Raw genomic sequence first — 72,089 nt, 5'->3', positions numbered from 1 at the left:
CTGCCACCTACAATCCAGTTTTGAGGTCCCTTCCTTGGTGCATTATCACCCACTCACATCTTGCGTCAGTTGATATAAATAGGTCACATGATAGGGTAAGGCAAGGTCTCACAATGTTTTCACCCAAAACCACTGCTTATAAGAACCCCACCCTTTTCCTCATCTTAGCTAATGTGATGTGGAAGATGATGAATAGTGACAACACCCACTAGGGCTTAAATACCTGGGACACTCTTTGGTCATAGAACTAAAGAAACTACTCAGATGAGAGGTGAAACATCTTCAAGAAACTTAGAGGTCCAGTTGCTTTTCTTTACAAGCTCGTTAGATTGCCGTGACCTGGATGGCTGAGAACCTGCACAGACAACGCTAAGCCAAGAACCAGCCCAGCAGCCAGACCCTGAACTTCAACAGGTAACAAACTGATGTGCAGTCAGGCTGCTGACTCCATTTTTACCTGTTCATGTTTCCCAAATAGAATCACTGCGGCAATCGCTTTTGTGGAATGTGTGAGAAATGAAGAACATTCAAAAACTGTGGAGCTGATTCTTGTTATCTAATCCAATCAAGAAAAGCCCAAAACTACCATGACATTGATGTCCATGGTGAACAAATGGTTAACCAAAACTTCCAACAGTCTGATTAAGTGCTAAGGTGCTAAGCTTATTAATATTTTCATATTTTTAAGATGTCAACAGTTTCTTTTAATTAAAACAGAAAACATGTTTCAACATGTTGAGGGGACAACAGTGAATTAAATACATTTGCACTGACAGAGAATCAGTGGAAGATAACAGTTACAAGAAATGAAGATGGCTGGCTTTGAAATTTTGGAAATATTAAAAAAAAAACACTGAATACTTGCTTTAGTTATTACCAGTTACTGTGTTTTATCAGTGCTAATGCCATTTTCCAGTGATGGTCATGGCATAAAATTCATTAAAGAACATATAGTAAAATATAGTTTTATCAACACAATCATGCTAAATTGGTCATGTTGCACTTTTATCTGTGAAGTAGGGTGAAGATAATGTGGTGAGATGAATGTGCTGCAGCAGCAGAATTGTATTTTCTCCAGGTCACTGCAGTGTTGTGATATGTGTACTCTTGCTACTGATAAAGAATATGTATTCTCTCCTCAGTGGAGATAGAGGATACACCATCATGTAGCCATTCACATTATTGGTTTTTGAGTGTATACACTATATGATTGGCACTTTAGCTATTCATCCAGACCACAAAACATATCTTACCTTACATGAAATATGATTTCTTGAGAAGTGTAATCATAGGTTGGGAGATTGCTTTCTATTATCTGGGAGTGAAAATGATAAATTGGTGCTGGGAGGAAAAATGTTTCAAATGTCAGTTTCATCACTGAGCTATTTTCTACACGTGTTCTGTTTCATTGTGTCGCTTGTCTCATCGAAGCATTGTTGAAGATTGCGATGATTCTCCTCTCTTTTTGGCAAGGTTTTTTGAGGGTCAACACAGCATCTGCACTGCCCTGGTCACAGGATGAGTTTGACTGCAGTCAGCACAAGGAGGGGATCTGTGCTGTTCACTGAACACTTATTCACAAATGTTAGCTGTAGCCAAACTGTTAACAAACATACTGGAAGCAAACCAAACTTGGAGGCTAAAAGTATCACAGGATTAAGATAGGGTGTCTGGCTCCTGATAACAGGAAGTAATACATTACTTATTAACCAACATTCACACACTGGAAGTTCAACACTATAATTTTGTACAGAAGCTACAAAAGAATGCTTGTTGATAGAAACTACACCTCTGTTCTCATTTTTACTTAATTAAAAAAAATACATTATTACAGAAAACCTATTTTGTTTTAGTTGTAATTATCAAAGACATGATGTAACAAAGAAAGATGTGCCTTTCCAGGTGGTATTGCTGTAACTGAAACACAGTAGTGATGCAAAACAAATCCTGTGATGTTCAGTGTTTTTCTTATTGTCGATAGGTCATTGTCTGTTGCATAAAAAGTTCAAAAACAAGAACAAATTGATCCTATTAAGAAATGTTATCCTTGCCAACAAAGAGACAGCTTATAAAAACCACAGTAAACATTGGCTTCTGCCATTTGCATGTTTCTACTGCTGCAAAATTCAGTGTATGAGAATAGGTTTCGATGAATACACTAAATAATCATGTTTGAGCAGTTTGTACTAAAAACTAGGGTGACCAGATGTCTGATATCAAAACAAAAATATATACCCATGATCCATTTTTCAAGAATTAACATTACCTGTATAGACCAGGTTACTTTGGTCTAGAGATCATTGAGGGTGCAGGGAAACCATATTAGAAGGCATTAGAAGTTATGTGTGGGTTGTTTTGTTTTTTTATGCAAGCACAGCAGAAGCAGAACTGGGTAGTTAGCTTACGTAGTGATATTTATCATGGCTGAATAATGAAAAAAGCATTACGTTAGACTAGCAGATTCCACACAGTAATATTTCACAGTATTTGAAACATTGTTTTAGTTACTGATGATTTGTAGGGAATGCAGTCCAATGTATTTATTATTTTATTACTGTTTAAGTCGGAAAGAAAAAGGCAGTCAGACACTATCATAAATATACAATCATAATTGTTAGTTTATGTTGGCTTAAATGCAAACACCTGCACTGTCAGATGTGTAGAAGGGTGTGTAGATGGAAAGTATGACAGAATTCCCACATTGTTTTTTTATGGTGCACGTAGTATTGCAGGTGTTTATGGTACAAATCCACAGCCGTCTAAAGAGTCTCAGGTCCAACAAAGTGGTCTGTAGAATTTGTTATTAGATCATTAGCATTGAAAACCCCCTTCGTCTTGGAGCTAATGCACTGCTGTCTATTCATACAGACTCATCTCCTCCTGAGCTCTAGCTGCGCTAAGCTAATACTCTCTGAGGCGTTAACATTAAGCTGGGCTACAATGTCCGCTGGAGCTGTGGAAAAAGGGGGCTCCCTGTGCAGCTCCCCATCCAGCACACTGTTTAGAGTCAGCACACCATTAGTCAAATCTCCCCAGCCATGAAAAAAAGATTGGGGGGTGCTGGGGGTGGGCAAAACAGAATATGCATGCATAAAATTCAACACATTTGTTCCCATGGCAACCATTCAGCATGTCATTCACTTGTCAAGCTGCATCAGGGCCGATGGGGTCCATTGTCTGGGTCCTGGTGAGCATGGTTGCCTGGAACAGACCAGGCCCCCTTTTCCTCCCTCTGAACGACATCCAGGTCATTCACCACGCTGTTATTTCTCTTTAATTCCAATTCAGTTCGTTTTTCATCGCTAATCACACGACAAATGACCACCATGGTTAAAAAAAAAAAGAAAGAAAAGAACGGGATAAAGCAGTGCAGTACTGAGGCATGGCTTTTATGATTCTTATGAATAGGAGGGAGGGGTACGGGATTAGGGAGAAATTCAGGACCACTACTCTCAGAACAACACCTCAAAGATTTCTCCACTATAGTTTATAGATTTGGTGGGCGGTGAAGGCAGTGCAGAGCCTCAACGTCTATGACTGGCTGTCAAGATTAGTTTAACAGTCACAATAGGAGAAAAGGCCATTTGACTTCTGTAATGTTTTTTCAACATGCTCCACAGTCACCGTTGATTGGCACTGCTCAAGCATTTCCCCTGTGAACAGCACTGTGCTGCTTGGATGTTAAGCTTGTGCAAAGGTTGTTGTATGTCGTACACGCTTTAAAACGCTTGTTCAGCTTCATTGTTCTTGTCTTTTTCACACAAGTATTGTTTAAGACACTGAATGAAAGAGAGCAGAGATACGGAACAGTTTCCAGAATTTTGTTTTCCTCTAACACGTTTCGTGTTTGAGCTCAACACAAAACAAATGCACACTTCCTCCTTTAGTTAATAATTAACCTTTAGCTCTTAAACATGACCTGCACATTTGGAAAAAGCCAACTGTGAGGTTAAACTACTCTGAATGAAACTGAGAACGTGTCCTGCGTCTGGTGCTAAAGCTCAGTCTTAATTTGGACTCACTGGAAGAAGAGCACTTCTTTCTAAAGCTTTTATAACATATTGTCTACTGTTCAGGTGCTCACAAGTAACACAACATTGACCTATTATTAAAACCTGTGTGGTAAAGGCTGTTCTCCCTGCTCTACACATGAGGACGGCTGTAAGCTGAAGCGTTCAGTCAAACAGCTGTTTTTCAACACAACAGCATGACTGCTCCAATCACCTGCCATGGCCTAATCAATATAGATCAGTGGAGATAATATATGATATTGAACAGTGAGTAAATCTGTGTTGCTGTCAATTCGTTGAAGCAATTATAGATAAAGCTATATATTAAAACAAGAATTCAGTGTTAGAGTTGTGTTTAACATAATAATACATATTAAAACTTTTTGATTTGTACTATTTTTGGCAATGTATTCGCCCGCACTCATAACTCACATGGCTCTGCACCTTCAACAGACACCACTTTAACCTTCATACTTAGCTTTTCCAGAGATCAGGCAGAAGCACAGCTGTAGCAACTTGTAATACTATTAAATGAGACTTCTCATAGATCATCTGAGAAGTAAAAAAGGGGGATTTCTTTTTTCTTTTTTTTTTTAGTAGAACCGTATCTCAGAGCTACAGCAACCAAATGATTAAGTCTCCACAGAAGCATTACTCTAGTATATTAAAAAATGAAACTGACATACACAGACAAACTGCATAATAATACAAAAGACAGTGTCCTTGAAAATGAAAGGAATGATAAATTACCAAATTGCAAAGTGAACAGGAAAGGGCAGTTAATCAAAAATGTGCTTTTACAATTAAAAGGAGACAGTATTCTAGAAAGAATACTGTTCATTGCTGTGCCCTTGTGTGTGTGAGGCCAAAAGCTTATAAAACATTTCAGTGTTACAGGTGATGATCAAAATGTACTCAGTGCTGTATATCATTATGACTGGAGCAGCTCATTGATGCAGTTGATTAGCTGAGAAAGAGTTTGTTATTCACAGACAACAGTATAACATTTTATGATTTTCTAAGTTGGAAGCACAATGACAAACACATTCGTTTGTAAAAGAGGACTCAGCTGAAGCAAGTTCATTCAGTGTTAAACCTTGAATATTTTCATTGTTTTTGATTGGCCATCTTTAAATTACATCATCTCATACCCTCCTTGTGTATTTCCTATAAATGTAGCTATTGTTTTAATACTGTAACTTTGCACTCGCTACAGTACCTTCAAATCAGTGTATAGCTATATACTGTGAGACTGCCACGCAATGTGAAAAAAAGATCGAGGCCATTTGGTCCAAATGGAATACTAACAAAAGAGAAATAAAAAGGATTTTTAAAATATTATATATTAAAAGACACTATCTCTGATAATTTTATGCGCATATCTTTTCTCATTTAAAGGTAGAATTGCAAGTGAATGACAATGTCACAGTGGTACTGAATAAATAGCTGCTGTTTGTGACTTTATTGTAGATGCAAAGAGCCCACCACCACCCCCCAAATCCCTGCAATGGAAATGCTGACTGCAAAGCTGCAGTTATTAAATTTACTACTACAGGTAATAAAATGTCAGAACAGATTTACAGTTTTGTGAAAATTTGGTTAACATCCAAGAAAAGAAACAAAGCTATAATAAGCATTAATAAGTAATTTGTTACCTAATCTGTTACCTTTATGATATCACTTTTTTTTAAAACTGTGCGTGTATAATTTGAACTCATACACACTGAAAGGTCTGGCATATCGTCATGCCTTATATGTATGAGAAACTAAACTGAACTAAACTGGGTGAGTGACAGCAGGTCAGTCTGCCGTTTAAAAAATGTTGTGTTTATATTTAGGGTGGTACACATAGCCTGTATAGGAATTATAAGTAGGCTAATACCACAGGCTGAATAATGAAATAATGAGACAAATGTACACACATGTTTTGATCAACAACTTAAATGAACCAACTTCACTAGACAACTGAAGCAGGGCTGTTTTAATCAAACAATTAGGTGGGACTTTTAAACTTTTTTAAATATGAAAAATCTCATTATCTTTTACTTTAACAAATAAATCCCAGAAGCTTTTGTGTTTGGTATATTGTGGACACAGTGTGAAGTTTTTCTTTTCAATGCTTCATGCATGGTTCTAGCAATAGAACAATGGTAAAAAGTTAAAGTTAAAACTCACATTAAATGGTCACATAAGAGTCAAATTTGTTTTTTCATAGGGGCTGATGTGATTGAAAGCAGCATAGAATACTTTGACAATCACATGAACAGATCAAGGATAAGCCGCGAGGAATAAAAAGACCCGTAGGTGCACTCTGGCCCTGCTATAAAGTGAAGGGTGTGAGAAAATGGCAGTTAAACAGTACCCAGGTTTGGGGCTTCTTAATAATTTCTCCTCCATGCTGAAAGTTTGGGTGTGGGATTTGTGCCTAAATAGACATGAGATGTGCTCACCACCCCTGCTCACAGCCAGTACCGGGCCTAATGAGGCATTAATCTGAGGTGTGGGATGTTGCTCTATAGAAAAGCACAGGGTCAGCAAAGCACAATGAAGATGACAACAAAGACTGCAGAGGCAGTGGCCCAAAGGAGCATTTCTCTGAACTGTATGCTCAGCAATCACTTCAAAAGCACGGTGACAGAATATTCACCAAATTTCAATGGAAAACATATGAAAGGACCTTTGAACACTTTTGTTTGTAGGTTTTCCTTTTTTCACATGGGTGATTAACCTCACTTTTACTACCCCACCCCCAAACATATGCGTGCACACACACACACACACACATATTAAATGCTAGGAGTCCTTCAAAATAGCATGCTATCGTGTCTGCTGTTGATTAAAATGCTTGCTCATTAAATTTAGTTGTGTTTCTTTTAACAAACTGCAATAGGTCATTTTTGCTTAGATGGTTCTAATCTGATAATAATGTTTCATGAGTGCAAGACTGTCTGACTTATTGTTGTAGCATACAGAAAGAAAATATTTGAGATAACGTAGACAGAGACCAACTGTTGCTGACCCTGTTTTAAACTTCAATCTTAAACATTGACTCTATAATGAAAACAGTGAGGAAGAAATATAATGATAAAATATTGTCTTACTCTATTTGTTTCTATATACAGTTGTTTTTCAGATTAAACACCATTTTTGGCATTGAGAAATGAAACAAAAAGGTTATTGAATACATTTTTTTCATTAGAGGTACCAGGTCAACTATAACATTTGCACAATGTCCCAGTGTGAGAAGACATATTAAAACAGTGGGTGACCTTTTATACCAACTGCTCAAAACCAATATTTCCTACAGGGTCAGTTATCACAAACTGCCTTTGTGTCTTTTATATCTGGATCATGGAGCCACAGATGGCTGTTAGACTTGGCCATCTGGATATGAATGTCCAGGCCAGAATGTTTGTATCCCAGAAGAAGCTGACTATTCCCAGATACAGAGAAAAGTCCAAGCTTGACTTTAATAAGTTTGACTACAAAATATGACTTCTTACACTTGAAACAATTACTTTGGGGAAACTTAATAGCTGGGTGGGTGCTAATTTTAATTATTTGCATGTCTCTCCCCTGCTTTCTCTTCCTCTTTTCCTGATATTCCTCCTAAAACAAATATTTAAAAACGTATTTTTATGCTCCTGATGTTCAATGTAAACTGTTCAAACATAAAGATTTAACAGGAACTAAAAACTGGAATTATGTTTGTTTAAGTGGAAAGATAAAATGCACATAAACATGTACACTGTAACTCACACAAGCATATATAAATGAGTTACTCACAAATATTCCATTAAAAAAGTGAGCAGATTAAAAAAAACAATTTTTATTTTGCTGGCCATCATCTGCTTAAAAATATGATCCCGCACAAAGAAAACAAGACAATTAATGGCACATATAACTGCATAATGATTTCACTTAATGGTGCCCTTTTACTATCATTTTCAAAAATCATTTAATTTTGTTTTGAATTGATATTCATTTTGGCCTTCCTAATGTTATTTCTCCATGCCCTCATTGTTTTCTTATCTTTGTCTCCCTCTGTCCCTTAATTTTTTAGTTATCACTTCCTTTTTAATTTTTTTTCACCACCTTTCCTTCCCTGTCTCCAGTACCTTGACATCCTGTCTTTGTATTCTCTCTGAGTCCCTGATTGTTTTTAGCTGTTGTATATTCTAACCTCTGCCTAATTTTACAGTCCTCTTTGCATATAATGTCTATAATAGTCTCTTTTGTCAGAATGCTTATTTATTCATGGTGTGTCTTCTCTGTGGACCCTCGGAAGATCTAGTAGGTGATATGAATGCAGCACTACAGACGATACCTACCGCCACCATTTCTCAAGACTAACAAGCTGATCTACACCACGGCAGCAGTGATCAGTGAGATGCTTGGCTACAAGTTGAACAGCCACAAGGAGCAGTAACCTCCATGTAGAAGGAGACTAGAGGCCAAGATCAAGGTAGCACGGAGGGAGGTTAGCCAACTATAGGAGTTGCAGAATGGTGCGACAAAGAAGGTGCCTATAAATTACAGCAAGCTGTCCATACCTGAGACCTTGGAAACTGCCAAGCAAAGACTCACAGCCTTGGCCAGCCCCTTGAAGAGGTACAACAGAGAGATAGAAGGCAGGAGAATAAACCAGCTGTTCTCCATGGCCCCAGCCAAAGTGTACTCTCAGTGGCAGGGGAACAATATGAGAATAGCACCACCAGGGCTGGAGACAGAACAATACTGGAAGAGCATATGGGAGAAGGACACAACCCATAAAGGCAATGCTCAGTGGCTAGTGGATCTGAGAACAGACCACAGCAACCTCCCTGAACAGGGACCAGTAACCATCGCAGTGGCAGATATCCAAGAAAGGGTCTCCAGTATGAAGAGTTGGACAGCACCCGGCCCGACATGGTTCACACCTACTGGCTGAAGAAGCTGACTGCATTCCATGAGCGGCTGGCAGCACAAATGAATGCTAGTTGACGAGAGACACCCAGAATGGCTAACCAAAGGCCGGACAGTCCTGATCCTCAAGGACACCCAGAAGGGACCGGTACTATCCAACTATTGGACAATAACCTGCCTCAGTACCACATGGAAGCTCCTGTCAGGCATAATAGCGGCTAAGATGAACAGGCACATGGGTCAATACATGAGTGGGGCACAGAAAGGGATTGGCAAGAATACCAGAGATGCAAAATACCAGCTACTGGTAGACCCAGCAGTCAGCTGAGACTCCAAGACTAGGCTGACCAACCTGTGCACTGCCTGGATTGATTACAAGAAGGCCTATGACTCAATGCCGCACACCTGGATCCTGGAATGCCTAGAACTATATAAGATCAACAGGACCCTAAGAGCCTTCATCAGGAACTCAATTGGGATGTGGCGGACAACACTAGAGGCCAACTTCAAGCCCATAGCACAAGTCACCATCAAGTGTGGAATCTACCAAGGAGATGCACTGTCCCCACAGCTGTTCTGCATAGGCTTGAACCCCCTCAGTGAGGTTATTAACAAGACTGGCTACGGATACCAACTACAGAATAGAGCAGTTGTCAGCCACCTCCTGTACATGGATGACATGAAGCTGTATGTCAAGAGTGAATGAGACATCGATTCACTGATCCACACCACCAGGATCTACATCAATGACATCGGAATGTCATTTGGACTGGAGAAATTTAGTCAGATGATAACAAAGAGAGGGGAGGTAGTCAGAACTGAGGGGATCAAACTACCAGAAGGCAACATTGCAGACATAGAGGACAGCTACAAGTACCTGGGGATCCCACAGGCAAATGGGAACCATGAAGAGGCCGCTAGGAAAGCTGCAACCACCAAGTACCTGCAGAGGGTCAGGAAGTACTGAGCAGTCAGCTGAACAGTAAGAACAAGATCCAGACTATTAACACCTACGCCCTGCCCATGATCAGGTACCCTGCTGGGATATTAAGAGACCAAAAGAGGAGATAGAAGCCACTGACATCAAGACCAGGCAGCTTTTCACTATGCATGGAGGGTTTCACCCCAAGTCCAGCACCCTGAGGCTGTATTCTAAGTGGAAGGAAGGAGGCCAGGGACTACTGAGTATCAGCACCACACCCCAGGATGAGACAACAAACATCCATGAATTAGTGCTGTCAGCGTTAATCTTGTCAAATGATGTTAACCCCATAACCGCATTAATGCGGCCAATTTCTGTTAGCGAGTTAACGCGGATCGCTCCATGCATGGGGCTGCACAGCGTCAACGCGTTAGCACAAGTAGCTCGTTAACACAGATGTTTCTGTATACTATGCCGGCCACTTGGTTATGGCGTTCCATGTATGCCCTGCCTGCTAGCATCTTGCAGTAATGCTTTGTCCAGCCACTAGTAAGATTTTCCAATATCAGTCACTTCTTAAATCTGTCGGTGGTACATGCCATGCAGGAGCCTGTCCTTTAATCATGGTTCCTCCTCTTGCCCTCTTTCTCAGGTTTCTCAGGTTTCTGCTGCCTGAAATATTCACTAAGCACATAATTAGTTGTGACCAGGTTCTTAATGTACTCATGCATCTTCGTTGTATCAACTTGGATAGAGGTTCTGACACTCACTGGTCCTCAACCTCCTTCCTTCTGCTTAGCATACAGTCTCAGGGTCCTGGACTTGGGGTGAAATCCTCCATGCATGGTAAGGAGCTTCCTTGTCTTGATGTCAGTGGCTTCTAGCTCCTCTTTTTGTCAGCTTATTAACCTGACAACTGGCAGGATATAGGTGTTGATTGCACAAATCTTGTTTTCCCCATTCAGCTGACTCTGGTTCCAACTCTCCCATTTGCCTTTGGGATCCCTCAGGTACTTGTAGTTGTCTTCAATGTCTGCAATGTTGCCTAGTACAATGCCTTCAGTTCTGACTACCCTCCCTCTCTTTATTACCATCCTACTCCACTCTTCCAGTCCGAATGACATTCCAGTGTCATTGCTGTAAATCCTAGTGGTGTGGATCAGTGAATTGTTGTCTTGTTCACTCCTGGCATACAGTTTCATGTCATTCATGCAGAGGAGGTGGTTTGCTGTTGTTTGCGACATCCCCATCGAATTCCTGATGAAGGTTCTTAGGGCCCTGTTGATCTTGTACATATGTAGGCATTCCAGGATCCAGGTGTGTGGCATTAAGCAGTGCACAGGTTGGTCAGTTTGGTCTTAGCTGATGTTTTGGCCCTCTGGTGTTTCTGCCAATTCCTTTTTGTGCTCCACTCATAGATTGAGCCATATGACTATCTATCTTAGCCACTAGGATGCCTGAGAGGAGCTTCCATGTGGTGCCAAGGCAGGTTATTGGCCAATAGTTGGACAGGTGGTCCCTTCTTTTGATCCTTGGGGATCAGAACTGGTCCAGTATTTTGTTAGCCATTCTGGGCATGTCTTGTCCATTGGCAGCTGGTTCATTTGTGCTGCCAGCCGCTGGAATGTAGTTAGCACTAGGTGTGGATTATGTCAGAGCATGATGCTGTCCAACTCTTCATGCTTAAGACTCTATCTTGGATGTCTGCCACTCTAATGGTCACTGGATCCTTTTCTGGGAGGTTGCTGTGGTCTCCTCTGTGCATTAATGTCTCCAGCCTCAGTGGTGCTATTCTCATATTGTTGCCCTGCCACTGAAAGTACACCTTGGATGGTTCAGTAGAGAACAGTTGGTTTATTCTCCTGGCTTCTATCTCTCTTGTGTACCTCTTCAAATTACTGGCCAAGGCTGTGAGTCTTTGCTTGGCAGTTTCCAAGGCCTGAGATACTGGCAGCTTGCTGTACTTCTTAGGCACCCCTTTTTTTCATCCACACCCTTCTTCAACTCTGATATTTGGCTAACCTCCCTCCGTGCTGCCTTGATCTCTAGACTCCTTCTCCATGGAGGGTACTCCCGCTTCTGGCCATGTCTGCTACGAGGCATCTTGTACCCAGGCATCATGTACAGTGATTACTGCTGCCATGGTGTAGATCAGCTGGTTGGCTGCTGCATTCACATCTTATACCTTACCTTCCTTCCGATGGTACTTCATGTAGTCTTGGTAATCGGCCACAGAGCATTCAGGTTTCCTGCTTAGCCACGATCCTATCTCTCAGGTCAGTTGTTCCCACACTCAACACCTTCAGTGCACCAGTTGTTGTTCTTGGGGCTCAGCAATCAATTTCAGACAGTGGGGATGATGATGTCTCCCCCCTGACCCAAAAATGCTAAACAGGCAATATGCATTGCACAGCTGCCTTATTGGAAGAAAAACAGTATTTTGGTAGTAGTTAAAGTAAATCAAGCATTTGCTATGAAATCAAAACAAGTTGAAAGATTCCAAAATTATTCAGAAGTACAAAGCATTTCAGATGATGGCTTTCTCATTACAGATATTCTATTTCTGCTGTGAAATTATTGAGCAGAGACACTTTATTGAATCTTGTTATATATCTGGTAATATGTTATTCCTACAACTCTAGTTAATAGTTATTCCTGATTGGTATTGCTTTTTGATGACTTTTTTTGAAATTTCCTTTGCTGCATTTCTCTGCTTAGCAATTGGCTTGAGTTTCACTTGCTTCTTTTTGAAGCTCTGGTGATAATACACTGTATGCACAAATCTGATCCAGACTTTTCAAGCTAATTACTAACAGGCTGTGAGCCCTGCTGTAATGTCAGCTACAGATGGGGCTCCCTGCTAGGGCAGATCCTGGTGTCATCAACCCAAGCTCCAACTGATGTGAAAACATATTAAAACAAAAATCAGACATCTAATGACAAACTTGAAAAATATAATCACATCACAACACTTTTTATTTCAGTAATGCTGTTGCATTGTTTATGTGGCTTACAGGATAACATTTACCATGTGTCATCATAAAAAGGCTCTTTTTTTTCTTTTTTAAGTGGTAAAAGGCGGGTAACCATCTAGATCCTTTCTGATATTGATGGCAGTTGTTAAGATTTAATTAGGAAAAGGCACAACTAAAACTTGGATTCACAAACACGAAGTACTACAATCAATAGTATTAATATTATACAGAGAGTACAGAATATTATACCTTAGTATTACACAGAAAAGATGGCACGACTGTCTAATATCTACTATAAAAGTTTATCAGTAAATATTGCTGACAGTTAAAGAGGACAATAAAAAAGAGCAATAAATATACAGCATTGGCCATTGTGGAGGCTACAATACTTTAAAATAGTATAACAGCTAGTATTGATTTAGGTTGCCTTCCAGAAACTGTTTCATTGTGCCACAAATGACATTAGACTTTGCATTAAAAATGCCTTTAAAGTTAACTGCTGGAACTTACTGTGCTTAACTTACTGTGTAGCTATGCAATTTATTCATCCTCTAATGTTCATTAATCAGAGAGATCAATAGGCAAATTAATCATTGATTATGTGAAATGAATGTACTGAGTTAGCTCATGTAACAAATAGACAGCTCTTCATATTACAATGGAAATATTGTCTGTAATAGTTCCATGAAGCAAATTAGATGAATTTCAAGAGGTATCTGCCACTTACTCTTGATCTCTTGTTAAATGTAAATGAGCGCGCTCAGCAGCGTCTCAGCAAGTGTGCCATGGATCCTTCAAAAGGGAAACAAATGGCTAAGAGGAAGGGGCATCATGGAAAAGCAGAAGATGGTACTATGAAGCTGATATTATTGTTGATACCCACAGATATGTAGAGCTTTTTTAAATCCCAGAAATTTTTGCTCGCTTTCATTGAATTTTAGCAGTTGACCTTCTGCGTGCTCTCCAATCAAAGCAAGCATTGCTTCAACACTGAGGGAGATATTGAACACTTGTTTTTGACAAAGAGCTGTCAGACATGGTTGCTGTGGGAACACAGACACAAGAGCAGAGATGTAACATTAAATGACACATATATTTAAGTGTAAGAATATGTGCTGTGTTCCTTAGCACTTTGTATTTCTGTTCAACTTATTAACCTCTCCTAGCTTTTTAATGTGTTGCTTGAGTAGAAATAATTCAGCTTTTTACTGTATTTATTAGCCATTTCTTTGCTAGACCCTTTTCACATGAATTTGAAAAGCACTCATATTTATTAATCATATTTCCATACATATAAGAAAAACAGGTATTCACTGGGCATTACCATTTAACTGTAGATTTAGCATGTTGATCATAATTCTGATCTGTGTATTTTTAGAGCAGTTTGATGTTTGTTGTTGATTTTCAAATTAATCTTTTATTGATGTCTTAATGCAATGCACATCAAGCAAATAGATCAGAGATGAACAAAATTGGAAGCTGCTATCAGAGTGGTGTGGACTGAAGAAAGGCTTTCAAAATTAGGCTTTAACAGAATGCAAAAACACATGACAACAACACAACATTGGAAGACAAACTGAGCTCCCACATAAAATTTTATGTTAGACATAAAATGTCCAACATAATCCACAGCTGCTAAACGTGTAGGGAGTGCTTGGCTCAGCTGCTTAAAACTACAACAGTGTGTATGCACAAAGGCATACATGTGCTCACATACTGTTATAGTCACGCTTATATAGTATACATGGACGTCTTTTTTAATATCAGTCATTCTTAAATTGAACATATATGAGCCTGATTTTTACTCTCATCTGTACCAAAGAATATAATTCAAAACTTTTATTTGTACTACTTAGTTGATCATTTTCAAATAAATGAAAAATACAGTTTCCCTGCAAGTTATTAGACATGTGATTGACAAGATCAAAGAAAAAAAATTATTTTGACACTCAACAAGAATTTACATTAAGTGGCTTTTTGCTCGCCTTATTATTACTAGTTTATTTAAAGAAAAGGCATATGTGTGTTTTTTGTTCACATCATTTCTCTATCCAGCTCCTTTGTCTTTTGCAATTTTTGCCATGCAGATAAGTCCAGTTTACAGATACAATTCATATACAGGCTTAAGTGTACAGAACCAAAATTACAGTGTGCATTTCTCACGTCAAAATAAAGCAATGTAAAAATATCTCTTAAAGAAAGATTTGTCTTGCAACAGTCATTATCTCCTCAAATGATAATATGGAGTGATGATGCAGTTTAAATATGAGCTATCATTTTTGACTTGCCTAATATACTGAATATGAATGAGCTGATGCACAGCACTCTATAATAGAATTATCCATATAGGTTGACACCAAAATTGGATGAAGATATTGGTCAGAGCCTATAATCATTCCTAAATATAATAACTGATCTTTTATTAGAAACAAAAGAGTCCTATCCTGATTAACTTTGTTTTGGTCACAACTTGGAACACTGGAACACGTGGACACGTGAACACATGGAACACTAGCAAGGTTAGGGAAGCTTGGTATAAATACTCCCGAACAAAAAAGCAATTTACTGCTACAGTGTAGGTGTTACACCATCTGTTAAGACTACAGAACTCCTACAATCTGGATTCTTTATATTCACATGAGTAATTTAGTATGCGATCCTAATTTGTTCCTGTACTTGTCTAACAAACCAAAACTTTGATCTTTGACTCCAAGAATACCTAAAATGAATTTTACGGGGAGAAACTACGCTCACTTTTATAAAGTGAGACAAAATTATAACTAAATGTTTTGTTGTTTTTGCACAGGTGAACTGAATATGTAATACAAAATCAGATCAAGAGCCTTTTTTTTTTTTTTGCAAGGTTGCACTCAAAATAAAACATCCTGTGATATCTGAAACCAGAGCTACTTCATCCTGCCAAGGACTCTAATCAGAATCTTCAATTATCAAGTGCATTACACATATAACTATATCACATATACAGAGACATATTAGGAACTTAATTGCAACAATATATATGGTACAAATTCAGTAAGACCTCAGATGCAGCTGAACTAGTTAATGATGTTGTTGATGTCAGCTAGGTGTTTGTAGGAATAGATATATACATACAAAAGAATACTGCATGTGCTCTATGGCTGTGTTCTCTATATACAACATTTAAAAGATTAATATACCAGCAAACAGCTATTAACCTTTTAAGAATTACAGAAGTAATGCCGCTTTGAGCAGAGAATAAAGTTTCACTCCCACTGTGTGTTGTAATATGAGCTCTGTCCTGTGTAGTAACAGCTTATTCTGTGGCTAATGCATGTTAGTTCATGTAGGAATACACTGCACACATTCATAAAGATAATAAGAAAGGAAACTTAAGGTGAAAGTGAGATAGAGTGGTTACTGCTGTTTTCTGCTGGCCTTTGTTTTCTGTTTCATTGTCTCCTTTGCTTCACTAAGAAGACGCAAAGAAGAAAAGAAGACAAACACACAGTGAAACAGAAACCAGCCTACCAAGCAAAAAACAGACATTTCTAACATGTGTTTAATTTGATAAAAGTGTAGATTTTAATCCAAACTGTGACAGTACTCTAACCTGGCAAGATCCTGCTGTGTATTCCCCTGTTTGTCCCTCTGTGTTGTCTTCCAGGTTACTGGTAGGCGGGATTAATTAGTGCAGCTGGGAGCATCTGGTCAGTCTCCCTGGAGCATTTATGAGCTGCCTGTCTCAGCTTTCAGTCCTTCTCCATTCACCCAGCACCATGTTATTTGTTCGGTTGGCTTCAGCCTGGTTATTTTTGGTTTTACACTACACAACACCACACGCATAATGTTCAATCACTCATCCAACTGCTGACACACCAACAACACTGACTAACAGATCTCATAAAGTTCTGGAAGAGGGCTTTTTTTTTTTTTTTTTTGGGGGGGGGGGGGGGGGGGGGAGGTTAATAAATAAGTAAACTTTGGTTAAGTTGTACCTCTCCCTCCCAATATTTTCCATGGTTTTTGAGTGAGACTATGACAAAACCTTTTCTTAACCCAGAGGAATGATGTTTCTTGACCTAAATCTAACAAAAATGGTATAGTCCTGGCAGGCCTCTGGTTTTTCCCTTCCCTCTTTTTTTCCCTCTTCTGTCTGTAGCCTCTCTTGCTCACTCTCTAGCTCTTAGTTGATGTCGCAGGTTGGTTTTTCCTTCCTGGCCCACCTGTGGGTGGGGTTTCCCTTTCCCAGGCGCTCTTCTCCACACCTGTTCTACATTAACTCATTGACTTATTGTATTTAAAGCCCTGCTTGTGCTGCTTCCCTCCACCCTTATTGTCATCATTACGGTGATAATTAGGCCTCCCATGTCTTTAATGAGTTCCTGTGTTTTTTTCCCTCTGTAACCTTACTTTCTTTTGTGTTCTCCATTTACCAGCCCAAAACTAAGGTGATTACCCTGTTTTTTGTTTTTTCAGATTCCTGTTGCCAGGAGGAGATTAACAGAGACTTCTAAATACACTTACATGAGCCTTCCAACCAGTCACTGCACCTGTAAAAGAAAAATACTTACCTGTTACTCACCAGAATCAAATCACAAATGCCACAGAATCTTGTCAAAACTATTTTTTCTAACTTTTTCCAGTAGAGAACACCACATCACTGTTTCTCGAATACTCATACGTTTCACAATAAAACCTGTAAATCTGCAGTTGGCTTCCTGAGTCTGCCTTTTAGTTTAATTTGTATTAAACAGCAACAAAAAAGCAATAAAAATGAAAGCAACATATTGAAATAGAAACATAAATATAGTCCCAACTTGACATGGTGCAACAGCCCCCCTTCAAACGTCAGGTGTGTACCTTTGACTTAATCATTTTAATTGGATGACATTTAGAGTGCAGCTGCATTCACAGAAGCAATAATTGTTAGGATGATTAAGATATGAGAACTGTATAATTATTGGTTCTTACACAGAAAGCTTCAGGCATTGACAAAATATAGCTCTAAAAATAAAATGGTTTCTTACAGAGAAAAATCCAAGGCAGATGAATAATATCTGAATCTTCTGTCTTAAAGCAGAATGCAAAATCTAGGAAGACTAAATGGAGGGAAAAAAGATCCTGCTGAGCAACTGTTTAAATACAGTCACCTACAGGTGCCTAATTAAAGGGATCTAGGCCATGTCCAGTGAGATCTAGGTCATCTCTAGCAAAGCAGGGCAAGAAGACTTCTTGTCACTTAACTAGTAAAAAAAACATTTTGGCCATTTCAAGCAACACATTAAACTGCAAAAACTGTTATTTTTTTAGCAAAGAAATTGATGAATGTGTCTACAAACTGTAATTTAAAGTTTTCTTGTGTACTTGTGCTTCCTGATAAATTTAACTTCAGAATTTTAGTACTTCAAAGAGTTTCATTGTATCCACTAACTAATTCTGGCAAGTCTGGGCCTTGCTGTGTTACAGAGCTTTTTCTTTGAGAAAATTTACCTCATTATCAATAGGAGTATAGAGAGTAAACCAAAACTTCAGTGTTATGAAGCCAATGTAATTAATTATAGAATTATAAATGTTACATAAAGCTCACTCAGGTTATAATTCTCAGTGGGATTCACTTGGTTCTTCAAGTGACAGTTTTGAGGTATGACCGGGATAAAAATGAGAACAAACCTTGAATTTATGTATTTATTCAACTTTGAGAATGTATATTACAATCTAACTTATTGTACTTTGTATATAATAAATTATATAGTAAGAGAATAACCTGCACATTGGCATCGCGGGTGTATGAGATGAAAAAAGTTCATATGAGCTATATTTGAATTATCTGTATCATTGTGGGGTGTTTACTTTATAACATAAAGCACCTTCAGGGTCTGTTGTTGTGATTTGGTGCTGTATAAATAAAATGTAACTGAATTTTAACAGTTAAAAACATGTTTGGGTAAGAGAACTGGTATTGCACTTTTGCTGAAGGCTCTGGAAATAAAAACTGCTAAATGTTAAGCATTAAACCACTGCTCATGTTCTGTTTGTATAAACATATGCTTCATAATGTTAAATGTGGACGTTGAAAAACAGATGCTAAATGTTAGAGATGGGAGGGAAATATGGGCTCAGTAATATATGTTTTTCTTTTTTTATTATACAGAATGGATGATATAAACAAATTACTTTTCATTCAGGTTATCTTCCATCCTAAAATTGATAAAGCTGGCCATTTTGTAGCATCTCTCCACAATTCCAGCTTGTCCTTTTTATGGCTCTTGGCTAATGAATTGTATATATAACCCTCTGTCCTCTGAATTGTCATGCTTTTAGAATGCAGTGTGGGGGCAAAGAAAGGCATCTACTTCATTAGCTTTCAAGTTAGGTAATTGAAATCCATTAGGACAATCTAAAATGGAACTGATGGTAAATATAAGTGATTTTTTTTCCTGTGGAAACAAGGATGGGCTCTTCAAGCAAATGTAAATCTTTATATGCCATACTGTTTGGATATGTGTGCGTGTGTGAATGTGTGTAATCCGTGCAGAGAGAATAAAAGAGGAGGTAAAAGGGGGGAGAGGGAGAGACATAGTGGGTAAAAAAAAAGAGAGAGAGAGAGAGAGGGAGAAGTGAGTGCAGTAATATCCATTAGATTTATTGTGGTGCAATTCCCAGTCCCTCCAGTTCTGCCTGAGGGGGACTATATTACATTTCATCACAGTTTCATTTTCTCCTGCAGATGAGAAATGGGAGTTCTGTTGCAGTAATGTAGCATGTATGTGCTAAATCTCATCTCTAATAAAATCAAACATATCACAACTCTTGGCACTTTTGCTACAGTCCATGACAAAATGAAACACCATCTGTTATCATATCAAGACCAGCTTATTAGAACTTAAAAATAAAAAACACCAAAGGAATAACAATGAAGATAATGAATACAGGAGGTAATGGGCTGTGGTAGGGGATACTGGTTCTAAAGGTGGAAGATTGCTCTTTTAAATTTTAGTGCCACTTCATCCCCTAAGTGCAATAAACATATGCTTTACAAAGACAAACTGTGCAGAGGCAGACCCTGACAGCCAAAATCATCGAACAACAATAACAACAATAAGAATAGGTCTGTTATCCTAATTATAATACTAACATTAGTTATTAAGTAATAGTAAGTAAGTAGCTAAAAACAAGCTAATTCAAAGTTTCACTGGCACTGGGAAAGCCAAAGGAATGAAGCCTTACAGCTTTGTTCCACAGTATGTTATGTCCCTTGCTCACTTTGTGTTTAGATAAGCATGCTAGCTCCTTAACAAACTATCTGTGGTATTGCTAACAAACAATAACCTCCGGACCTTTAAGGGTTAAATCTTATGACTTTAATAATAGCCCAATAAAAATAAATTTAAATCCAAATATTATTCAGAGTTGATAGACTGGAAAAATCATATAATGAAAATCAAATTACTTAGAGAAAGTTTTAGGATATTACTCCAATATTATAGAATCAACATTACAGTGTCTGTTGTTTTGTGTAATATGGTTATTATAGTTATTATAGTTGGTTTATGGTTGTGCTCTAGCTCTAAACTGTTTAAAGTGGGTAATGCAGAGTGTGACAATTTCAAAAACCAGTGCTGATGATAAATGAAGCTAATGGAAGACAGACTAATTTACAAACGTGAGCGTTAGTGTTGTTGTGTTTCTAGTAGCATTAACCATGGAATCCACTCTCTCTACCACTTATTATAATTTATTGTTTACATAATTTCTGCACTGGTTCCTCTTTTCATGGGACTGCAGGCTAAACAGTTTCAATAAACTAATGTTTAGTTGGTACTAAGGGGCTCAAAGTGTGGCATTACACCAGCAGCAGCAATCTAAACCGCTGATACAAGGCAGAGAACAGATCCATGCTTTCATGTTGTTTAATCCAAATTAAGACTTATCAGATCAGGGAAAGATTTCCAGTGCTATACTGTCCAGCTTTGGTGAGTTTCACATTCATAGCTGACAGGATGGGCATCCAAGTGTGGTTTTCTGCTGCCGTATCCCATCTGGTTCGGGGTTTTACATGTTGTGCATTCAGAGATGCTTTTTTGTTTACCTTGGTTGAAACAAGTGGTTATTTGAGTTACTGTTGCCTTTGTATCATCTCGAAGCAGCCTGACCATTCTCCTTTGACCTCTGACATCAAAAGGACATTTTTACACAAAGAACTGCCAGTCACTGGATATTTTCCCTTTTTAGGCCATTCTCTGTAAACACTATAGATGTTTGTGTGGGAAAATCCCACTAGATCAGCAGTTTCTAAAATACTCATACCAGCCCACCTGGTACCAATAACCATGCTATTCTGATGCTTGGGTTGAAATTTTGCAGTACTTGACCCTGTCTACATTCCTACATTCACCCAGTTACTGCCACATGATTGGCTGATCAATTACTTGCATTAACAAGAAGCTGAACATGCGCATTTAACGAAGTGAATTATCCGTCCTACAAAGCGCGTTTCACACATTTTTTTCAAACAATTGCACATCACCTGATGTATTTTCAGCATCACTGTGCTGAAAAGTCAAGGCTCAGTTGTTTTGACAGGTTTCACTATAAAAAATATAAGCCTACGGTATCTCTACATCACACAGCTAACCGCCAGCTAATTGTTGCCATAAGTAACCCTGCACCAGATATTGCTAAATTAATCCAATACCCATGGTGAGTGTAATGACCTGTTCTGTCCTAAGGTGGCCTGCTAAATGCAGACATGTGTTCCCAGTCTTTGAGAAATTATTAGTAGGCTGTGTGAACTGATCAGCACAGAGTTTAACAAACCAGAAGACAAACACAGAAACAGAATAAAGGGGAGAAATGGCAGGCCACAGAAGGTCAATATTTGCAAACTGCATAAAGATTAATAGTAGCTGGTTATTTATAACTAGTGGTGGTGCTAAAATATTGAGAGAGTAAGTATCTTGCTGGCAGCGGCCTCATAATGCAGCTCATTAGCAGAGCAACAGGGTCAGTTGCTTTAGATTGATATTGTGTGTCAGTATCAAATAACTGACAACAGGTGGTGGATTATAATCATGGCTGCACAACTAATAATACCAACATCTTTCTATATCAGTTACCACATTGACAATGGACAATCACTGCTTAAGGGGGATGTGAGAGCTCTGTGACAGCAGCACAATCAATGCAGACTTTAATGTCTTCGTTTTAACTGGAGCAAATCCAGTCGAAAGCATCTGATCTTCAGTGCAGGAGCAGCCATAAGAAAACAAAAGAGCAGCAGCAGAAACAAAGGAAAGGAAAAGGCAAGAGAGTCAGGGTGAAAATGATTTTCTCTGCTCTGCTTTGTCAATTTCAGAGTGCCCATCTCCCGATAGTCATTAAATAAGTTGTGTTGTTGTTTTAATTATCGATAGTAAAGCAATCTGTTCATAATTACAAACATTTGCTTGTGGCAATTACAAACAGTGGCTGGTAGCAGTTTAATTTGCCTGCTCTAATCTTGTCTGTAATTAGAGCACACACAAGCAGGGCACCGGAGTTGTTCAGCTCCAAGGCAAACAAGACAAGACTGAAATTCCCATTATAACAAACTGCTGACTGCCTGCGGCACACAGACTTCCCCGCATTCAGTGTGAAACATTTCGTACATTCTAATCCATTTGTTTAGCTTTACAGTGCAATTGCACTGATGTGGCAGGTTCTCATTTCAGCCTCTCTGTAAAAAGAAAGTCAAGTGAAATTGGAAAAATATTTCATAATATTGCACCACGGCACCAACAGGGGCTACATGTGTTTATTCATGCTGAAAAAAGGACTTGTCGTAGACGACACCTATGTCAATATAAGCTGCAAAGTGCACATCGAGCCGGCATAAACTGGGTTATCATTATCACAGTACTAAATCAAGTTCAGTTGCTGGATGTAATAGCAGCATAACTCTTTGAAACAGAGAGCGTACGTGTGATGTGACCATAAACAAAGTATCTTATGGCTTAACATTATTTAAATGGGTGTGTGTTTTTAAAGGATTTGGATGTAGGATTTATAAAAAAAAAATTAAAAAAAACTCTCCAAACACTCTGGGAAAAGACTTAGGGGTCAGAAGCTCTCTTCAAACACTCCTTTGCCACATTCTTACAATCCATCACTGGATCACAGTGAAGATGGGAGGCAGGGAGCAAATGGTTTGACAAGGTGGGGGATGCGTGTCTATCATGTATCTACTTGGGAGTCTCCTCTCCCTTGCCAAGTACATGTCAAGAAATCACTCTCCAAGGTCAGCTTGGAGATGTTGTGTCAAACTGCGCTGGGAACTTGAAGATGGCAAGGAGAAAAAAAGAAAAGGAGGGCCAAAAGGGGCAGCAGGGTTGTGTCTGGCACAGTCGTAAATGCACTTGTGCTGTGGCAGGAATTGGAGTTTTTTTAGGGGCGACAGATCAGCCCATTTGTGAATATCTATTGCTCAGTGTTTGCTATGTTTATGAGGAAGACACTGGACATCCAGCTAAGACCTAAATGCAGCCCCCATACGTGACACAAGCGTTTATCCTCAAGGTATGTATGGGCCACTTGTCACCCAGCTTTTTCTTCTACTTTAAGGATTATTTTTTTCAGGGTTACTTCAGATGCCAAACTTTCTTTTCATAGCTTTCTTTAGATATCGCTCTCTTCTTTTACTAATATCAGTAGCCGTACACTTTCAGCTTTAGCTATGTTTTCATTTTTTTGCTAACCTGCTGTGTAATAGTTCAAAGAGTGCCCCTCTTTGCTAATTTGTAAGCCAAACCAACTTTTTTTTTGGTCCATGCTGTCTCTGGATGTTTACCAAATAAATGTTATTCAGACAGTGTCAGGAAGCTGGCCTGGTTTGTTGTGTTGGGCTCTCAACTAGAGCGTGCAGTATAGATGTACTTTATTTAGAGGAGTATTTATGTCAGTGTCTAGAATAGGCCTAGCTTTTGTTTTGTTTTTTGTTTAACTAATTTGAATCCAGAGCCACCATAATTTAATGTTGTTGCTATTTTATTATATGTTTAGATTTTGGATTGATTTAATAACGGTTTTTGATGTTTATTACATTCGTTGTTTCATACAGGCAAAGCCACATCTGTATTTCACTTTCCTAAAAATCAATCTGCGTGGTTGATTGGTCTAATTTGGTTTCATTTTACCTTGAAGTAGAGTGACTATCAAGGTTTTCCATCACCAGTCTATTCTAGTCTCATTGTGGTTATTAAGAAACTATGATGATTCAAGTGTTTGGCTGTAGGAAAAGATTATTCTTTATTTTTGTTATTATGCTGCTCAAACACAAGGTAAGATAATACATGCACGCATATGTGCCTACATGTATTTTCTCTGTTTCTTTCACTTGCACCATAATAACAACAATTCCCAGAGAACATCTTTTACTGTCATTATAACCCCCATTCCAGTCTATCTCAGACTCTCTTTTTCTCTCAGATGATAGCTATTAATTCCCTTCAGAGTCTGCTTGATGGAAGGCTAACAACATTTTATATTGTTGATACACTTCTGACTCGAGCTGCATGCTCTCAATTACAGATGAAAGATAGCTGGTAACCTGGTTACAAATAGGCTTCAGTGTTTAGATGATGTCAGGCACCTTTATCAAGGAGGGCTGAAAATAGAAAGGAAGTTGTCTATGAATCCCTTCAGCTTCCTCCAGCTCCGATGCTATCCTCCTGTAAAGAGATGGTTAACTGCACATCCAGTTTGGCACAGTGCCATTCCAATTTGGGCTAAGTGATTATCATTCACACTGTCTCTTTGTGGAGACACCGAGCCCAGCTATCTGTGATATTCTATCCAACCCAGTCAATTAAAGGACTGATCAGTAATTGTGGTAATTGTTCAGCCCCCCCTCTTGAGAGATTGTCAGCCCTGTTAATTTTGGGACCCGATGTCGATTTTATTTTCTTTTAACAAAAATGTGCATTCGGTTTAGTCGAGTCACTTTATTTATATAGCACCGTTGTTCAACAGATGTTAACTAAAGTGCTGCACATTACCAGATGCAAGTTAAAATTAAGTAATAGAGTCATTAAAACAACTATTAACAATTAATTAACAATGATATCAAAATGGGTTAATGAACAGAAGAAAATAAAACAAATAGGCATGAATCTCATTTAATAGTAACCCAGTAAAGTAAGCTGTGAATATTATAGTAAAGTAGTTTAATCCAGAACTTCTGAGCTGGGAGCTCACAAAGTCTTGATTCCAAATACAATCAAGTCTGTGACCTTTAATCTGACGCAGGGGAATTCAATCACCTGTTTATAGAAAGTACCATTTTATAATTGATCTGGTCATGAACAGGTAACCATTTGAATAAACTGCAGTCAAGATATCAGTGACTTAAACATTCCAGAGCATAACTGCAGTCCAGTCTGGATCTAAAAACCAGGAATTACTTTTTTAAGAATATTAAATGAAACAAAAGTTATAACCTTGGATAAAAGGAATTTGATCTGCAAGTCAATTTCACAGAAGGACAAAAAAATACACTTTGGTTCCAAAGAATTGAGATAAGATGGATCAAATTTTCATTTGTGGAAAAAAAGTACATTCATCTTGCCCAAGATATCTTTTCATTATCTGGCTTTGTAGGCTTGCATGCAGATCTTATAAGGTCAACAAATGTAATCCACTGCAGCTTTAGGATTATATCTCTCTATTTAGAAAAAAGAAAAAAGAAATTCATTGCATCCAATAGGGATGGTGCTTTTATAGGTGTTGGATTTGTATAGCCTGAGTACCCTGGTATAAAAAAATAGTAAAACAGACAGGGGGGAATATACACATGGTAGGTATTACCAAAACAAAAGCTTTTATGAGTGTAATATAATATACCCTGATTATATTTTTATGTTGAAATCAATAATGGCTTGTTATTGGATAAAATATATATAAATAATGTTCATTTTAAAGCTCGCAAGATAAACTTGGAGTAAATACATACGCAGTATAATCAAGATTGTGTTTACAGAGTTTCAGTTGGCTTTTCCCCTCTTGCATTGATAGCTCATCTGTTTTGATGTACACTGCAGAATTTTAAGGTCAGTGTAACAGCACTTCAAAGACTTGGAAAAAAAATCTTTATGAAAGGCTTTCATTTTCTTAACACCCAAAGCTGATTTAAATTTAAACACTGAAGAAGAGTATTTGTACACTAGAGCTAGAAATTGTACTTGGTTTATTATCAAAGCAAATATTTGATGGTACATCTGAACAGAGGTATTTCTTTTTATTTTATTTTTTATCCATATCTGAAGCTGTCTTTCATATATGCATTTCTTTGTTAAGCAGCATGTAATAAAGATGTTCTCTCTCTGGGCAAGAGAAAAAGAAGGGAGCAGTAGAAGTAAAAATAAATTGATGTTTTTTTATGAGTGGCTCTCTGAATGTTTCTGCACCCTGGGTCTGTGGCCTGAATACAAATGCAAACTGTTACATAATGAATGAGTGCTTTACTCGGGGAATAAAGATTAGCAGCTGACCCCTTTTACATCATCATCTTATTTCAGGAATCAGAACCTCTTGGGCATGGCAGTTTCTCTGCAGTATTTCTCCTTCAGTCTCCACTTTCAGAATACTCGAGCTGGGACAAAAGTAAAGAAAAGTGATTATATTGCATTCATCATCAGATTAAAGACACGTGGATCTGCAATGACGATCACATACATTAGGGCGCTATGATGAATAAAGATGTTGGGATGAAGGGCGGGGGGGATTTAAGTGTTTCTTTAGCTTACTACTGAGGGTCATCAAAAAAACACAGGCTTCTGGTTTGTGAACTTAATGAATAAATCATTGAGCATGACCCCAACCCCCACACACACACGCACACACACACATCAATCCATAGCCCGTCACAACAAAATCTACCCTCCACCCCTCCTCCCTGCTCTCTTTCTTTCTCTACCCTTGCACATCTGCTACCATTACATACCCTGGCCAACATTCACGTTGGTGTTCATTATATTGTGTCACGGTGCGCTCTGGGTCTCTGCCAGCAGAAATTAAACTCTTCAGAAAAGATAAACATCATATTACTTCATTACCCTTTTAAAACATATGCAAATTAGAGCCATTACACCCCACCCCGCACGCTACACTCTTCCTCCACATGCACAGCCGCATGCACGCACACACACTTTCTTTTCATTTTCCTGAGTGATGAAGTTTGTCTGGCCCGTGTTCAGTCATTGCCTTTGTCACAAGCTGACCATGAATGGGCCGAACCGTGCCGGCTCTACCCTGCTCATTTTCCACCCCTGAATTAAACATTAATGCAGCTTGACAGCAATAAATAACATTTATCACAATGGGGATCTAATAATGATTTGGCTAAGCTCGGGCTGCTCATCAGAGCCCATCAACTGACGAATATGGCAGCGTGATTATGCCGGCAGCTGTCTGTGACAACTGTATCTAAATCACTTTGAACATGTCTACCTCTCTTTGATCTCCTGAATGGGCATTGTGATGCAGAGTTGTCTTTCCAGTCATCTGTCTTCTCTTTTTTTGTATAATTGCTGTTCCAATCAAAGATATCATCATGAGGCCATTAAAGCCATTCTGTAGCTTACTTCACATAAGTTTACGTTATGTAAACGTTTATAGCAGTCACCCAAGAAAACAATGTGATGTGCTTCGCAGTTCTGGCTGCAGTGTGTGGCCTTTCACAGATGTTTTTAATTAAATCTTGCTTAAGTATTTTGAGGATTTTTTCCCCCCTTTAGCAGAGAATGTAAAACATTTTCGTTTTGATTGAATTTATTTCATTTACCCTTCAGCGTAGCCGAATTTTGTTCCTCTGCAAGTTAATTGGTGCCAGTGCTGGAGTGTGCCTTTAAAAGTAAGAGATCACTGGCCAACATGGAAAATAACCATGAAATGCATTAAAAGCTGTCCTCAGAATGCAAGCCAGTGTGCACTTTTAAATGCATGTTTATGCATATGTGCACACGCATTCATTCAGGCATACATGTATGTGTACGAATAATGCGGTCTGCCTGATATTATTAGGCTTTTGCCCACCTCTCCTCAGTCACAGTGTGTGATTCCACAGCACAGAGCGAGGACGAAGTCTAACAGAACATCATGATGAGAGTATTCTTCAGTACTGCGTTTGATCTTTCTGTCTCATTTGACAGAAAAACACTATTCTCAGACAAGTCTCTTTTTTGATCTCAGAAGGCATAATAAAAGTCTTGGCTGTGTGCCTTTGAGATAAGATAGCCATCGGACCTTGTGAAGATGAAAAATATCAAAGATAATTAGAGTGAGGGTGAAAAAAGATAATTAAATTGTATGCTGGGCATGGGCTTCGTTTAATAAGCACATTCATTAACTGCAGTGCTGTATCAGTATTCCATTTGTGTTTGATTAATAATGAACAGGACACATTTAATAAGAATAAAACATTCATCATAAACACATATAAACCAGCTAATCGTATTTCTTTGGCAAATAGTACAATTGGATCTCATTAAACTCTTTCCATTCAGTGGTATCCTGCATGTTAATTGAAATGCCTTTGAACCTTTCAAAATGTGTTCAAGTTAATCATTTGGTTTGATTCACAATTAGTCTAATCTCTGTCAGTGGGAAATGGAAAGTCCAGCCAAAGAGTGTATCAATTCCGCCTGACAACTGGGTCTGATTCACCTTTTATGCTTTGTGATTGGTTGTTAAGTTCTATTGCAGAGGGGATATCAAGAGGCCACACAAAGCATGAGCTCATTAATCTTCCATGAAACTGCAAGGAAATTGAGTTCAGAATCAGGAACAAAATCCCTAAAAATGGCAAAAGGCTTTTTGCAGTCCTAATGGCAAGCAGCAGTTGAACAAAGCAAGGCAGAGATGCTGTAACATGGTGCTCATATAGGACCCAATCAGTCACTGCTTCATTTAAAGATTGATCATTATCTGATATTTGTGATAGTGCAAGTTGAACTCTGCTATTTCTCTTATTTCTCTTCTCTAATGCCACCACAGTCAGAACTGCAATCACACTGCAATCCATCAGTGGTTGTGTTTCCTGGTTAAACTAGCAAAGGCAGGGAAAGACCGACAAGTCTGTTCGACCCCCAACTGTGACCAAAGCTCATCTTTTCGACTTAGCTTTTATTGCTTTTATTATTTTATAACTTATTACAACATTTTTGCTCTTAGGGAAATATCATGGTTTGAGTCAAAATGGAAGTGTTAATGTAACACGAGCTACAAAAGAGCAGCTGCAATGAAAGTTTAATTGAGGAGATTAATATAACCTAAATTCAAGGGGCCATTAAGCAGGAACAATGCACTAAAAGCTACTAAACTGTTACATATAGCTTAGGTGACGTGCAGATTCATTTAAATTTGGGTTTCATATGAAAAAGAGCCTTTTAGGTTACACTTTATAAGTTATACTCTATATCCTTTATGGATATATAAAAAAACCCATTAAAGAGATATTTCGGTTGTTATGTTGAAAAAAGTACTTAATAGTACATGACTTAAAATGTGCTTATAGCTTTCATTAGTATGGATGCATTAGTGTTTGCAAAACAAAAATATATAAAAAGATTCATTATTAATGAAAAAGGAGGTTCAAAAATGTGCTTGAAAAGTTCAGGCTATGGCTAATGCAAGAATGGTGGAGCAACTTTCATAAAAGGCTTGATTCATTCAGAGCCACACGTAATGAATTTGATTATAAATAGCATTTTAAAGGGGTTTTCAAAGCCCACTCCAAAAGAGTAAACATCCACTATGACAGGCAGCTGTTTTCAGTCGTATTTCTCACTACACTTCACTGGACTCTTCAAAGCACCACTTAAATGAAGAATGATACAGAGATGCCTGTGGCAAGAGCGAGCGTCTTTGACTGCATACAAACTAGCCCATACCAGTACACTGTATCTGATGATTGGTGGCTGCTTCAGTTCAGAGTAAGCTTACTTAAAAACATGGCAAGGAGCCTCACCCTAATCTCCTCCTCACAATGCATCCTTCATGGCAAGTCAACAGTCTGATGTTTTATGCATTTAGAACAGATGGAGTGAGTCAAACACTTATCCACTGGTCTTGTGTAGAATTTAATCACTTTTACTCTGACTCACTTATACCAGAGAAATAAACGCACTGATGTGAAGTTTCTGTTCTGTTATGCCCACTATCATCGCCATAGATAAATACACAGCGATGTATTTTATAGTCATACACCAGTTGCTCTCTAACAAAGAATAATCTGAATAACAAAAAGCCCTTCAGACAGTGAAATGATGAATCAGCCATCTTATTCATCTGAGTTTTATGAAATCAAACACAACAATTTACTGGTGGGGTTTGTTTAGTGTGATCACAAATATTTGATTTTAATCCATCCCAGTCAAACATTATGTCATCCCAGTGGTGCATTCATTTCTTTTTCTTTTAGCTGTCGCTAAGAAATAATTTAACCAGCATGCAGTAAAAAAAAAAAAAACTTGACTACTTATACAAGATGTTGATCATTAAAATTTATATTCTTGGTTCCCTTGTTTAAATACTATTTTTATGTGTCCTGGCCCCCGAATTTCGGAATTGCTGTAACTGTCAAATCTGTGTGGGCAAGTATTTTCAATACTTTCACTCCAGTCACAAGCAAACTTGTAGTTTTACTAAAATGAGAGTGAATAGTGTTCTTAATAGAGACTATTTTCAGCTAAGTTGGCGAGTATTTATGGCAACAGAACGCCTGTATGCAGGAGTGACTCATAATGTGTTTAATGTCATAAACTGGTCATTTTAATGGGTGAGCAAAGCAGTCAGTGCAATGGTGTTTTAAAATTATGCTCTTTTAATAGTTTCTGGACAACAATGGAGCTCTGTAGCACAGTGGAATTAACTATACTGGGCTTTGACAGCAAAGGCATTATTTGTTGGACTGACTGGGTTTTGGTGTTTTGTTTTGGTGTTTTGTTGCAGACATGACATCATTTGGGGTGGGGGAAAATTAGTACAGTTAGTGATTTATTGATTTCAGCTTTAAATATATACCTGGTGAAACAATAATAACAATAAAAGAAAATACAATAAATTTCAAATAAAAATTCTAAAAATGTGTGTATTGCATCTGTAAACAGAGAAACCTTGGGAGGCTTTGCTTGTTTTGGAGTCCCCGGTGGCTGCAGGTTTGCTTATGCCTCAGGCTGTCTATCTGTGGATGCATACCCACAGACACCCTGGTGCACATGCATCCTGATGCACGCTCATGCAGCAGTCATAATGTACAGTGGAATATACTGTAATTGTATTAGGTAATGTGCTTGATAGAACTATAGCAGTGGTGACCCCAATCACTGGAATGGATCAAAAACACTTGTCAGACAGCCCTTTTCAATTTCAGGCACATCTGTTTACATATCATGTGTTGTTTAGATTATACTGCAGAAAATTCCCCATGGAAAACTGTTGTAAAGTGTTCTTATAAATTGCTGTTTACTGTTGCATTAGTGTTATATAATCCTTTTGCTGCTTAGTTTCCATTGTGAGAAATTAGGAAACTGTTATTAGGCTCCGGCTCCATCTAGATTTAATTTCCTCCCTTTGCCCCACTCTTGGAGAATAGTCTCCTTATGGTCCAAACATACCAACCTTTACAAGCTTCCTGGTATTTGGACCAACTCCTGATAGAGAAGTAAAATCATCCTTTTCCATGTCCACATCATCTGAAACACAGCAGGGATTTGTTTCATTTATGTAACAATGAAAGGAGCTGGCAAAGTGCCCACATATTGCTAAATGGCACACAATGCCAAGAAGCAAGGTGCTTTTTAAACAGGATGGAGAGACACCAGAGAGCGCTTGTGGGGAAGAATGAAAGAATTGGATGGCAGAATAGAAAGCAATCAATGCCTCTTTGTGTTGTGCACAACTTTTACCCAATAGCTCTTCCGCTCTAGGAGCATTTGTGAAGAAAATACATGAATCAAGTTTAACTCTAGTATTGCAGAGTTATAGAATGCAGTAGCTTTCACTGAAAAAAAACTATCGATCAACTGGAGACATAAGTGCTTTGCTGGACGCCAAACCTTGCAGCTGTACAGTATGAAACATATAATATAAAATATGCTGTAGCCTCTATACGCACTAAACTCCACACTCCCGCATGTAAATGCTGTTTCTCTCGTTTATGCTTGCATGCTTCAGCAACATCTGCACTCATTTATATGTCCAGGTGCTTAAGGGACCATAATGAGTATTATCCACTGCAGATGAGTAACCATCTCTGATCGCATGCTATTTATTGGTGAGTGTGGGAAAGCGCTGGCCTCTGCAGACATACACCTGTTGTTGGACTAAGTCATGGTTACACCCCTTGTCTAGTTTCCAGGAATAATTTTAAGGGCTGCACTCTGCAAGATGTTCATCTCATTCTGCCAAGTTGAGTTGTTATACAATCCCCCTATTTGCCCAATTTCATGTTTCACTGTCAGATATACTGTGTCATGGGCCCTGGTTCGTGGACCCTTGGTTTTGTGTTCTATGTCAGTTCATTATTCCTTTTGTTTTTTGGGAAGTGATTTATGTTCAGGTTCTGTTCTCTGCTTCATTCCCTCTGAAATTTCGTATTATATTTTTCTTGGTGTTATTTATTAGGGCCTATCCAGCTCACTGTTTGTTTCTTGCTTGTTTTTTTTAAGTCCTTTAGTCGAGGTTATCTTTGGGTTGGGTTTCAGTATTTCTTGGTTAGCCAATATTTTGTTTTTTCGTTATTGACTTGCTGTTGTTGCTGTTGTTTTTTTATTTTCTATTCTTGTTCCTTGAGTCTTCTGTTTCTAGTTTTGTTACTCCCAGGTTATTCTTTATGTTTCCATTTTGTTCTTCTTTCTCTCTTGCCTTTACACCCGTCTGGACCTTCTGTCGTCCCGCTGTGTCAAGTTAATACAATTCCCCCCTGTTAGATTGTGTTGCTCTGTTGTGTTTTATTTTGGTAACAGTTGTGTTCTGTATCTTGTGTTAAGTTTAACTTCCCCTCATCTCATTGTGTCTATTGTCTCTAGCTGTGCATTTCTCCTGTTATCTCTTGCTTCATTATCCTGTGCATGTATCCTGTTTCCTCTTATTCATAGCTGGTTTGCCCCTTGTAGCTCTGTATCTTCCTGCTCTGTGTTTCCTAGAGAACTTGTATTTTCTTGGGATTTTTGGTTCCCTGGTTGTTCCTGTAATTTTGGACTAATCAACATTACTCCTGTGCCTTACATTTGAGTTCACAATAAACTGCTCACACTGCTGACATATGACACACTGACTCCAAATTAGCAATGATTAAACTATAATAACACTATGGAGATTCATTTGGCTTTGCAGACTCTTTTTTTTGGGGGGGGATGATTAGTCAAGCTGAGACTGGCTGTTTTTAGTGACCATTTAGTTTTACTGACAAAATGGTATAGTTCTGTCCACTTAATGTAATGTAGTCACTGGCTTTTGAACATGCCAATGTGTGAAGTTGCAGAGTGCTTTTTGAGGCTGTATAGTTTTATGAAAGGACACTGAGCGTTTGAAATGTCAAAAAGAATGTGGAAAAATGTGTAGCACAGAATAAATAGCATTTTCAGTGAGTAAAACCACATGCCGTGCAGATATTAGAGGCTAGAAAGATGGTCTTTTAACTGTGCTTATCTGAAACTACAGCTTGAAAAGGTTATTTTTCTGTTTGGATTTAAGTGCAAAGAAATTGTAATGAGCCTTTTTTCCCTACCAGATCCATATATAGTCACTTTGATGCATCTCATTCCTGCTCTGCTCACATCATAACTGTGTTATTTTTTCCTTAAGTTCATGTTTATCCCACAGCACTGCAGAGTAATATACCTTCTTCCACCAAGTAAATAGAGAACAGGTTATGTAATCAATCTTTTGGGAGTTTGAAATCATAATATTGAACACAACTGTCAACCATGCCATTAGCATGATTCATTTCTGCCTTTTACATTTACAATTTTGCTACAAGAACAACATTGATTCTCCGTGTGTGTAAGTGTGCTTTTGTGCGTGGGTGTACGTGTGCGTGTCCATTTGTTTGCCTTTGAGTGTGTGCAAGTGTGATCCCGAGTGTATTGTATATGTATGCGTCTGACACAATTTCCTTCCTATTTTCTTCCATAATTTGAATCAGAGGAAATGTATTAATTTTGCAGGGGTGAGGGGAGCCTACACAGAGCCAGTAAATAAATCTATCCTATTATTACCCACAATGCCCTGTCAGGTCCATACATCATCTCAGCACATCATAATTAATTGCACACTAAACCATTCTGTTCAATTAACCATGTGGGAATGGATGGAGAGGGAAAGATACAGAGAGAAAGGCTGGAGGGGGCTGCGCAGCATTTGAGTCTTTATTTTAAAATACAGCATCGCCATAGTGACCACATGATAACTTATTTTTTGGGTTGTTTTGCTCAGTTTCATTTTTTTTTTTAGTTATTTGGATTCCTCTTTGAGGATACACCCTTACCTGTTTTTATGCCTTATTGACCGTTTCGCCTCTGCATATTTCCATATTTTCCAAAACTGGTTGTATTGTATATGGACAGGAGATTTGTTCAAATTCCACTTGCCCTTCAGTGCTATTCTAATGGGAAATGTGCTTATGCAAGGCGATCTCACCCTGGAGGCTTCACATTTTCCACCACGGCTCTGTCAGGTCAACAGTCTCATAAAAAAGTGGAATAATATTATGAAGACAGTAATAGTGAAGTGAGTTGGTTGCTAACACATTTCCCATGTTGCCTCAGGAGCATGTGAAGCCAAACATACTTAAATGCAATTTTATATCTTGGAAACATTTTCAGTTTGGGTTGCATCAACTGTCTTCATGTAGCAAAACACTAAGATGGTGAAATGTTATGGCATAGCTAGGGGAATATATATAGTGTGTCAGCTGATTTGGCATTGGCTGTCTGTCTTTGTGGAGACAATACCTTCAGCACAACACAAAGATAAACACAGGCAGTCAAACAAACAACATTTCCTGCCTCTTCAGAAATAGACATATTTTTGGCTGTCAGCAGGCATGCTAAATGTACCATGAAACCACTCCCACAATGATGCAAATCTGATGCAGGGATATAGGTCAAGTTGCTCCTCCTGACTCACCAGCCTGAAATAATCAAGGCTACAAAGTAAAGTAGGGAGTCTTAGTTTGGACAGGATTTGCTTAAGAACACAGAGATGTTATGAACACTGCAAATGTGGAAGAGGGAGGGGAAATGTTAGAGGAAGGATTACAGTTATGGTTAAGTATGGTAAGACTATTTTTTGCAACAACAGAACTGGGTCAGAGACAGATGCTGAGAGGCGATTATAGAAGAACATTTGATCAATGGAATGAAACGTGCAGTTCAAATGGGGCTCAAACCCTTCAGAGGCTCAGTTTACCTTGGGAAAAGTGTTTAAGGAGGTTATTGATTGTTCACTAAACCCCTCCCCAAACAGTGGCTGTCCAATTACAGCTTAGCAACTGTAACTAGGTTTGTTAGCTCTGTCAAGCTTTGGATTTTTCCACATGCCAGAGTAATGTGCATGCCTCTGCATTAAGACATCGAAATTTAAAGACACACAAACCAACTGCAGACATGTTTTCATCTCTTTCTGGCCACTGTGGACTTTTTTTTTGTAGCATTTCCATATCTGGTAATGATCATTTTGTTTCTCTTTGCAGTCATTTTGCATCTATTTGTTTAAAATTTGCATTTCTTCTTCACTACCCCATGTTACTTTCTGGTTCTTTTCCGTCTCTCTCTTTGTAGTCACTTTGATTCTCTGGGGTCATTTTGTGTCTCTTTGCAGTTATTTTGTTCCTATTTGCAGTGGCTTTGTATCTAAATGTGATCATTTTGCATCTCTTTTTTGCAGGGTCTCTCTGTCCATTGTGGACCTTTTTTCATGTTTTGTGTCTCTCTGCAGTTGTTCATTTTGCCTCATTCTCGTTTTTATGAGCCCTTTGTCAAGATTCTGAAACTCTTTGCAGTTGTCATGAATCATTTTGTCATCTCTCTGTAATTGTTTTACATCTCTTTGTCGTCATTTGTTTTACTTTCCGACAAGGATTGTAAACTGTCTCTTCAAACACAGGCTATCTAAGCCCTGCCTATAACTCTTATTCACTCATTTTTCCATGCTCTTTTATTTTTAGCTCTGCATAGCAATATAAAAATACAGCAAATATCATTGTGACAGCCATGTTGCATTACTTGTCAAAAATGTTATCCATTCAAAGGCTGCAATGTGTTAATGAGACCTGAGAGGACATTGTTTTCATGTCCAACAGTGATCCAGTGAGCCCCTCTTGCTTTAATTTCATGTGTATTTTTACATGAAATCATGTTAATGTATCTTTATGTGTTGGATGGTTGACATATGTGTACAGGCCTCTGGACTAGGAGAGCTTAACAATCAGCAATATGATTCTGTCATTGTGCTGGCAGGTTAGCACAGAAGGATAAGATTCAGTGGTATGAGGTCCTGACTATCAGCCTGTCTCGTGGGAAATAAATCTGTGTTTCTTCTTACTTATCTTATACACTTAATCTTTTGCTTTTTTGTCTAATTAATAATATATTCAAAACTCTTGTAAACAAGCCTGCCCTTTGCCAGAAAGTCGAGAAAGGATGTTTATGTTTATGAAGGGCAATGAGCAGATGGCCAGATAACTTTACAAATATTTCTGCACTCTGCATTTTGAGACTTGGTTTCAACCATTTCATTATATCTTAAATGGATGCTCAAAATAATGTGATGTTACTGTTTGTGGTTTGTTTGTTTGTTTTGTTTGGGGGGGGGGGGTCACCACTTGCATCATCACTTATATCTGGATGAAGCCTCAGTTTTTAATTATATGTCACATAGGAATTAAGTTCACATAACAGATCACTTGATCGAGCCTTTGCTTAATTTTTTGAGCTTTGTATGATAGTTTCCTGTGCCACATTCAAAGAACAGGCTCAGTGAGCACAATGAGATTCGAGATGAAATCAAATCTTAAATAAGATCTTCTTTTCAGTGAGTGACCTAGGCACCTACTATTTATCTATTTGGCTGGATTTGTTGCCCGCAAGAAAGGTTTTTTGGAGCTTGAGAATTTTTAATGATAAAATTGTTGCCATGACAACTGTAAACTGCATATGTGAATATGTAATAATACAAAGGCTGATGAATGATATATTTATAATTAAGCCTAATTAAGCCCATAATTAATCCTTTCTTGTTTCCAGAAAGTACCCTGTCTGTGTAGCTTATAGTGTGTTATCAATCATATATTTAACTTCTGTACCATCGCTGATATGAATTCAACTTGTGTTTGCGTGATGTGAGAGTCTGAAACATTGCATTTATGTTCTAAAATTCAATATACAATTTGGCTCCTATAACAGCTTTGTTTTTGTACCATCCCATCTCATCACTTTCCATAAGTAGATCTATGCTCATCATGCTGTAGCTGCAGCTTTAATAATATGTTTGTAATAAAGAATATGCTGTGGTATATCTTCCCTCTGTCACCCTGCCTTTTCACTTAGCAGAATAAATACTTGTTTCATGTTGAAACCATTTCTGGAAAAGGATGAAAGTCCCAAAGGAAATTTCCTATCTGATGTGCCATTTGTCACTGCTGCATGTAAGTCAGAATTTATGGTACCTATTACTGGATCAGTAAATCCAATGTTCTGTAGCCAAAAGCTCTTTTGTTGCTTGATTTAGTTTATCTGAAAAATGCATCTTACAATGAAGTATGAATATATTGGTAGAGGTAATTTATATCACAAAAGAATCAAAATAAAAACTACTTGCATAGATTTATGCTATTTTGGGTTTGGGAAATTATTATGCTGGTTGGAGATAGTTAAATTATGTTTTGTTTATATAATAACTTCTGCAGGTAATACAATTTCACTGTTTAAATTAAGTTTAGGAAACACCATTACTGTTGGGAATACAGACACTACCACTGGTGGTTCAAATGAATTTGCGTGTGGAGATGCAGGTCAGAGCTATATTTTTGTGTAGCAGCTCACTGAAATGCAATATAATTGCTAGCTTGAGTATATTTGTGACTACCAGTGTGCTAGCAGAACAACATTAAAACAAATCAGAGGTAAAAAATTCAACTGCTCAGTTTTAGAAAAGACTAATGTAATGTTTTGCCGTGGCAAATAATATTTTATCTATCTATAAATTAAAAAGCAAAATCACTATAATGTTTTCAACATCATCTTTCTGATTTAAAAGCAAGCCACTTACTGGGGCTTTGAATAACTGAAAGAAAATTCAAGAGGAGTGGGTAAGAGTGTGTGTGCCTGCACAAAAAGATCAAATGAAACCTTGCTACAGTTGTGAGCACAGAGGGCTGAGGGTTATGCAAATGTCTTGGGCAATGGAGGAATTCCCCTTCAGTCCTGTTCCAGATAATATTCAGTGCCAGCAATATTCACCACAAGCAGCTTGGAAATGAAATAATTAAATAGAATCACTTGTACCTGATACATTTGGCCTCTAAAGGTTGAGAAGGTTTAGAGTATGTGTCAGTAATGGTGTCTGCCGTGTCATGACAGATCTTGAGTCCCATATTTGCAATTGATCCCACTATTTAAATTCCACCAGGATTGTCCCTTCAATTTTCTACATTAGTGCTGACCCCCCACCCCCATCCCCCACCCCCAATCACGTGTGTCATGAGTGACATGCAATAGTCCATCTCATACAAAACCAGAAGTGGAAATTCTCCCTTTAAGATACAACACAAAGTCATCATTTCCATGCATCAGCAGTGAGCAGGAGGAGAAAAGACCTGATTATTATGTGCACAAGATGATGGATCGCACATACATTCTCCCTTATCTTGCCAACAGCAGTATATATTGTGCATATCACCTACCAATGACAGCGATGCAACGGCTTACAGAAGTCAAACGGCAATTTAACTTTGATCACACTGCATTTCTGATTTACATTTGAATCATTCTTTGAGTGCATCAGATGAATTTTTGACCCAAAAAAAAAAAGACCAAGGTCAGAATACATTACGGCTGAACTTGAAAGTTCTCCCTCTCTTAGCCTGCCATGCACTTCAATTTACCGTCTCATTATTCAAAGTGAAAATGAAAATTGGAGCCTGAAGCATTTATATTTGAACAAAGAGAGGGGAAGCAGATTATGAATGTTCAAAATGTAATTTCTATTACACTTCCATTATTCTTCTATTAATCACAGATTCATTCTCTCTGCGCTCTTCAAGTAAAACACGCTCATACAGTATTCATATGCATACAGGAGGGGATAAAGAAATTGGCGAGGCTATTTGAAATGTTTAATTTATGGATGATACATCCTCCTGCTGAAAAGAAAGCAGTTACAGAAAGTGAGGTATATGTTTTAATCACAACTTGTGAAATCTTTTGCTATTTGACAAACATACAGTAAGTAATTATGGCTAAAGCAAAAAAAAAAGGAAAAGAAAAAGCCCTTTGTATGAGAATAATCCTTGTTTCTCTTACTTTTAAATCACAGTATTTGTGAACAGGGACCCACATCTCCCTTTTTGTTCTTCCTGTCTTCTATAGAAAGGGTAATATTCACAAAGAGAGATGAGATTTAATGCATACTGATTACTCTGGAGACCCACTATTCAACTCGGGGAGAAAGCGTCAATTAAAGAGTTTTAAGCCTCCATAAACTGCACCTTAAAACAGCTGATCAACGCTATGCAGGCCTACCTCCAGGATTTCAGCTGAGTTTTGTTTAAATGGAGCAAATTCATCTCTGGAGAGAAACCTTGTAATCCCCTTTAAATCTCTAAGCAGTTGAATAAGTATGCTATTCATACACAATGATTTTTCCCTTTTTCTTTCGTTTTTTCTCACACGCACACAAGCAGAGCACAGGCACAGCAAGTACAAAACATTACAGAATCACTCATGGCGTTTAGAAATATTAAAATCATGCCACTGAAACATGTCAGCTTATATACTAATACAAAGAGAGCACGTGGAAAGGAATGCTATCAACAGAACACAAACACCCTCTTGGGATATCTATTTAGATTCATTTGGCTTACTTATGTATGTATTCATAAGCACTGGGGCATGACTGAATGGAGATATTTTCATTTGTGTGCAATGAGGCTTTGACATTAACCTCACTTTTAAAACACATCACAATGGATGTACAATGAGTAGTAACATTTGGCTGGGCTTCAACAATACAGTAGTTTATGGATAGTAGCACAAACATATCTGCGCAAACTATTGGTCAGTCATTAGTTTGATTAAGGGTGCACTAACCCCTCAGGGCCAAACCTTGACCTGCCACAAAAGCCGAGCTCCTCTGCACACAGTGAACTCTGTTGCGGTCCGAAAAAGTGAAGAACACAAAACCGCATTCATCGCGCCTTCGAGCGTTGCACAACAATAACACAGCAGGACTATTTTGCGGCGCTCGTTTTGATCGAGACCAAATGAAGTGAAGGGGGGTAGAAATGAAGCTTTTGGCATCCAGCAGGAGAATAAGATGTTTAAGACATTGATTCACCTTGGGTTCAGAACCACAGTATCTAATTATAGCCATGGGAATCTAGTCAAGGCCATGGTATTTCAGGCTGGAGAGAGACAACATTCTGCTATAACTATGCTCTGCTCTACATGAATCATATTCCCTATGTGGTTTGGCAGCCATTAAAACAGAAAGCATGCCCTTTCACTGTCAGAAGCCATGGGCTAGTGTACCTCTATTGTACCAGAAAGGTTAACTTTTTTTTTGACAATGTCTGCGTTATCAAAAACATACTGTGGCAACATACCGAAAGCAAACAAAACCAGGTAGACTAAAACAGACTCAGCTCTGAGGCTGTTTCACTAGTAATTACACCACGGTTGTTTTTTAAGCCAAAGGGCTCCACGCTGTTTCCATTTCATCTGGAAATATTGTGATATAAGTAATCACACCATTAGACATACATATGTCACCAAGCTTCTTACCCAGAAATACTTGTCACTCCATGAAAGTGTTGCTTATGCATATATCAGTTCCATCAAAGAGGGGAGGAGGATGGGGGATGGTGTCTTTGTTAGAGAGGGGAGGAGGGGAGGGCTGCTCTCTGAAGCACACAACCTCATTATTCAGTCTATAGAACAGCACATCCACTTCATTGTTCTTGAAATCAGCCTAAACTCACTGGACTCATCCAAAGCCGTCAGAAGGGAACGAGGCTGCTTTATGTATTAAAAGGAACTGCCGATGAGATCTCCAGAATAATCAGTCGAGAGCACCATTATTGGCTTTTTTTAATACTCTTAGTTGTCAAGTACGCTGATATGATTTTACTTTAAAACGTCATTTGTCATTAGCAATTCAAAATGATACAAGCATGACACAAACATGGGGGAGAGATGCCTCACTGAGATGTTTCGAGCGGTGTGATTTCCCCGAGGCAGAGCTGAGAGGTGGCTTGAAGATGAAGTGTGATAGTGAGGGATATGTTGGGAGTAGTGTCCGGAGGGCCGGCCGATGCGGTGAATCATTCAGAGAAATGTGAACTGATTTCACCACAGAAGGATGTGTTAGAGATGGTCTTTTGTGTTGCAGCATGCCTGCCTGGCTAAGCATTCTGCTGTGAAGTGTGCAAGACAAACAATGGCAACACAAAAAAAACAAAAAAAAATGGCATGGTCCTCCCACCACTGTTTAATGTAAATATGCTCTAACTATTCTTTTGCAGCCGCATCAATCATGGTGAATATGACAAGGCCCCTTTTGTTCCACACAAAGAGTGTAAACACAGCTGGAGCATGCTGGAGGAACCTTTCCGTCCCCTATCTTGCCACTACACCTGTCTGACACACTGAATCAAAACCTCATTTAAAGCTGTGATTATCCTAATGACACCAGTGTCTTTTCCCACTCTGGCTATTATCGGTTGAAAACCACCCCCTCCTAATTAAAGGCACACAGTCAACACATGGTCAAGCATGAAAAGGATCCTCTTTCCCCCTGCACTCCAGGGAATCAATCACGCTGCCATTTATCATTCTGTTTATTTTGTCAGAATTCATTTAACAAAGATTTCCTTCAAGTGTTACTTAAATTACTTTACATCAGTTTCATAAGAGGTTTTTAAAATCAGTGAATTGCAAATCAGATACTGATACATAACATCTTTATAAATTCATTACATGAAAAGCCCTGGTGGACTTAACTGCAACAATACTCTATGCTTCTGAACCTTGAACTGTGTAGTATTCATAGTGTGCAGTTATTTTAAAACCACGCAAAGTGATGCATTAACATAACTCTAAAATTAAAAGTAATAATTTCATTTTGTCATCTCTTGGTTTTCTTCTAGTTGACTGTTGGTTTGTTTTTTCTTTTGGGTGAACTTGAATTGCATAAAGAGAATAATTTAGTTGACAGGCTATCAGTTTTTAGTCATGCGCATTGATTAGCCTAATGACAGATCTGTCAGCACTGTGAGGTAAACTATTATATGTCATCTGGCCTAACTTCACTAATGGCTAGCGCATTTTCATAAATGAAATTGCAAAAAAACAAGCTGATGTTTAGCAGGCAATGGTGTGTAATACAAAGTAGATGAAACCATTCCCTTTGTTTTATTGATTAAAGATAAGATAATGGCAAACAATATATTCTGCTATTAACTCTTGTTTTGTGTTTATTTGCATGGATGCCTGAAGTCTTAAGAAACAAGACACATTAGCAGTTTAACAATTTATTCATATAACAAACAGGGGCCTCAGTAGCAATGTGGAAAAATCATACATATCCACAACATCCAAGAACAACCTCCTCATCCTGGTCCCCAGCCTGGTCACACACCACTGTGGGATGGGATCCCACAAGCAGCATTTGTCACAAGTGAGTCAGTGTGGTTGTGTTATTCAGCACGCTCAAGCTGTAGTGACAAGTGTTCAATGGCCGGGAGGTAGTAGGAAGACAGAGTTCAGCCCAGACTGTGGAAATATGGGAATCTCTTCTCGACTGATGTACCCCATCAGTACATCAGTTCCTGGGTCTTCTCCATACTGTCAGCCTATGATCCACTTGCCATAAGCAGAATCTACATAATGTTCCTCCACGTGTTCAGGTTCCAGTGCACATCTTACTAACACCACCTCAAATGACCTGATAGTGAAGGGCAGTCATGGCAGGCCTCCTGGCAGCCCTATGAGATTTGAAATTTGCAATATGAGATTTGCTGTATGGAATTTGTTCCAGATTGTCTGGGTAGACAGCCATTGGCCATGTTGTCCTGTAAACCGTGTCTGCAAATCTGTAGAAGACTAAGTTTCCTACATACGAACAGGCTGAGAAAACACTACTCTTGTGGCTTCACCTTCTTAGGATCCCCACTTTGAAACCTGTCTGTGAACTCCCCCAATAGATAGAACTTGGCCTTCAATTTGGAAATGGTACTAAGTAATGCTGCAGCCTGGTTTTGATGGCCATGGGCATGGGCCCTCTTCAGATCAGTCAAACATGACATGTAACAACCTACACACTCAACTCTGCTACTAAATTGGCAAATGCATTTTCCTTTCAAATGTGGCAGAACTTAAGGGCTTTCCAACAGTATGAATTTTATTGCCAAAAAGCCTTTTTATCACAAAGAAATAACTGACCTAAAACAATTTTACTTATAAATTTGTGCAAAGTTTCTTTTATTTTCTTATATGTGAAGGCAATCCCTCCATGCCTTAACCCCTTAGCGTTCCGGTCAACCAATTGGTAGAGCACATTTTCAGGCCCTATATCTAACTGAGGCTTTCACTGAAATTGACCTACCTTGTTGAGTCTTTTCTACCAATTGGTTTACAACTGTAATGCCAAAAAAATCCACCAGAAGGCACTGTGAATGGCTCTGTTGGCTCTTCTTATACCTCTCCCAACCAGGAAGTCAGAAACAAAAAAACCATCCAACATATTTTAAGTGTTTTTGATTAAACTAAGGTAGGAAGATATAATTTTTTGATATATGACAGTGTTAGAGGACTTAATAAACAGATGTTTGTCACTTGACAGCAATAAAAAAGCGAAATTGAATGTTGAATCATTTTTTTTAAAAAGTGGTCAACCAAACGGGTGATTTGACCCTTTATGGTGCTAATGCTAACATGACCTAAATGTTATTAAAACTGATTATTTGCTATAAAATCAGACCACTAGACCTATTTTGTTTATCCATTCTATTGATAAATCACATTAAGTGTTAGCACAGCAAGAATATGCTGAAATAATTTCCTCAGTAAGTCATTTTTGTAACTTTCTGAGTTAATATTAGTAAATATTGTAAAAATCAAGAATAACACGTGGAAATCACAAATATCACAACTGATTACCTTTTAACCAAATTACAGTAGCTGGTAAATTAATATTACTAAGTTTTCAAAACTATAACTTCATGTTGAACAAGTACTATATGGACGCTAAACAATTATATGGCTAAAAATCACATGGTCCTGTAGCATGATACTCATGATATCATCCACCTTCTACCACAGTGTGTTTGAGGTCATGGTTTCATATGAAGCCACAAGAGCTGGCACTCTCCACCAGTATATTGCCAACAAACCAGATGAGTGGGGCTTTAAATTGTTCTGCCAAGCAAGTTCATCTGGCATCATCCACGACTTGCTGCTGTATCAAGGGGGGTCTACATTCTTCAATGCTCCCCTGAGGGAAAAGCAACAGAAGCTACCTCTAAGGGGCCAAAGTTGTAAAAAACACTATGCAAACCCATAAAAGAACCTCAGCTCTTCACAAGTTTCAGCTTGGTCCAGAACTTGCACACCGCCTTGGGTGTCAGGTGCATTGGTACTGTATGACCAAACTGCACCAGTGGAGCTCCCCTGATGGCTGTCAAAGACCTGATGAAGAAGGGCCATGGAGCCTGTTATTACAGGTCTGATGAAGGTCTGATTGCAACGAAATGGTTTGACAAGAAATGTGTCAACCTCCTAAACAATGCCTGTGGGTTCATGCTTCTTTCATCGGTCAAACGGTGGAGCAAAGAGTCCAATGCAAAGATCACCATTCCATGCCCATCACTCATCCCTGTATATAATTAGCATATGGGAGGAATTAAACTTTCTGATATGCTATTACACCTGTATAAGACAAGTTATAAGTTACAAGTTAAGGAGATGGCATATTCCACTTTTCGGGTACATCCTTGACTTGAATACCTGGTCTACAAGAGGGACTGTGCCCTACTGGACCAGAAACTGATGGCTCTCAAAAGGTTTCCACCTGGCTGTGTCTGAACCAAGTTAACAAGCCAGCATCTAGAGTTGGACAACCATGATCCAGCTCTCCAAGACCACAGAATAAATGCTACACCCTAAGACCCCAACGACCAAAACCACAAGCAGATGTGCTTGATTTGCACTGTTTTTATTTTATTTTTTTAAAAACAAAACTGATTTTGCACAGTAGCATTCAATCAGAAGTGGCCTGAATGTGAGTATTTTATGCTGTAGCACATTTTTCACATTTGCAGATGAAAAAACTATGTATTTTGTTGTTTGGTATAATACTTTGCTGTTTTCATTCCATCAACAGAATGTTCACTGGCATGCTACTAGAAATAAACTGTATCCAATGCCCTGGATAGTTTTTGTTATTAATTTAATTATAATTTGGCCCTTTATTAATTTTTTTCAACTGTATTATCTAATGTACTTGTATTTGCATGACATTTCATACTTTTACCATAAACGGACATCTCAACCATTTGGTAGAGATCAATATTTTAAAAACTACAGGGTGTATTGAAAAAAAAAATTGATTGTGGTTATTACTCACCCAAATCAATAAGAAAAAAAATTTCCATTGCTTTTTTCTTGGTGAGGACATCAAAGGGTTAAGATTGTTTAGCTATAAAGGTGTTTAGTAATTTATTACCAGAAGAGGACTCAAAAGCAGAACCCACAAGACTAAATGCAAGTTTCTTTATTTTAACAAGGTATCAAGTAGAACAAGTAGAGGTTGGAGCTCAGAATGCAGGTACGAACAGTTCAAGTAAGGTATTTTCAGTACAGGAATCCAAACAGCAAAACACCAGCAGCAGGTTAGTGTTGTATTAGGGTTTTATTTTGTTTGTTTGTTTGTTTTTGGTAGATTTGCTTGTTCAGAATTCAGTTGAATTCTTACTTATATTTGCTTGTAGAGTTCCCAGCAGGGGAGGCTGGTCAAAGTTAAGTAAGTTCTTACTTTTACAGGTGAGCCACTTAGTCATCTAAACTTGCATTTAACTTAACCTGCAGGCTTCTTTAGGAATGAGCCAGAACACATACCAAAAGACAACTGGAAAAGGAGACAATACAGCACAGTCACTAAACAAACAAAAAAAAGACACGCCTTACTCACAGGAGTATTGCCCAATTACTACCAAAAGGGTGACAACAATCTAACAAAGAGTGGATGTTTTATCTGGCTTTTTTTTCCCTTGAAGGTAATCAGTTAATTGCAGATCGGTGTGCTGGCTAACTCATGGGTAGAAATTCCCCACGCAAGCATGGTACGCAGGCCTGTACAGGTTATTACTGCACACTTATTACCAAAATGAAGAAATAACATGAAAGGATGACTAAAAGTCTTCATCTTACCACCAAAAGATGGAAAGTGAAAAGAACTTCTCATACCTGAACAGTACACGCATCAGTAACCCCTGTACTCATATTGCAAATGTATAATTCATTTCAAACCGGTACATGTTAATCTGAAAACTAGCCTGACCCAGACTCCAGGTAGTAAAATGAACTACAGGAGTACACCTAAACTCCAGTATCTAGTATCTAAATGTTAGCATAAAATTTCCAATTACTGTGTTCACAGACTACATTAGGGGAGTACAAAAAATAGACAAATATTTCTCTCAACAGAGTATATCAGCAAGAGGCACAGTGGTGGACTATTCAAGTTAAATCACACCACTGACAAATGTCTTTGGTACATAAAGTGACAGTACCAGGATAACCTTGCTAGAATAAACCACCTCTTCAGTGGAAATTGAGTGCAGCCAGAAAATTAGTGGCGCTAATAAAAAGCCAGCATCAATAAAAAGACAGTGATTAAAATCCCCTCATCACACTGGTATACTTCAGGCAAATAACTGAGCTGAGATGGTAGCTTATCTATCACAGATAGATATTCTGATTTAAGGTGTAAATGCAGTATCAGACCACCCTGCATGACAGGATCATTTGTCACAATCACCACATCGGTGGCAGTACAATAAAAAGTAGATGTTTTACAAGACACTACAGTGGTCTCTGGTACTTCTTCAATGTTTGTATGTTTATGTGGTAAATGTGTTTCTTACCTTCACTCTGAAATGCCAATCTTTGTCACTCACATGCGCAAAAACCTTGTATTTGCCACAAAATCTAGCAGAGAGAGCTTATCCTTAGCTAGGATAAAGTGTAGGGTCCCACTTATCCTCAGCCTGAAATGTTTGTGAAGCAAGTGGTCCTAGTGGTGTTTTTTGATTATCTGGAAGATTCTAGCAAATAAGCGTGACAAATCTTAGAGAGGAGTTTGACATGGGTTTTCATTAGCACTTTGATAGAACTCGTGGATTGACTCACAGCAAATAAACAACAGGAATGAGATTCCTTCATCTCAGTTTTTCTCAGTTTCATAGTAGGTGTTAAATAGCCTGTCTTATGTAGAATTAAAGATCACTCCAAAGTGTCCTGGGATTCAGGACAGTAGGCTCTGTAGATTATGTGTCGAGTACATTTTAGAAATAGAAGTTCATACCTTAATCTGTCTTGGTTGGGCATGTGAAACCAGGGGAGGAAAATACTTAAAAAAATGTCAACTGCACACTGGATTTCATTTAGAGATCTGTGCAACCATCATTACCCCTCATTTCATTGATCAGCAACAACATGCTCAAGCAATAACTGGCTGTCATTTATGGCTGCAAATATGCTGCACTGTAAGGGTTTTTTTTTTTTTTTTTTAAATTTTCTGAAACCAATCAGGTTCTAAATTTAGTTTAGCAAAACAGCATATTCAGCTAAATGCCCAGCAAATGGAATGGAAAAAGTGATGGACAAGCAGAGTTCCCACTTACAATAGTTTAATAGCATTTAGTCTTTAACATTTAGTCAGTCACTGCACTCACCCAATCAGCACTGCCAAAATAAAGGCGCTGTGAAGTAAATCATTGTAGGCCTGAGCTACATAACCTAGTTGACCTTGCAGGGATAATGCGTTGTTGCTGATATGGAGAGTATGAGAGTGAAGAAAATTCAATTTTGATTCAGCAGAGTAGTTTCAAGTACTTTTGGTCTAATGGAATGGGAGAGTTGTTGCATACAGAGGTCACCCTGGACAGGCTTTTTATTTTTCCTTCAGTTGGCTGAAATCACGATGTTCTAGATAGGATTTGTCCTTGTTTTCAAAATACTGTTATACACAGTACCAGCGTTTCCTTTTCTGCTTCGTTGCCATAGTGCTACATTGACTTCAAATTCCCAGAATGTTTCATGGGTTCTTTGACATTTTTAATGTTCAGCTGGACGACCCATACTGGCTTTTATGATTCAGGAATTAAGGCACCTTTAGTAATAATAATAACTGCTATCACTAAAAGACATTAACAGTGTACTATTAATGTCTTTATACTACAAGTGAACTTGCAGTATTCTCCTTGTGATTGCTTGTAGTAATCATTAAAAGACATTAACGGTGTACTATTAATGTCTTTATACTACAAGTGAACTTGTAGTAATCTTCTTGTGCAGCAAGGTTAGATGTGTTTCATGGGTCCTTTAACATTTTTAATCTTCAGCTGGATGACCGATGGATTTTTGGATTTCATTTCAAAACACCTATACTGTGTCATATGTTTTAGGAATTGAGACACTTTTAATAATGATAATATTTCCTATCATTAAAATCCATTATTGGTGTACTATTGATGTCTTTTATACCAGCGGTCCCCACCCCCTGGGCTATGGACCGGTACCGGTCTGTGAGTCATTTGGTACTGGGCTGCGAGAGTTGAGGTTCGGGTGTGAAATTTAAGGTTTTCAGGGTTTTTATCATTGTTGTTGTTTGGGGTTTTTTTTAATCATTTTTATCATTGACTCGGTTTCCCTGGGTCTTTTCCTGTGTGTTATGAATGAATCTTCTTTTTTGGTACTGGTACTGGTTTTATTTTATTGTATTTATCCGCGACACCTAAAGGCTGGTCCATGAAAATATTGTTGGACATAAACCAGTCTGTGGCCCAAAAAAGGTTGGGGACCACTGTTTTATACTACAGTGAATCAGAATCAGAATCACATTTATTGTCCAAGTATATGCGCAAACACATACAAGGAATTTGGTTCCGGTAGACAGCGTCTCTCAAGCACAACAATGTAATCACAAAAACATGTAAACTGAACACTGTTATACTACACGTGAACTTGTAGTATAACAGTGTACGCAAAGACTGTAGCCCAGTAGCCCTAATTTCAGTAAGGTCATACATAATATTTGATGATTTGTAGACTTCTTCAAGATTATATTTAGGGATTCAATTTTAAAGAAACCCAGCAGAGTAAACCAAGAATTGAGAAAACCACAGATACTGACTGTTACAAAAAAAAATCAATATGAGAGTGAAGACAAGATTGAAACTCATTGCAGTTTGTATCATAACTGAGCGATACCTGTCAATACTGAGCCAGGGTTTCACGAAACCACTTGTCTCTTCCACCCTGTGAGAGAGAAAAAGTCACTGCTGTGCTGCCTGCATGTTCTCATTCTCTTCCATTTTAGCTCAAGGCCTCTGGACTTACCTCAACAAGACCTCATCAGATTCTGCAGCTCTGTTTACAAATTCTGTTAGGAGACAGAAAGAAAAAATCCAATTCTCCACAGAGGAATGGTACACTTTTTCTCTCCTTTTTTCATATATTATTTGACATGGCAGGAACAAAACATACTGGGAGAGTTAGACAGAGCAAAACTTCCAGCAATGTATACCCGGCCATGTTTTCTGAATTATTTACCTTTAGCAGCCCCTTTGAAGGAGACTGAGAGTGTACTATGTGTCCCTTCACATGACAGCTGTGAAGCAATTCTCCAAGTTTGGTTTTTACAGCTCTTCTTCAGTGCTCTGCTGGTTTGCCCTTTAATTTCACCTCTGGTATGAGACTGCCTCAGTACCCATATGAAATACAACTGACCTATGGCAACGTTGTCAGAAGAACCAATGACATTTTTTTTTCAAAAGGCAAAGTTTGTAGACAAAGGCTAGGTTTGGAATTATTAAAGCTGAAATGTTTATGTTGTCTGCTTCAGTTTTGGTTGATGACATGTCAGCAGTAGGAAGACATGCAGTCGTTTTGTTTTGTTTTTGACAGTGGCATTTTTGACTGGTCACAGTAAGGATTGATAGCTTAGTGTCTCAATAAACCATTCTGGTGACCATGGTTTAATGTTATGGTCCTGTGATTTTGTGTTTTGTGCATATTTGGTTTCTAATGGATTTCTGATTCTGCGATTTGCTTTGTATTTTGGAGTGTTTGGAGTTTTGTATTGCTGCTTATTTTCAGGTGCTCTGTATTTATTGGTTTTGTATTTATTTTGGTTATTATATATATTGTGATTTACTCAGTATCCACAGCCTTTAGTCCTGATTGTGTTCAATGCAAAAATTAAGTCAATCCAATCAGTGTTTTGCTCTGTCAAGTTAATGAATGCTTCTGTGTTTCCTGGATTGAGTTAGTCATTAATTCCCCGCTTTATTTTGGTAATCATATCAGTTGTACATCTACAACCTGGTCGTCCTTATTATCTACAACTGTGTGTCATTACTCTCCTGTGTCCTATTCGGTGTTAATTTCAGTGACAAATAATTTTGATCATAGTTTTCCATCATACCTTTTTTTCTGGCAAAAACAAGATAATAACTAAATAAAAACTAATGCACGAGGACACAAATTATGATGGAATGTACGGACACTTTCGTCAACAAATAGAAATTAGATAAAAATGTTCTGGAGAAATTAGATTGAATCTGAAATAATCAAGTTGCGTAGAGAGGCGGGACAAGTTTGGAAGTGATCCAATGAGAAGTAATCTCCTTGTGCAGCAAGGTTAGACGTGGGCAATTTAATCTGATGCTGACAGTCAGGGTGGGAGAGCGGGAGGCTCCGTGCTCTCTGTTTCTTATGAAAACACAACAAAATGTCAACGCTTGGGAGGAAGAGAAGAGTTCATATGTGGATACATTTTGCATTTGATGTCAAGGAAAATAAGACATTTTGTAAACCTTGTGGAGCAACTTTTACATGATAAACCTTTACACTTTATTGGCAACTGAATAAACTTCAGATTTAGTCTATGATATTCTAATGATATTTATTTGACTAAAACTCAACTAGAATTGATAGAATTTTGATGCCTAAATTATGACTAAAACTAAATTAAAATTTCCTGTCAAAATTAATGCTGGTCCTCGTGTATAGTCCAGTATTTTCTGTAGGCTTTGTCAAATTGTCTTTTGTGTTGTCCTTATGAGTCCTCTGCTAGTTTATTGAACCTCGCTCTGGTTTTCTTTCTTCTTTGAGACTTGATTTCTGCATAAAACCTGATTAATTTCTGTTCTGTGAGTTGTTTTCTGAGTCTGCATTGTGCAACCATGACAGTTTGATGTCTAATGAAACCACTATTACAACCTTGGCCTACTGTGACAAATCTTCCATGTATAACATTTTAGCATATTTCACTGAAAAGGAGACAAAAGCTTTGCTGTGAGCTGTAATGATACTGTGTGATACTACATTGTTTTTTATACCGAATGACAAGATTGAGAATGTGTTCAGGTGCAACTTCTCCAGCAAGTGAAAAAACTTTTTTACATATGTCATTCATATGAATTGAGTACCGCTGGGATGTGGTAATTCACCCAAAACAGCTAATGTACCCACAGTATGCTAGCTAAAACGGATGTGCTTAGCATATGTATGTCTCCATCTCATGTGATTACATTCATCCTTTTTACAATGATTTATAAAGGTCGGGATAAAACTGGTCTGAAACACTTTGACTCAGGTGTTTGAGAGAGAAGGGTTAAAGAGCAGGGATGACCAGAGTTATTTTAAAATAGTTGCCAAACCACAAAATCTAGCTTCTTCATTCACCATTTTTCCACAGACTATCATTAGAAATGTAGAATGACTCTTTTGTCGGTTATTTGGAAAGTGTAAGAAGAGCCAACATGAAGTTGTGAGTGAATTTTGGTTGCACATGTATTTATTTAATGACTTGCTTGAGAAGACTGGGAATGCCTATGTTTTAAATGCCTGAAATTGCTGAACCATGTGAACCTGAGTACTAACGGAGGAAGTTTTGAAAACATTTCAGTTTTGCAGCACTCAAAAGGTTTCAAATGAATACAATCTCACCTTGTGATCTAGTATAAAGTGTACACCCATCATTCATTCTCTAGGAGACCTTGAATGTCTGTTCAATTGCATATTAATCTGTCCGTTAGATTTTTTTTTTTTTATTATTTCACTTGGCTCAAACTAATGACCAACTCCCACTAAAACCAATACTGCGTGATGTACTCTATGTGGGAACTTCTATTTGATACTCTATGATATTATATATCCCTTCTTCATTTAGCATGACTTTGTCTAAAGAAGCTACTGAACCTATGTCAGAAACATTTTCTCCCCATAGGTGCACACTGCCCCAATGTGTAAACAGAATCTTACAAGCTTTGAATCAAACATCTTGCATACATTCCTTTTTTTTATTATTGCCACTTCAGAGGCTCTCAACAGCCAAATAAACCACAGACATACCACTGGCATGTCTACCTGTCTGCACTGTAATGAAGTGCAACCTTGCAACCTCTATATAAAATGCTCTTTGTGTCCCTTTATTGCCTGCAGGGAGTTGAAAGCATCCTGATGTTTTGCTTTAAGAGAGAGTCTTGTTTTCTGACGGGGGGCTGTGGCGCTGCTGGTAGCTATCCTTAACCCTAACTGACAGAGACTGGATAGGAAGGGTGGGTGGGGTTCAACTAAGGAGAAGGCAGGTCTGCAAGCAATTTTCATCAGTCTGTACTGTTTTAATAGAACTTGTGTGTCCACCCAGTCAAATAAACAACAAGAAAGCAATGGAATGGGGTCGTTTTCTTTTTATGCTTTCTTTAGGCGCACAATGTAGATTTCATTACATTCTTTATCTGTATGCATGCAGAACATTCAGTTACAAGACTTTAGCTATTCACTTGAAATATACCACTACACATGGAAGTTTGAAGTAGAGCACAAACAAATTGGAAAACAGTGAATGTAACATTGACTCTTGTTCAAATGTAGGCCTCAATCATAATATCCTTAAGCCCTTTTTACTTCCTCTTACCATGATGGAATTCTGGAACATAAGGCCTGGTTTGGGATACCAATATTATTCAAATGTGTACTACAGCCTGCTTGCACTGATAACATATGGTGTTTCAGACAAGCACTGCCATATGGACCCATATGGTCGTCACTCCAAACATGATGACAACACAACCAAATTTAGGGTCATTTCTGAGTGTATTTGCTTCTGAAAGGGAGCCGTCTCTGAATTTGGCTCTGTGTCACATAGTCTAGCCAATCTGTGATGGCTGGCAGCAAAAGCAAAGAAGATTGACTCAGGCTGATCAAAGCGACAGAACAATGACAAGCCTGAGTCGCAGAGGAGAGCAGTGCCATACAGTAGAGATGCTTGGCATGCCGGCAGCTCGGGCTAAAGCTAATAAAAAACACAAGCACTCATCAAAATACTTTGCATACACAATCAAGTACAAAATAGTGATAGGGATTGATACCAAAATTCAATCAACTCTTGGACCCAAACATGACCAAATAAACACAGCCTTGATTGCCCATCATCTAAAAGTTGGAACCAATTGGACTCTGGCAGAGTCAAGTGCACAATTTTCTCTCTCAAGCTCTGTAATTGTGGGCCACTCAAATCACCTTTCTACGACTGAGCAGTTCTTGGTGAGATTGAGAAAATAACACAATTTATAACCTATCCAGTAATCACTGCTTTGCATATAGAGGAGGGATAGCCTGTATAAGCCTTTGGTTATGTTGCTGGAACTTAATGACTACACTAGTGCTGGACAGATGAAGGACCTCTAGGTTTTGACATGGTTGCCAAAAACTTTTTGAAGTGTCACATCTAAAATAAATATATGTGTTTGTCGCAATATGGGAATAGGCGGATGAATTGACAGTATACTATTTTGCTTTTCAATATTTTTTCTCCTTCCTTCCTTCTCTCACTCTCTCTCTCCCACTTCTTATTCCATGATGTTGGCAACGCTTCAGGCTTAAAACTCAATTTCTCAAACACTGAATAGACAGCAATTACACTGAGCTAACTCAATTGTCCAGATAGTGCAGCAAAGGTTCTTGAATACATTGAAGGCCTCAGCTTTAACACAGCATCACTGCTGCTGCAAAAAGACTATTTTAAACAAAGCACTTTAAAACAGGATGGGGGGAGGATAAGGAAACTGTTCAATCGTGGGTGATTGCTATTAAGCAAAGAACCTATGTCTTATTTAAACGCACTACTTACATGATTACGTTTAAGATAGCATTTATAAAAACATCATTTGTTTAAATTGTCAAATTTCTATTAATTATGATTTCCTAAAATACTTTCCACTGTCCCACATACTTAATTTAGATAAACCTGGAAACAACAGTGTGATTATGGAAATTGGGCATTTCTTAAAAACAGTCAGATCTAAAAAATATTACTTTTGGGGGTTTTAGTTGGATTTTGTTTTTGATGTAGTTAGGTTTCAGTTCATTTACAGAGAAGGTTTAATTTCAGATAGCTATTATTCTTTGTTTCTTTATTAAATTCAGTGTTATTTTTAGCCTTTTGAATTAATATAGTAAATGTGTGTGTGTGTGTGTGTGTGTGTGTGTGTGTGTGTGTGTGTGTGTGTGTGTGTGCATGTGTGTGCGTGTGTGTGTGTGTGTGTGTATTATAGCACAAAAATCATCAGACTCACAGTCATGTAGATATCTCAGCTATTAAAAACTGCATGCACAAAACTCATCAGACATGTTGTGCTAATGACTTTGACTAAATTGCAAAGGCTAACACTAGGATCATTTTGTCAGAAGCAGTGCCATGCCACAGCATATCTCCAAAGAGCATTGTTTTGGCACTGTTTTAGGTCATCTCCTCGTATACCAAAGGAGATACTGACTGACCGAGCACCTCGTTCCTGTGTCGCATATTAAAGAAGTCTATGAATTATTGGGTATTAAGTTGGTTCTGACCAGTATTTACTAGATGGACGGGTTTGTGGAGCAGCTAAACAAGATTTTAAAATCCATGATTTGCAAGTTATTGGGTTAATTGGGACCACTGGCTGGACCTTCTTTTGCTTGCAGTGCAGGAAGTATCCCAGGCCTCCACAGGATTTTCTTCCTTTGAGTTACTGTTTAGCAAGAAGCAGCGAGGGGTATTGGACCTAATTAAAGAAAACTGTGAGGAAGGTCCAAGACCAGCAAAATTTTAAATTCAGTATTTTCTGGACCTGAGAGAAAACACACACACACACACACAATTTGCTCCAGGTCCTGTCACACCACTCTCATAGAGCTTTTGAGATCTTCCCTTGGGTGATGGTGCATTCTTGGCACTACAGGTTGCTTGAATGTTGATTGAATTATTCAGAAAGAATTGGCTGGTATGCTGGAGATAGGCGTAACAGAAGACTCACACAGTGCTTGGTGTAGCCCCATAGTTTTTGTGGTGAAGAACGATGGGTCAATACGGTACTGACTGAATTATCACAAGTTTAATGAGGTGTCACAATTTGATACTTATCCTGTGCCCTTGGTTGGCAAACTCCTGAACAAGTTGGACACTGCTTGTTTTTTTCACAACGCTGGATTTGACCAAGGGTTACTGGAAGATTCCCTTGTCTCCAGAGTCAAAAGAAAAAATGACCTTCTCCACTCCATACAGATTATACCAATTTGTGACACTTTAGTTCAGCCTTTTCAGAGGCCAGGTCACTTTCCAGCATCTCATGGACTCTGTGCGGCATGATGTCATCATCCATAGTAACACCTGGGTGGAGCATGTGCAGTGAGTGGCCATGATCCCAGAGTCCCTGAGGCAGACGGGACTTACGAACAACCCGAAAAAGTGTGCATTTGGATGGGGGAGTATTTGGGGAACCACCTGAGAGGTGGGCAGGCACATCCGCAGGTGCAGCCATCGCATCCTGCCCACATACCCACTACTAGAGCTGGGCGATATATTGAGTTTTTAAAAAATATCGATATATTTTTATACGAGATATAAGGTGTGGCAATATCCTTTATATCGATATAGTCTATGTTACTTGTGGAGCCGCAAGTTTGCCTCTCTTTCGTCCACTTTTGTCTTTACGCAACATTACTCGGCCTCGCCTCTCCTTCACTGAACACAACTCCCCCTCCTCCCCCATCGCTTCACCTGCAGGAAGCGACAAGATGGACACGGCAAATCTCCGTTAACGAGTTACTGCGCATCGCCCCGTGCGTGGGGCTGGACGCCGTCAACGTGTTAGCTAGCTAACCACGCTAACGAGCTAACCACGCTAACGCCATGCAGCCCAGAGGCGCTGCACAGCCTAAAATCCTTTCATTTTCTCAAAAGTTGACAGCGCGCCTTATGTATGAATTCTGGTTGTGCTTGATGGCCGCGAACAGATTTTATGTGGTACACAGCGCTCAGCAATCTGTCAAAAAATGTTTTAGTACGACTTTGCTAAGCTACGGTGCTGCACCGCTTGATGGATTGTCAGACCATTACGGCTACCGAGGAGCCTCGCGGAGTGATACGTACTGTGCTTCAACGTAATATTACCCTACTGTGTATAAGGACCATAAATGGCACCTGTTAAGAGACGTGGTTACGAAGAGGATTTCAAACTCAATGCTGTCAGTCACACAGTAGAAGTTGGGAATAGAGCAGCTGTGAAATCTGTCTTTGTTACTATGCTCAGCGTCTTTTAGTTTACATTTTGACTGCACAATTGTGAGCTTTTTGTTATGCACAAAAACAACATTGTTTTCTTTTATTTATGGAGCGTGATTATTTAATAAATGCTCATAATTTATTTTTGAGTAACTTTATGTACATCTATGCTCTATGTTAATAAAAGTCCCTGTGTGACATCTGGGACACAGCTTTGACTAAGAACTCTCTTTTTGTTCTTACTTTATGGCTTAAAAAAAAAAATCGAGATATATATCTTATATCGCCGTCCAGGTAAAAAATATCGAGATATGAATTTTGGGTCATATCGCCCAGCCCTACCCAGTACCATACCCAGTATCTCTTGTGTATTACCTCCTGGGACACCCATTCATCCTCTGTTCAGACCATGCCCCGCTGTAATGGCTCCCTTGTATGTAGGCCAGGGGTGCATATGGTCATGGCTGATTTCTTCACCCGCTTCCTGGGAGACAGAGTAGGCTCGACCAAATGGATTCTTGGCCTAAGTTAGGCAGAGGAGGGATGGTGCAGTGGGTGCAGGGTGCACTTCTAGGGAGGCTGGCAGGGCAGCTGGGACCACTTCCATAATCATGCTCTCCTGGTTTCAGTAACACACCAGGACCTAGACAGAGTGGAGTGAGCTGGAAACTCGTCCAGAGTGTCCCCCAAGTTTAAATATAGCAGTTCTCTAATATTGTCTAACAAAACAGCCTTCAAATTAGTATTAAGGGGAAAACAAAACAGCTAGTCATAATTGTTCTGCACTTTCACAACAAAAGCTTTAACTGCTGCTGAATATAAAGGAAGTTAAAACAATCTCCACTTTGTTGAAGCATAAGCTCTATGAAACATTGTGACCATTATGCTATTTATTTTTCTGATATGTTTGCTGTTGCAAAATAGTGAGGGACATTTCTGTCACAAAACATTTGTAACACAAATTTATGATGAATCGGTGTTTTGCTAAAGCCAAGATTTGTTTGTTTTTATTCTTAGATTTAAAAGCATTGCAAAATTCATCAGTTGTCAAATTGTGAGTAGATAGCAGCATTAATGTTAGATTATTTCTGGTTCAAATAGAATGTGTAAGTTGGTGCTTGTGACAGTGAAAAATCGCAAAGTGCAGAAAATATAAGATGACAGGCCATAACTTAAACATTGCTTTTTGCTGTTGGAGCCTGTTACACTCGCAGAGCATGGGCAGAGGAGCACAGGCAACATATCAAACTTAATTACCTTTCAGGTTGCCTCATCAAGTCAGAGCTTCAATGAAGACAGATTGTTCCTGTTCCTGCAGAACCTTTAAAGCCACAAACACCACATGGCTCTTTCTCTAATCTTAGCAGCCTTTTTGAATTATTCCCTGACTGCTATGATGGACTCTTAACAGGAAAATGTGTGTTATCGAGTAGAATTTCAACTGTGAGTCTGTCATTTCTCATCTTAATACACAGATGAGACCTCTGCATCCTAAGGTAAAGTAGCAGTACAAGGTTGCAGTTTGGATTACATGAGGAATAACAACATGTTTACCATGTACTTCCATGGTAATCTTTCAGTTTTATGTTGTAAGTGCCAGTTGCTTTCCTATTTTATTGGGTATTACTTTTGTTTTATGGAGCAATTTTCACATCCTGCCCTTGATGATAGTGGCCTCACTCTCTTTAAGCACCAACAGAGCAGGCCTACCGATGAACACACAGCACGAAGGGGTGATTATGGAGTGCTAAACTAATGATTGTCAATGAGAAGCTGTTCTCACCACTGAGAGAATTCATTTCTCTGTCACTTGGAGTTAATGACTCCTTTTAAGGAGATGAAATCTGGTCACTAGGGAAAGCCACCCTGAAAGACCACAGGTAGCTTTTTCCATTTATCTAAAGTCCTGTTTCTGTAATGTCAGATGTATTTTAGCCGCGGAACACAATACACACATTGGCTGACATGTCAGCTCTAGTCTTTAATTCTGATATCAGATCCATCATCAGTACCTATATGGGAATTTATTGAACATGTCAGGTTAAAGTAGTAGACTGAAGGGACTATTAGGTATGTCACCTGTGAGTGATCATTTCAAAATGTCTGCTCATGATTCTGGTGCCCTAGATATTTGCTGCCATCTCGAAAGGTTATGCATGAAGCCAAACGGAACTAGGATGGGGTGATATAGAGCAATCTTTATGGGGCACTCAGCTATGGACTCAGTTCATTGCTCATGCGTCAGAAGGTCCTTAACCTCCTGTTTGAAGCTTTTCATTATTAATATTGAAGTTTGGACTCATGTTACGGAAGACGCTCTGATCTGCCACGGCCAATATTGGGCTTCTAAACAGCAGCGCCCGAGCACATTTGCTGCATATAGAACTTGGTAAACATTTATGAATGATTTAGGAGCGCGAGGCGAATTGGTAAAGCACTACAGCTGCATCGCTGAACTCCCAGCTGCTCTCTCAATGCAGCTTCAACCTAAAACTGCTCTTTACAATGAAGTCCGTGTAAAACATCCTGCTTCTTAATACTAGCAAATTCTAAAAGAGCCTACTGTTGAACTCTTGCTCCTCATCCTGTTGAATTCTCAAAGTAAAGAAGCTGAATGAAGTGTCCTCGTATCCCCACATATAGGTGTTGTATTTTTATACATCTTTATTATTATGTACTCTGAAAATATGCACTGACACTGTGAAAATGTTTCATTATAAGTGTTAAGTTACACTAAGTGATGATGGCTAAGACCAGGCTGATAACTACGGAGACGCAGTGACAACAGAGATCGTAGTTTTCAAAACGTAACTGAATCACTGAATGCCGCACTTCAACTCTATGCCCCGGGGCATGTATTGTAAAATGATTATGTTCTTTTTTTTAACTGCTGAATGGGTCTGGCTGAATTAAGTCACACCCTAGTAATTTTATTAGACTGTATAATGGTGTTCTCACAAGAATTGCCAGGAGGAAATTAAAAAACAAATAAACAAAGCAAAAAAAAAAAAACCGCTACAGTATTAGAGGTGAAACAACATTAAAATTAATGTGAAAATTATTGTGGCCAGAATGAAACAGGTTATCAGTACTATCAAGGTACTATTGCACACAATTAAATTACTTCACAAATATTTGATTTGCATAGTTTTTTAACATTTAGAGTTTAGTGTGAGGATTCTCCTTTATTTCCAGGTCTCAAGCAAAGAAACTAAATGGAAATAAATTGGAAAAAAAATAGTATTTTTTGTATGTATGTGTATGCAGTGACTATTTTAAAAGAACTTTTTATCCAGTATATCATACTTGATCTTTGTACTTTTATTGCATGAGAAAAACTGTCCCACTTTTATGGGTAACTCATATTATGAGACATGTCTCTGATGACATAAAAGACATAAAACAAACAAAAGATTTTTTTTTGTTTTTCCATAGAGGTTGTACTTGGGTAGATTTAACCCAATGCACAATTCATATATTAAAACTAAATAAAAAGGCAGCGATTCAACCTAACCACTAACATGTGAATTTATGCCATAGCACATCTTATTTTGGTGACTTACTATCATGTGTCATGACCAGACTGTGCACACACATTAAACAAACAACAGCAGGATAGTGTGGAGTAGTTTTACAGGTGAAAGCTTCGATTTACATTATTTACAAGCTGTTAGCAGGCACTAAACTAAATGTAAAAGCAATCAACATAATATCTCGTTTCATTGATTCATTCTCTAATAATTTGTCATTACAATATGCACATGTAGTGTAGATATTTAATATTGTTTTTAAACATTTTATTCAGTGCCTTTTTGACTAATTGCTTTCCTATATTTATGGACCATCTGGGGTTAGGTATGAAACTGAAATGTTTATATTCTACATTATGTTTAATACAGTTGCCTGAAGGTGAAATTCAATACTAATGCCTTAGGGAGCTGTTCTTTTTATATACATAATTTACATATTTTATTTAGGCTTTGTATACCAATTGATTAATTGTGCATTAATTAACTGTTATGTTATATAGCACTCAATACTGTCTCCACATCTTCTGTAAAAGTTTACTGTTAAGCTATGTCGCAAAACTGAACTTAGTAAGGGGGCAGTAATTGTGGTATATGAGCGTAATATTTTGATAAAAAGTGTTTCAATACAAGTGTATTTCATCACTGTGTTTGTTTTTATTGCTACCTCCAGAAATACTGCCATTGCTTTGCCACTTATGAGACAGACTTTTCCACATTTTGGCTCACAGCTCACTCTCATATTTCCTTTTTATCGCAGCCCCAGCTTATGACCACAGCTCAGATTTGTGCTTCAGGGAGTCTTTAAAGAAACCTCAGAAAGCATTATTCGGGGTCCGACTGCCTGTGTCCATTCGTGTTAATGTAGTAAAGATAATATGTTCATAGATGATGGATATTCTCCAGCACACAGTGTGTAAATATAATTGCTTAAAATTGCTTAATATAGTACAGTTACTATTTTTCTCCTCTCCTGTTTGACAGTATTTGCTGTACTGCATTTTGAAAAATTTAATCAGAAACTTACAACAAAGAGTCACGGCTCTCCTGAATCCCAAACTGAAATCTATAAGAGAATTCCCCAACCGCAAAAATAGTGATAAGAACTACAACTCCCATGAGGGTAGGTGCAAAAACAGAAAAAAATTCAAATCGCTTTTTTTGGTCAAAATAGCAACTTTTTAAGCTAATATGTATATATTTAAATATATGAATAAACTAATGAGTATTATTAAGTGGATTACTTTATGATCCACTGTGTATAGAAAGGCTGCCAACATTATATTGCTCTGCTCTGAGTTTATGGACAAACATGCATCTGTTCGTAAATGTTTGATAATCTGATCAAGTGCTTTCTATATGAACTTTTTGTGCTCCTAATCCATAATTCATACCTTCTGTGATGTACTATATGTTATGTGAAATGTGTCCACAGTCATTAAAGTGAAACGCAATGCTCCTCTATAATCGTAAAGGGGCAACTAATGCTTAGAGCCCAAAACAGAAGAACAAGATACGATACATTATTAAATAGTATCGATCACTTTTATCAAATCGATGAGATGGCAAGAAAAAAAAGCTACTCGTATGAAAGTCACGCTCGACTCGCGGCCCTTTCTGTTTGAAGTGTTTCGGCCTTTCAAGAGAACATAAGCAGATCAAAGAGTAACCATAGCTGCTAAATATGTGGGGGAGGCATGTGTGGATGAATGGAGGAATTCCTCCAAAAGGGAATGGCCTAGACCCATATAGCAGAGCAGTATATTTACTCCTCATCTAATAGTCCTTTACTCATGTATGCAAACATCATTACTGTCTGGCATTTCAACATTATGTGTTCCTGTCATCAAAATTTAAAGTTCAAGCCCACTAGCCACTTTGTGTCATCAGCCAATTTCTGCATGTTTACAGCAGCTTGCAGTGCTTATGTGCTGAATGTCAGAATAATTGGCCAATTAAAAAGGAGAGCCTGATCCAGTATTCTTTTAAGTGACCCAGAATTTCTAGCTATGTCCTAGAAAGGATGAAAAAAGATAAAATAAAACAAAAACCCTTAAGGCATGTATTTTTACACGCAGATCCAGGAAAGGTTTAACTACCTCAGCTGCAGCAGAGTATGACTTGAAAGAATCTTTGACAGTGTTTAGCTAATGCAGACACTACAGCAGAGGCATACCAAACAAAAATCTAACATTGGAAAATGACCTACTTCCTAAACACAACAAAAATGCTTTCACATCAATTAGGTCAGTGATTACAGCATTTGTGGAGTTTAACTTGAGTGAGTGAGTAAGTAATAGACGCTATACACTTTATGGATGAAAGTCCATGCGAGATATACTGTCAGTGTGTCATATATTAAGGATATACAAAAAATAAAAACACCTAAATTTCAAAGGTTTGTTCTTCCCTACTGTATGCTGCTTACAATGCTCTTGTCAGCTCATGCTTCTTTGCATCTTCTTCTTTCCATTACTCAAACACTCATTTAATTGATGAAGCTATTATCAAGGTTACAGTTAGAAATGTTCCGTTTAACAGCATATTTCATCAATGTTGACATTTAACCATTTTACCTTTATTTAAAATGTTATTTCTCAAATTTCATCGGAACAGAGGCTACATCTGAGATTTGGTTCCTTGGAACTCCCGGAACATCAGCTTCTGTTTTATGGGAAGCAGGGAAAGCTGTGATGAGAGGTAAAATAATTTCTTTCTCATCACATAAAAAGAAAAAAGAAAACAAAAATATTCAGGAATTAGAAAAAAACATCAAATCACTAGAAGAAGCCTACACGTCCCACCAAGATCAGGAAACATTGAACAAAATACGCAAAACAAAACTAGAATTAAATGGGATAATTGATAGAAAAACAAAATTCTTAGTACAAAGACTACGCTTACAAAATTATGAACATAGTAATAAATCCGGTAAATTTCTAGCAAACCAGTTAAAAATAAATAAAGAAAAAACAACTATATGTGCTGTTCAAGATTCATCTGGGAACACAATATATGAACCGAAACAAATAAACAACATTTTCAGGGATTTCTATAAAACGTTGTATTCACCACAAATAAACCCATCTAAAAAGGAAATTGATCAATTTTTAGACAACATAACTCTCCCAAAATTATTAGACTCTCAAGCAATGGCACTGGATTCGCCACTGACATCAGGTGAACTCCAGGAAGCCCTGATAAATATGTCCAATAATAAGGCTCCAGGTCCAGACGGCTTTCCTGCAGAATTCTACAAAGAATTCTGGACGATTCTAGCACCAGTTTTTTACAGAACGTTGTTAGAAATCAAAGAAAAGGGCAGACTTCCATCAAATATGAATTCTGCAAACATTAATCTCCTGCTAAAACCAGGCAAAGACCCTGTATATCCCTCAAGCTATCGTCCAATATCCCTTATTAATGTAGACCTCAAAATAATCTGCAAAGCTCTCTCGAAGAGACTAGAGAAAATAACCCCCCTCTTAATTCATCCTGACCAAACTGGTTTCATAAAAGGTAGGCACTCATCAACAAATACACGTAGATTACTTAATTTGATAGACTACTCATACAGTAAAAACCTTGAAACTACAATATTTTCCTTAGATGCAGAAAAAGCGTTTGACAGAGTTAACTGGAAATTTCTATTTGCAACTTTACACAAATTTGGTTTTGGATCTTCTTTCATCAACTGGTTAAAAATATTATATAATTCCCCAACAGCTTGTGTCAGAACAAATGACCAGACATCCTCCAGCTTATGTCTCCTGAGGGGCACCAGGCAGGGATGCCCACTCTCCCCTTCACTGTTTGCAATTTTTATCGAACCACTAGCAGCAGCAATTAGACAGAATTCAGCAATTAAGGGCATAAAATGCAAGAACGTAGAACATAAAATCAGCCTTTATGCTGATGATGTGTTACTCTTTCTCCAAAATTCACAAACCAATATCTCTGGGGTGATTGAATTGATAAACTCTTTTGCAAGAATATCAGATTACTCAATTAACTGGTCAAAATCTACAGTCCTTCCTATTAATTGCTGCTTCCATAATTCCTCTTCTACTCCACTGCAATCGGGAAATATAAAATATTTAGGTATTAATGTTTCTCCCAAGCTTGCAGATCTAACTAAATTAAACCATACCCCACTTTTAAAGAAAGTAGAAGGTGATCTGGCTAGATGGAAATGTCTACCCATATCACTCATGGGAAGGGTTGCTGCTATAAAAATGATGGTATTACCAAAAATAAATTATTTATTCTCAATGATCCCAACTAAACCGCCGCAAGATTGGTTCAGATCTCTAGATTCATATATGTCCAAATTCCTTTGGAAAAATAAGCCCCCACGTATAAGCTTAAAAACACTACAAAAAACCAAGGATAAAGGAGGATTAGAACTACCGAACTTTCAGCACTACTTCTTAGCCAACAGGCTTCAGTTTATCTCAGGATGGCTAAAACATACCCTCTTAGATGAACCTTGGCTAGATGTAGAACAAGCACTTTGCAATAATCTAGAGATTTCAGATCTACCATTTATCAGCTCAAACATCCAACGACATGAATGCTTCAAAAGCATCAACATCAGCTCTTCTCTGACAGCATGGTGGGAGTTTCTAAAATTGACGGAGTCTTCATTAATCCCATGCAAACGTACACCTATCTGGAACAACCCTGACATATTACAAAACAATAATATGATAAACTTTTCAGATTGGAATGGTAAAGGAATCAAATATGTAGAACATATACTAGAAGGAACAGAATTTATTTCATTTGACAGACTAGTTACACAATATGGGATCAACAAGAAAAGATTTTTAGAATATCAACAAATTAAATCCATAATAAAAAAGAAATTTAAACTGGGTCAAGTTGAACTACAAACACCACCAAGTGTGGTTCAATTTTTTACTCTTAAAACCCCCAAATTACTATCCAAAATGTACAGAATGCTTTCTAAAACAGATGAATCAATATCACTTCCTATTGCAAAATGGGAAGCGGATTTATCAGTTAACTTAGACCAAAACTTCTGGTCTCAGATTTGCTTAAAAACCTTTCATCTAATCAGAAATCCCAGTCTTCAATTAATTCAATACAAAATACTACATAGAGTGCACTATACAGGTCATCGGATGTTCAAGATGGGCTTTGCATCTACCAACAACTGCTCACACTGCCAAACCAATTCACCGGACAATTATATCCACGCTCTTTGGTTCTGTCCACCAGTTCAGAAGTTTTGGCGCGAGATATGTGAAGACTTATCAAAGTGTCTGAAATGTAACATTCCAACTTCCCCCTTAGTGTGTTTGTTGGGCAGCTTAGATAATGTCACTTCAGAAAAGAATATAGCCCATATGGTTTTCACTGCCCTATGCATAGCCAAGAAAACAGTCCTCATGAACTGGAAAAATAAAAACAATCTTAATTCTAACCAATATAGAAATTATCTATTAGATTACATTAGTCTTGATACAGCCTCTGCCACCACATCAGATCAATTGCTCTGGACTCCTTTGATCACCTCCATCACCTAGTGGGGGTGGGGGGTCATATTTTGGTCTCGCCTTCACTGTTGTGATTGGTGTGGGGGTAGGGTCGGGCTTAGGGCGTCAGGCGGTTCCCCAGGAGCATCTTCCTTGGGGGGCTCAACCCGGGGTAGCGGTCATGGCCAATTAGGGGCTCTGTTGGCTCTTAGGTGACGGCTTCCTCGTGGCTACGTGCAGCGGGGCTAGGGGAGGGTCTGTGCTGACGGACGGGGGTTACTGACCTGGTAGCCTGGCTGCCCCTGGGTGGGTCCGGGACGGGCGTGAGGTTCTGGGGGCGCTCCGGCTCTGGCCTGGGGCCCTGGCCGGGCCTCGGGGGCCTGGGTCCTGGTTGGTGTGTTGCCGGGGTTGTGGGCCGGTGGGTATATGGGGGCCCGCCACTGGCGCAGGGTGCCGCCGGTGCGCCGAGCCACCTGGGGGGCTCTTCAACTGGTGGGGGGGGGGTTGTCACATCTTGCAGGAGCTTTCCTCTCTCAGGAACTCTCTCTGCAAGAGGGGGAGATACAGGAGAGGTGGAGGAAGATCTCAGCCTGGGCGTCTATTGTCTTATGTAGTCTGGAAGATGAGTGGATGATGGGGTGGGTGTAGTTTTCTCTGTTGTGGGGTTGGGTGGACTGCCCCGGGCTCTGTGGGGCCGGGCGGCGCCGCTGCACTGGTCCCCGGTTCGGATGGGCCTGGGCCCCCCTTCCCTGGCGGGTCGCGGAGTATGGGGGTGCCTACTGGGGTCAGCGGGGGAGCTGGCCCCAGGGAGGGGTCACTTGCCCCTCCCTTCCTTCCCTCCCCATCTCCAGCTGCCTCCCTCTTCCCGCTCCACCACAACCACCCACACATGCAGGGCCTTGGAGTAGGGGTGTGTCACCAGGGTGCAGAGGAGGTAACCCCCCCCCCCCCCCTCTGTCCCCTTCTGGCTGCCTCTGCCTCAATTTTATCCCGCAACTTAGACATTCACATTACTCACACTCTCATTACACATACATATAGGATCTTGGGGGTGGGCACGCTACACGGAATCCCAATTACCATCAGGGTGTACACCTCACCCCCGGCGTCGTTGCCCACCTCTCAATTTTAAATACACGTAGACATTGAGGGCTAGCAGGAGGGACTATACGCTTACCTGCTGCTCTCTGGCAGGTAGCTCCATGCCCTCCTGGGTTTTAAATGCACCTTAGAACACACATACATCAACACTACAATGAGCGGGTGGAGGGAGGTTAGGAGTCTTCTCTCACCCTCGTTCTCTGCTTCCTGCTGGAGCAGGGGGGCTAGGAGGAGGAGTTGGCCGTCCGACTGGGATCCGGAATGTGGGGCCTCCCTGCTGCTGCGGAGTCGGGGCGGTCTGCTTCTCCCCACCGCAGGGAAAAGGGTAACACAACCTGGGTCTGGGTGCAGTTCCCCCCTCCAGGGGCAAGGGTACCTAGACCCGGTTCGTAGAGTACGCTTGGGGAGTGTGATTGTGTGTACAGCGTCTCTTTATGTCTGTCTCCACGTTGGTTGAGTGTGGAGTAAGTGCATATGAGAGCATGAGGGTGGGAATGGATGTTTGTATCTGTGTGTGCCTGTATGTCTGTGTCTATATGTCAGGTTGGGTATCAGATGCCACCTCTCTGAGGACAGCTCAGGCCCTCCAAGGTTTGGAGGCCTATCTCCCCCCACCACTTCCCCTGCCGGGGGCGGACTCCCTCAGACATCGGTGCGTTGGTGGTTCTTTGTGTCCGGGGGTGGGCGTCCGGGTACACACCGGCTCACTCCTTGGCGGCTGCTTATCGGGGCCTGGAGCCTGGGGCTCGCTTGGGCCACCTCGGAGGTGGGGTGCCCCCGGCCTCTCGGCCTGGGGCTCGGTCACTCAGGCACAGCTGGCTGCCGGCGGAGCTCACGGGCACGTCACTGCAGCCCCCCCTGGCTTCTGCTCCGTGGCTGCTGGGTGACCCCTCATCTGGGACTCTCCTCGGCTCTTTCTGGGACAGTGGCGCGGCTGCCCCTCTGTTGGTCTTCCTTGGTCTCTTGTGTTCTGGGGGCCTCTGGATGTCTGGAGTTTTGATCTCCTCCATACCTGCTTCATGCCCTGGAGGACGGGGCAGTGGCCCCCCACACCCTCTAGCAGATCATTACATGAGGGAACCTTTTAAGAAAACAAGCGCGTCCATGCTCACAGGTGTACACACGGGTGATCACACACACAAACTACACCCTTTTTGGCTCCTACCTCAATGCACACTGTGCTGTCGATCTTACGTGCTGCACAATAATGTTTAATATTTAGTAGTTACTGTCATATTCCCATATATCATTGTGATGTGGTTTATTGTATTACTCTCGTTTTCTTCTGCTTGTTTTCTTTTTTCTTTCTCAACAGGTGATCCAGGTGATCGATATATGTATTTATTTTTTTATTTATTTATTTTTTTTCTTCTGCTTATTCTGTTGGTTTTTGTTTTTTGCCCTTCTCCCCCGTCCCTCTTCTCAACTGTCTTTCTTTCCCTCTTTCTTTCTCCCTTTTCTTTCCCCCAGTCAAATCTGTCCCGTATTCAGCAAGTGAAAATAAAATAAAGAATAAAAGGTGAATCAAATGGACCATTACGGCAAAGCTGGGATGGTCAATTTGGTAAAGAAAAACCGTTGGGCATCTTTCTTCGCCTTTAGACAATAATTCTGATGGCAAAAGAGCCAAACGGGACAGGCAAAAAAAAAAAAAAAAAAAAAAAAAAAAAAAAAAAAAAAAAAAAAAAAAAAAGAGATTTGGTTCCTTGTGGATTCTCACATAGTATAGTTTTCCTTTTCTAATGTAATCAAGCACCCATTTTATAAGAGACAGTAATAATTTATTTCTGCCCCTAATAGCCTATACATCACTGGCAGGGTATATATTTCATTTTCCTGAAGCATGAAGGCGAATAGAAATCTTAATGATTTGCCCTTGCTAGCATAATTTTAATTATGGATTTTCGTCTACATGATCGATTTGGAGAAAGCCATAGTAATACAAGTTGTACATTCTACTGTATTAAATATTTGATATCCATTAAATTTTCATGATTAATGTTCTGGTAAAGAATCAGTTTCTCTAAGCCCTCTGGTTTTATTGCTGAGTAAATTAAGGGTTTTACTCCCTTAGCAAGAGATATAGCCATATATCGCACCAAAGCTTTGCTTGTCATGAGAAATGGAGCAATTTGATATTGATTATAAGGGAATTTTAAACTGAGAGAAATGGTCCCCAAAAGAGAGAACTTGATGTTCTATCTTTAATATGGGTAAGGATGAGCTTGTACATTTCACTTTGTCATTGTTTGGTGAAACGGTGTTTTTATGCGTTTTATTTTTCAGTTTATTGTCATTTAATTTTTGTGCATAAAGTTTGCTTGCTGGTTTATCTCTCTCTGATGATTCTACAGGTTGTGTAGCTTATACAACTTTGAAAATGGTACTATTTGTCTTTTATTCTTGCATGTACTAATGTGTGCTTGGTATTAAAAACTAAAGCAGTGAGCATAGACTAACTGACTAACTGAGAAATACCAGCATATGGTGTTTGAAGTGCTTATATAAAATGTTAATTTATTTTATGAGCATAATATATAGAAAGATATTTAGAATTATTTTTGCAGCTTCACCCACTGACTATTTTACACATGCTTATGAGTAAAAACTCATTTAGCTTACTATCAGAGTAAGCAGACAGATTCTGGTCTGCTAGCCACATACATTTCTGAAGTTGAACTTCAGTTTTAATACCCCTTTCTACTGTACTTAAGTAGAATTTTATAGGTATCCGTACTTGAGTACTTATTTTTCTGACAACTTTTTACTTTTTCTCCCCGTTCTCTACACAAATATATATACTTGTACTATGCTCCTTACATTTGCAAAGCTCGTTACTTTAACACATTTGAGGGAAGTTTTCGTTTCCCAGCTCTTTCAAACATCAAACCAATCTCAGCAAAAATGAGCAGAACAATGGTCTGTGTCATATACAAAGGGATGAAAGATCATTTACACGTGTTATAGCTATACTCAGAGTGGACCGGAACTCTTGAACAGCATTTTAGGTGCAAAATGTTCATAAGCTGTGGTCTTGGTACTTTAGCATCAAGCTAGCACTACAGAAGATGAGCCAGCATAAAGGGAATGACACTTTTGGGGGGGGGGAGTTGTTGTTTTTTTAAATTGCCTTTTTAATTACACTATTTGGGTTTATATCAGCTCAACAAATGTCAGCAACCACCCAAACTGTGCGTCTGTCACACACCGTGTTGCTTGCTAAAGCTCCAGCTGCTGTATTTTCCAGGGAGAGAACAGAATGAGAGCTACCTTCACTCAGTGATGGACAAAGATAAGAAAGATAGGGCAGGAAAAAAAGACAAACGCTTATATTTAAAGGTATGGATTGCTTAGGACTGGGTATTTGACACACTGGAAATTTAAAGCTTTCATGTAATGTGCTAATTTTTTTTGTAATTTACGTTTGATTTTTTCGTTAATTTTGGGAAACATGCTGCAAAACAAACTGAGGTACTCAGCAGTTTAGTGCAGGATAAAAATGTTAGTTTGCTGTACTCTGGTAGATTTGCAGTAACTGTGTGCTGTAATGTTCATGGTCAGCTAGGTTACATAAAGTCTAGCAGAAACTAGTCATTTTTCTGTTTAGATGTGGAGCTAAAGTAAAAACAACAACAACAAAAAAAAAACAGCGTAATCCCACGTATTAATATCTTTAAGTATTATTTTAATACTATGTTAATATAGCACAAGATTAGCACAAGATTAATATAGCACAGAAACAGCTGGTAGAATTTCTTAACCCAAGCATCTGTGTTTCTACTTCAATTATTTTTTTATATAGCCACTCTTCTTTAAAAGACAGCTTATTGATTATAAAGACAATGTATTTTTTCTGGTCCAATTAATTAGTCAGATGGTCCCAAGGATCTATGTTATGGTTTTTGTATACTATCTAGTATTCGTATAACTGACAAATCACCGAAGCAATAATGAATGAAATGTAATAAATATAATAAAACAAGCTAGGAAGTACCTCAGGCTTAAAAGACATTCTGTGCATTGAGCAGGTACACTGCTGCATACAGCTAATCTTTAACAAAGTATCCTGATTGTGTATCTGATCAGAGAGGACTGCAGTGCCTTCCTATCTCTGTACACAGAGGTGTTAGAGGGCAACGCTGTGCATGAGGAGATATGGGACGAGGCAACAACAGGAGAATAATGAGCCACCAAGCCTTAACGCCTGAGTTTTGTAAACCCTAATGATTCTGGCTCCAATTCAAAGGAGAAAGACCCACTTGAAGCCAACTTTCATTTCCCAGTATAGAATGGTGTGAATCTCATCTCCTAAAAGAATTACAGGTATCACACACTCTGCTGATCTCCTCACACACCTTCTCTGTCAATCAAATACGGGACCAAAAAGTACCTGAATTATATCTAACAGGGGAGGTAATGCATCTTACAGGTTTTAAGTGTAATATAATTTGTTAATAATCTCTCAATCAGATAAAATCTAGTTTGCCACCTTCATTTCACATGTTGTCTCAAATGGCTTATTACACACAGCTTCATGTAATTGGAGAAAGTACGATTCTGCACAGCTCTATTCATCACCTACTGTCACATATGGTAATGCCATGAAAGTGGATGTTTCTTAAATTCACCTTCTGATATGTTCACATCTTTGTGCTCAGTAGCTGTCTCACTTATGTAACTGTTCTGTTGTGAACAGCTTTGCCATGACGTTCTCATTTTGGGTTTGGTGCAACACATTTGACATGTAGGTGTATTTCTCAGTGTCACTGACTTCTCTGGGTTCTGATGAGCACAGGCAGCAGAGCGAAAACACTGTTTTCTTTCTTCTGATGGTTTCCCTTCATTGTTGATCTTGAATCTTACTGCAGACAGGCCACAGTAAAAGGTTTACTTCTCTCAATCACATCTCTCAGTCTGAGTAAAAGAGCCAGAACACTTTGTGTAAAAGCTAGCGTATATCATACAGCGGCAGCCTTTTTCGTATCAGCAAATCAGAAAAAGTGACTCACGGAAGGTTTCTTCTGTCACAATAACCACAACAGAAAAGAAACAAGGAACGTGTTTTGAGAGAAGTAATTGTTACTTCA

At 38.7% G+C, this 72,089-nt stretch overlaps 1 long non-coding RNA gene across 1 annotated transcript; it reads left to right on the top strand.

Moving 5' to 3' along the window:
- Nucleotides 1–42,797: 42,797 nt before the first annotated feature.
- Nucleotides 42,798–54,852, top strand: LOC146526048 (uncharacterized). Its single transcript, XR_014874158.1, has 2 exons — nt 42,798–44,153; nt 44,404–54,852. It is a non-coding gene; the product is annotated as an uncharacterized LOC146526048 (long non-coding RNA).
- The last annotated feature ends 17,237 nt before the right edge of the window (nt 54,853–72,089 follow it).

The sequence above is a fragment of the Neolamprologus multifasciatus genome, chromosome 1 (assembly GCF_963576455.1).
Source record: "Neolamprologus multifasciatus chromosome 1, fNeoMul1.2, whole genome shotgun sequence".
Lineage (NCBI taxonomy): Eukaryota > Metazoa > Chordata > Actinopteri > Cichliformes > Cichlidae > Neolamprologus > Neolamprologus multifasciatus.
Note: the sequence above shows the minus strand (reverse complement) of the source record. Positions and strands in the feature narration are given on the sequence as shown.